The sequence below is a fragment of the Drosophila miranda genome, assembly GCF_003369915.1.
Source record: "Drosophila miranda strain MSH22 chromosome Y unlocalized genomic scaffold, D.miranda_PacBio2.1 Contig_Y1_pilon, whole genome shotgun sequence".
NCBI lineage: Eukaryota > Metazoa > Arthropoda > Insecta > Diptera > Drosophilidae > Drosophila > Drosophila miranda.
In genome coordinates this window covers 34,539,425-34,611,513 of record NW_022881603.1, presented here as the reverse complement: position 1 = coordinate 34,611,513, position 72,089 = coordinate 34,539,425, and the positions used below count along the sequence as shown (strand labels likewise).

Below are 72,089 nucleotides of genomic sequence, written 5' to 3'. Positions count from 1 at the left end.
AGGCTGCCCTTTGCTCTTCTGACAACTCCCATTCTTCCTGCACTATCTCCTTCTCCGGGCCTTCCACATAGTGAGCGACTTGATCAGCCAGCACTTCTTCCACTAATCTGTGAGATGCCCCTACTGGACCTTCTCCCATCACCTCAGGAGCCAATGAGAATACCCGCCAAAAGTCTACCCCCAAGTAAATTTCCTGTTCCAAGAAAGGGCATACGAAAAAGTTAATCTTTTTACCTCTCCCTTGTATTTCACCGGTAATTCTACTCGGCCAACAATTGCGCGATCTTCCCCATTCGCTACCTTCACTATAGAAGAATATCGACGAGCCTCCACGCCCAGCTTCTCCAGGAATTCCTGACCATTACACCCTAGCATGCTGTGTGTAGCGCCTGAATCCAACAGGCAGTCCGTGCGAGGCCATTATAGAGATTTCTGCGAAAACTCTCGGGTCTTTCTTGCACCAACGCTTTACTGAAGCAATCACCTGCCTCCTCATAGCTCGCCTTTGCTTAAAACGGGATCTCGCCTTTCTCACCCGCACCGACAGTGCTCGCATACCATCCACTCGTAGTTCAGAAAATATTATATTTCTGGTTTCTAAATAATTTCTTAAGCGCTCTTCATATGATAAGTTCCTTAACCTAGCATGCAATTTATCTAATTCATTTTTATTTTCATCTACTTTCTCTGCGCAGGCCCCTTCTGTGAGCGTGATTCGCCTGCTTGGATCGCACCCCTCTTCACGTTTCCCGCGCAATTCGGACAGGTTGGACAATATGCATCGGGCTTTCCACACCGGTAGCAGAAAATTCGCCTCTCCGATGCCATACAGTCCCTAAAGCCATGATCGGTCTGCCCGCAGTTCCAGCAAATCAACTTCTGTGGAACACGCTGTGTCACTTGCGCTTCCTCAATGACCTCTGCCTCTTCATCGCTAATCGACCGATCCTGCGCGACCTCGCTGACGTTCGCATTCGCCCCGCGACCATAGTTTGTGGCTTTGGGTGCTCCTCGCCACGAAGATCGAGCCTTCCTCTTCAGATGTGCCTCTATTTCCACGCACTCATCCCGCAGTTGGTCTAAGGAATAAACCCGTAAGCCGTAGACGAAACTCGCTATCTCATCTGTGAGTGCCTTTTTGACGATTTTTACCATCTCCTTTTCAGGTGGTGGCATCTCCAACCTCGACGCGAGCTTTCTCATGATATGGAAAAAGTCTTCCACACTCTCGTTTGACCGCTGCATTCTTTCTCGCAGTTCTCTCATGCGGTCGAACTCGGACGCCGTGCCTCGGAAACGAGCAATTAAGTCGCCCCTTAGTTCCTGCCAAACACCACCGCCATGATCACGGATGTACTGCCAGTACCATTCCCGCGCGTTTCCTGTAACCAGGTGATGAAATCCCTTTAGAACTTCATCCCACGGACAGCGGCATTGGGCTTGTAGGAATTCAATTCGGAACACAAAATCCTCGACTGTCATTTTGTTGCTGTCTCCGTCGAACGTCACGTCCCATTTTTCGACTCGGCCCCACCGTGGCCAAGGTCTATAACCCGGGGGATTTGGATGCGGATCTTCTCGAGGAATCCCACCAGCTCTCCTACCCTCGCCACGACCCTGACCCGAGTGTCTGAGTGCTATTGGGTTTCGCCAATTTCGCGCTTGATGCCCACCCCGTTGATGCTGCTCACTGGATGCGGTCGGTCCTACTCCTGAAGACGGTTCCGGACCAATACCACCTCGCCCCGAGCGAGCCAAAAATGGTTTTGGTAGCGGAATCGGCGCATCAGTCGTGCTAGACGGCTTCCTTTTCGGGATTGCTTCTCGATACTCCTGCTCGTTGTGAACCTCCTCCCGCTGCGGTTCCTTCTGCTGCTGCAGCTGTCTAACCGGCTGGAGTACCTCGTTGAGTTGGTGCATCATCTCGATAAACCCCTTACGCAACTCCTCCTGTAACACCCGACTAATCGAGTCAGTGTTCGCTGCCCTGTGTGTCGCATGAGCCTGGGCCAACGATACGTTGACTGCTGATGCCAGTTCGGAAGCAAGCGTGGGTGTAGGATCGGACATTGGCCATTCTTCTGACCTGGCCTGGACCGGTGTTCTTGGCAACCCACCCACAGCTCCAAGTTCCTCCCGATCTTGATCAAACATCGCCCCTGACACTTCTCCTATCTGGTCCACTGTTTTGTTTACGCGTGATCGCGTATGATACTGTCGACTACCCCCTTCTTGTGGCATCTGCACCGAGCAACACCAATATTACAAAAAAAAAAGGGAAACTCCTAAACTAAGATAATATATATAAATAAAGAAATAAATACCCAAAGAAATAACTAGTAAGAATAAATAACACCACGCTTCGGACCAATAAATACTCCGATAAATAAATAAATAAATACCGATATAAATATTGCGCCAACCAGCGCCGTTAACGAAATATATGCAATTAAATATTTGAATAAATAAATAATAACATACATGTATATTCGATCGACACCTAAGACACTCAAACTTCAAACACATTCCTAACAGTTCTTCTTCTTCTTACAAGATTCATTAAGAGGGGGACACGTGACTAGCCGGGACCAGTAACCGCTCCAGTTTCTGCGCTCCACTTGACAGTCGCCCTACGGATATCCTACAATTACGAACACCACCTTTGTGTGGCCTGTCATCAGCGACTTCTGCCGTGACAGCTAAACTGCACTTCGCGAGCTGTCGTCTTCTCCACAACATTTATTTATTTTTTTTCATTCCCCGCATCTTCCTTTACCAGCCCGAGTGACATTTGTTGTAATACCACCCGAACCTGCGTCGGTCCAGATGCATGCGAATTCGAAAAAACCATTGGGCGCCATTTGTTACACTTGGCTTGTTTCCCAGAGGGCAATGCCGGCTAGCTGTCGACCCCAGGGCTGGGTAGTTCCCCTTGCCCGCCAAATGTAGACAAAAAAGGAGACATTTTGGCCACCCTCTGCTGGAACGGTAACGGCTGGCCTAATTTAAATTTAATGCATCATGCTTCAATATATATCCAAGCTTTAATAATCGTAAATTGACAATTTCATCTTTCTCATTAATAAATAGCTATACTCAAAATTATCACTAACCACTAAGAAACACCAAAACGTTCGACACAAAGGCAAACAAGGAAATAACTGCTGAAATTTCGTTCAACCAACAGGGATACCCTCACCCATACGTAATGGAATATGTGTAGATGAGTGGATCCAGTTTTACGGGAGTTAATTTAACTCGGGCCCCTACGGAGACTTAACCTACCAAGAGCTCTTGTTAAGGGTCCCCGGGACATAAACAATAAACAATATTTTTCCACAAATCGCTCGACCAAATACGGTGGACTGATGGGACCCCCGCGTCACCCACTAAGGGTTAATCTTCTGGCACTGCACAGCTGATCGCAGATTTAGGTTCGTGAAAGGTGTTGGTGTTTTTACATTTTTTTTTTCAATGGCCAAGGTTTTACGTTAAACGGTTTAAGCTAATACTAATTACTAAATAAAGGACAACACACGGAACAAAATAACATTTAATGTGGAACGGTGTTTGGAGTGCGGACTATGTTTTTTTTTCTTTAAGTTCAAACGACGTGGGCGATCGCTGGCCGTGGCCGGTCAGCCCTAAATTTATATAGGTCCGTGTATACGTGTGCGCGTGTGTGTGTGTGTGAATAGGGTTTCGGGGTTGTTACTTGGTGAATGAGACCAAACGTGTGGCACGCACTGGAAGGCGATGCAACGATCGTGGGGTGTGGCTAGAATCGCCCTGGCAGCTAAATCGTTCTCTTTCACCCTCCCCCTTCACACGTCCCGCGCTACTTGGCTCACACACGCGCAACTGGAACGAACTCACTCAGGTTCACGTTGGACAGTCTTCTTCTCTGCAGTCGACTTTCTCGAACTCCAGTGTTGCTCTCCAGGAAACCTTCTGGCCCGGTTCTGGTGGCTATATTCCTTGCCGGCTGTTAGTAAAATTTTCTGCATTACAACCTATTTTATCGCCCGCTTTTTCTGTACTCACTTCAAACTTTCTGTTTTAAGCACACAATTTCAAATTTCGACGTTACTCCGTCCACGCTCCACGATTTCCATAATCCAATCCACGTTTTCTAATATTTTCACTCCTATTTATCCCTTTTTCCCTTACTAATACATATAACTAATCCTATTCTCTTCCTTATATCCCCAGTGACGGCTCCAGCTCCCCCCGATGTCAGCGTACACCATCGAGCCTCCCTGGACTTCCGCTAGATGGCGCGTCGCCCTCAGCCCTGGCCACCTATCGTTCAGGTGGGACTGGAACAAATTCGCATGCATCTGGACTGACGCAGGTTCGGGTGGTATTACAACAAATGTCACTCGGGCTGGTAAAGGCAGATGCGGGGAATGAAAAAAAATAATAAATTTAGTGGAGAAGACGACAGCTCGCGAAGTGCAGTTTAGCTGTCCCGGCAGAAGTCGCTGCTGCAGGCTTAAGGTGAGCGTAAAGCTGGTCCTTAATGGCGAGGGGTGATTGATGCTAGGGATGGATAGACGGAGGCAGTTAACGGAAATATAAAATATGTGATAGGGACTTACGAATTACAGTTGAACATTTTGTCGCTATTCGATGTCGCAAGTGAACGTAAGTCACTGCCGTTCAACAAAAAAATGGACAGGGAGTTTGTGACGGACACATTGCCTGGTGGACTGTGATATCGAATAAATCTGTGATGGAATGTGATATTGGAATAAGTTAGAGTAAGTCATGTAGGTAAATGTTCATTGTAGTTTCGCACCTGTTTGTTTAAAACAAAAAGCGCTTTCGTGTTTTTGAACCTGTTGTCTGTCTGCCGAGAGGTGGTGAGGAGTAGGTGGCCCGGGAGTCGTAAAGACAACCCGCGATGCATCTCCTCGTTTATCGGCCATCGCTTAGAGCGATGACTAGAGTAGATGACAGGCCACACAAAGGTGGTGTTCGTAATTGTAGGATATCCGTAGGGCGACTGTCAAGTGGAGCGCAGAAACTGGAGCGGTTACTGGTCCCGGCTAGTCACGTGTCCCCCTCTTAATGAATCTTGTAAGAAGAAGAAGAACTGTTAGGAATGTGTTTGAAGTTTGAGTGTCCTAGGTGTCGGTCGAATATACATGTATGTTATTATTTATTTATTCAAATATTTAATTGCATATATCTCGTTAACGGCGCTAGTTGGCGCAATATTTATATCGGTATTTATTTATTTATTTATCGGAGTATTTATTGGTCCGAAGCGTGGTGTTATTTATTCTTACTAGTTATTTCTTTGGGTATTTATTTCTTTATTTATATATATTATCTTAGTTTAGGAGTTTCCCTTTTTTTTTGTAATATTGGTGTTGCTCGGTGCAGATGCCACAAGAAGGGGGGAGTGGACAGTATCATACGCTGTAACTCGTTAACAAAACAGTGGACCAGATAGGAGAAGTGTCAGGGGCGATGTTTGATCAAGATCGGGAGGAACTTGGAGCTGTGGGTGGGTTGCCAAGAACACCGGTCCAGGCCAGGTCAGAAGAATGGCCAATGTCCGATTCTACACCCACGCTTGCTTCCGAACTGGCATCAGCAGTCAACGTATCGTTGGCCCAGGCTCATGCGACACACAGGGCAGCGAACACTGACTCGATTAGTCGGGTGTTGCAGGAGGAGTTGCGTAAGGGGTTTATCGAGATGATGCACCAACTCAACGATGTACTCCAGCCGGTTAGACAGCTGCAGCAGCAGAAGGAACCGCAGCGGGAGGAGGTTCACCACGAGCAGGAGTATCGAGGAGCAACCCCGAAAAGGAAGCCGTCTAGCACGACTGTTGCGCCGATTCCGCCACCAAAACCATTTTTGGCTCGCTCGGGGCGAGGTGGTATTGGTCCGGAACCGTCTTCAGGAGTAGGACAGACCGCATCCAGTGAGCAGCATCAACGGGGTGGATTTCATCACCTGGTTACAGGAAACGCGCGGGAATGGTACTGGCAGTACATCCGTGATCATGGCGGTGGTGTTTGGCAGGAACTAAGGGGCGACTTAATTGCTCGTTTCCGAGGCACGGCGTCCGAGTTCGACCGCATGAGAGAACTGCGAGAAAGAATGCAGCGGTCAAACGAGAGTGTGGAAGACTTTTTCCATATCATGAGAAAGCTCGCGTCGAGGTTGGAGATGCCACCACCTGAAAAGGAGATGGTAAAAATCGTCAAAAAGGCACTCACAGATGAGATAGCGAGTTTCGTCTACGGCTTACGGGTTTATTCCTTAGACCAACTGCGGGATGAGTGCGTGGAAATAGAGGCACATCTGAAGAGGAAGGCTCGATCTTCGTGGCGAGGAGCACCCAAAGCCACAAACTATGGTCGCGGGGCGAATGCGAACGTCAGCGAGGTCGCGCAGGATCGGTCGATTAGCGATGAAGAGGCAGAGGTCATTGAGGAAGCGCAAGTGACACAGCGTGTTCCACAGAAGTTGATTTGCTGGAACTGCGGGCAGACCGATCATGGCTTTAGGGATTGTATGGCATCGGAGAGGCGAATTTTCTGCTACCGGTGTGGAAAGCCCGATGCATATTGTCCAACCTGTCCGAATTGCGCGGGAAACGTGAAGAGGGGTGCGATCCAAGCAGGCGAATCACGCTCACAGAAGGGGCCTGCGCAGAGAAAGTAGAAGAAAATATAAATGAATTAGATAGACGTAAATTGCATGCTAGGTTAAGGAACTTATCATATGAAGAGCGCTTAAGAAATTATTTAGAAACCAGAAATAGAATATTTTCTGAACTACGAGTGGATGGTATGCGAGCACTGTCGGTGCGGGTGAGAAAGGCGAGATCCCGTTTTAAGCAAAGGCGAGCTATGAGGAGGCAGGTGATTGCTTCAGTAAAGCGTTGGTGCAAGAAAGACCCGAGAGTTTTCGCAGAAATCTCTATAATGGGCGAGTCCGTGCGAGGCCTGTTGGATTCAGGCGCTACACACAGCATGCTTGGGTGTGATGGTCAGGAATTCCTGGAGAAGCTGGGCGTGGAGGCTCGTCAATATTCTTCTATAGTGAAGGTAGCGAATGGGGAAGATCGCGCAATCGTTGGCCGAGTGGAATTACCGGTGAAATACAAGGGAGAGGTAAAAAGATTAACGTTTTTCGTATGCCCGTTCTTGGAACAGGAAATTTACTTGGGGGTAGACTTTTGGCGGGTATTCTCATTGGCTCCTGAGGTGATGGGAGAAGGTCCAGTAGGGACATCTCACAGATTAGTGGAAGAAGTGCTGGCTGATCAAGTCGCTCACTATGTGGAAGGCCCGGAGAAGGAGATAGTGCAGGAAGAATGGGAGTTGTCAGAAGAGCAAAAGGCAGCCTTGGATGAGGTGAAGGCAGAGTTTCTGACTTTCGAAGCCGTAGGCCTGGGGAGGACGTCGAGAGAGACTCACAAAATTCAGTTGGTGGAGAAGGCCGAGCCTGTGAAGGATCGACATTACCCGCTGTCGCCAGCGATGCAGGAAGTGGTGTGTGGTGAGGTGGACAAAATGTTGGCTTTGGGAGTCATCGAGTACAGTGATAGTCCGTGGAGCAACAAAAACACCGTGGTGCGAAGGCCGGGCAAAAATCGTTTCTGCCTCGATGCCCGAAAGCTCAACAAAGTAACCATCAAGGACGCTTACCCACTTCCTAGCATCGAGGGGATTTTGTCGCGTCTCGATCAGACGATATATATCTCCAGCGTCGACTTAAAATTCGCTTTTTGGCAAATCGAGCTGGACGAGCAGAGTCGACCATATACGGCGTTCACGGTGCCGGGACGGCCTCTGTACCAGTTCCGTATGATGCCCTTTGGCCTCTGCAACGCCGCACAACGCCTATGTAGACTGGTCGATAAGGTGATTCCGGTTGAGATGCGTTCAAACGTCTATGCGTATCTCGACGACTTGCTGATTATAGCTGAGGACTTCCAAACGCACGTGAAGATTCTGCGACAGGTTGCCGAGCGTCTACGAGAAGCAAATTTAACGATAGGGCTGAGCAAATCTCATTTTTGCTATAAAAACATTAAATACCTGGGATTTATAGTGGGAGGAGGAGCGCTGAAGATGGATCCGGATCGTGTGTCGGCCATTTTGCGCATTCCCGAGCCGCGATCTTTGATTCGAGAATTGCGTAGTTTCCTGGGAACTGCGGGCTGGTACCGGCCCTGAAAAAGTCGGGAAATGGAAAGTTTAAATTGACGGAGGAGGCAAAACGAGCCATGGGGGAGCTAAAAGCAGCACTCACCTCGGCACCAGTCCTGGTACACGCGGATTTCAAGCGGCACTTCTACATACAGGGCGACGCATCACATTATGGAGTAGGAGCCGTACTCTTCCAAAGGGATGACGAGCAGAACGAGAGGCCCATAGCGTTTTTCTCTGCCAAACTGAATTGCCACCAAAAAAACTACTCGGGGACAGAGAAGGAGTGTCTGGCAGCCCTCATGGCGATATTTAAGTTCCGTCCGTACGTAGAGCTTATGCCGTTTACAGTCATAACTGACCACGCCAGTCTCAAATGGCTCATGACCATGAAGAACCTGGATGGTCGCTTAGCTCGTTGGTCCCTTCAACTGCTGGCCTTCGATTTCGGCATAGAACACCGGAAAGGAGCGGACAATGTAGTGGCAGATACATTGTCACGCAGTATTGAAGAGCTGGAAGTGGATCCGAGTAGTATCCTGGGTTTTGAAACGGTGGAGTTTGAATCTGGAGAATATCAGGAGTTAAGGAAGGAAATAACAGAGAACCAAGACCGCTTACCTGATCTCCAGATTGTTGACGGCATGATATTCAAGCGCATGCGCTTTGAACGATTGGATGATCAACTGGAGGGCGCCGTCTGGAAATTGTGGGTTCCGAGTTCGCTGACGGCCGCGTTGATAGACAAAGCACATTCGAAAGAGAAGACAGCGCACGGAGGAATGGCGAAAACCTTGCACTTATTGCATAGGCAGTTTTACTGGCCGAACATGGCGATAGAGGTGCGATTATATCCGACGGTGCACCGTGTGCAAGGAGTCGAAAGCGCCGAATTATCGGATGCAGGTCGGGATGGGGCAAGAAGTGGTCACTGAGCGCCGGTTCCAAAAACTTTATATTGATTTTTTGGGCAAATATCCGCGGTCAAAGAACGGTCAGGCGTGGATATTTATTGTAGTTGTCCAGTTCTCTAAGTTCACATTCCTAAAGACCATGACCAAGGCCACAGCAAAGGAAGTTGTAAGATTCCTCGTTCACGAGGTGTTTTACAAGTTTGGAGTGCCGGAGATGATTCACTCGGACAATGGTGCTCAGTTCGTCTCGAAAACTTTTAATGAGATGACCGATGCATTCGGAGTCACTCATATGAGGACGCCAGTGTATTCTCCGCAGAGTAACGCAGCCGAGCGAGTGAATCGCACAGTACTCAGCGCGATTCGGGCGTATCTGGAAGACGATCACCGGGACTGTGATGTGCATCTGCCGGAGATAGAACTGGCTATTTGGAACTCGGTTCACGAGGCGACAGGCGTAACACCATTCTTTGCAGTCTTCGGGCAGCAAATGTGTTTGCATGGGTCATGCTACAAGCTGGCAAAGAGACTGCGGTCAATCGGCGAGCATGACATATCGCTGCTGGAGGGTCAGGACATGCGACAACTCATCCAAGAGAGGATTCGCGCTAGTTTACATCAGGCATACGAGCGTAGTAGGGTAAGATACAACCAGCGAGCTCGGGTGTTTTACGCGAGGCCGGGACAAGAGGTATTCCGCCGAAATTTTGTCCTTGGTGACTTTGGAAAAGGCTTTAATGCCAAGTTCGCGCGCAAATTCATCCGATGCCGGGTAGTGAAGCCAGTAGGAGAGAACGCGTACGCTCTGGAGGACCTTAACGGCCGTCCCATAGGAGTGTACCACGCCAAAGACCTGAGAATGTAGTGAGGTGTGGGTGTGGCCTACGTTGGGCGCGGCAGAAGAATGCAGGGCACGCCGGCGTGTGCTCAATAGTGTTCCGGAATCCGGTGGGCATGCCCACGCGTATGTTGTCCCTCCTGGGACTGACGACATACTCGTGGTGGTGTTCCAGTCCCACCTGAACGATAGGTGGCCAGGGCTGAGGGCGACGCGCCGTCTAGCGGAAGTCCAGGGAGGCTCGATGGTGTATGGGGACATCGGGGGGAGCTGGAGCCGTCACTGGGGATATAAGGAAGAGAATAGGATTAGTTATATGTATTAGTAAGGGAAAAAGGGATAAATAGGAGTGAAAATATTAGAAAACGTGGATTGGACTATAGAAATCGTGGAGCGTGGACGGAGTAACGTCGAAATTGGAAATTTTGTGCTTAAAACAGAAAGTTTGAAGTGAGTACAGAAAAGGCGGGCGATAAAATAGGTTGTAATGCAGAAAATTTTACTAACAGCCGGCAAGGAATATAGCCACCAGAACCGGGCCAGAAGGTTTCCTGGAGAGGGACCCTGGAGTTCGAGAAAGTCGACTGCAGAGAAGAAGACTGCCCAACGGAACCTTAGTGAGTTCGTTCCAGTTGCGCGTGTGTGAGCCAAGTAGCGCGGGACGTGTGAAGGGGGAGGGTGAAAGAGGACGATTTAGCTGCCAGGGCGATTCTAGCCACACCGCACGATCGTTGCATCGCCTTCCAGTGTGTGCCACACGTTTGGTCTCATTCACCAAGTAACAACCCCGAAACCCTATTCACACACACACACACGCGCACACGTATACACGGACCTATATAAATTTAGGGCTGACCGACCACGGCCAGCGATCGCCCACGTCGTTTGAACTTAAAGAAAAAAAAAACATAGTCCGCACTCCAAACACCGTTCCACATTAAATGTTATTTTGTTCCGTGTGTTGTCCTTTATTTAGTAATTAGTATAAGCTTAAACCGTTTAACGTACATTGAAAAAAAATATGTAAAAACACCAACACCTTTCACGAACCTAAATCTGCGATCAGCTGTTCAGTGTCAGAAGACTAACCCTTAGTGGGTGACGTGGGGGTCCCATCAGTCCACCGTATTTGGTCGAGCGATTTGTGGAAAAATATTGATTATTGTTTATGTCCCGGGGACCCTTAACAAGAGCTCTTGGTAGGTTAAGTCTCCGTAGGGGCCCGAGTTAAATTAACTCCCGTAAAACTGGATCCACTCATCTACACATATTCCATTACGTATGGGTGAGGGTATCCCTGTTGGTTGAACGAAATTTCAGCAGTTATTCCCTTGTTTGCCTGTGTGTCGAACGTTATGGTGTTTCTTAGTGGTTAGTGATAATTTTGAGTATAGCTATTTATTAACAGACGGCTATCAAGTGGGTGAAGCTTCGGTGTTATCACTTCGCGCGCCCGCCCTACCTGTGACCAAACACAACGTTAATTTTGGCCACCGTCTGCTGGAACGGTAACGGCTGGCCTAATCCATGGCTTACGCCACGCGTCCTCCCTCTATTTTAAATTTACTGCATCATGCTTCAGTATATATCTAAGCTTTAATAATTATAAATTTGTTACACTTGGCTTGTTTCCCAGAGGGCAATGCCGGCTAGCTGTCGACCCCAGGGCTGGGTAGTTCCCCTTGCCCGCCAAATGTAGACAAAAAGGAGACATACTACTTCTCGGGACATCAAAACTAACAACAACCTAACAACAACAAAGAAAATCATAAACAGACGGCTATCAAGTGGGTGAAGCTTGGGTGTTATCACTTCGCGCGCCCACCCTACCTGTGACCAAACACAACGTTCATTTTGGCCACCCTCTGCTGGAACGGTAACGGCTGGCCTAATCCATGGTTTACGCCACGCGTCCTCCCTCTATTTTAAATTTAATGCATCATGCTTCAATATATATCCAAGCTTTAATAATCGTAAATTGACAATTTCATCTTTCTCATTAATAAATAGCTATACTTAAAATTATCACTAACCACTAAGAAACACCAAAACGTTCGACACAAAGGCAAACAAGGAAATAACTGCTGAAATTTCGTTCAAACAACAGGGATACCCTCACCCATACGTAATGGAATATGTGTAGATGAGTGGATCCAGTTTTACGGGAGTTAATTTAACTCGGGCCACTACGGAGACTTAACCTACCAAGAGCTCTTGTTAAGGGTCCCCGGGACATAAACAATAAACAATATTTTTCCACAAATCGCTCGACCAAATACGGTGGACTGATGGGACCCCCGCGTCACCCACTAAGGGCTAATCTTCTGGCACTGCACAGCTGATCGCAGATTTAGGTTCGTGAAAGGTGTTGGTGTTTTTACATATTTTTTTTCAATGGCCAAGGTTTTACGTTAAACGGTTTAAGCTAATTCTAATTACTAAATAAAGGACAACACGCGGAACAAAATAACATTTAATGTGGAACGGTGTTTGGAGTGCGGACTATGTTTTTTTTTTCTTTAAGTTCAAACGACGTGGGCGATCGCTGGCCGTGGCCGGTCAGCCCTAAATTTATATAGGTCCGTGTATACGTGTGCGCGTGTGTGTGTGTGTGAATAGGGTTTCGGGGTTGTTACTTGGTGAATGAGACCAAACGTGTGGCAAGCACTGGAAGGCGATGCAACGATCGTGGGGTGTGGCTAGAATCGCCCTGGCAGCTAAATCGTTCTCTTTCACCCTCCCCCTTCACACGTCCCGCGCTACTTGGCTCACACACGCGCAACTGGAACGAACTCACTCAGGTTCCGTTGGGCAGTCTTCTTCTCTGCAGTCGACTTTCTCGAACTCCAGGGTCCCTCTCCAGGAAACCTTCTGGCCCGGTTCTGGTGGCTATATTCCTTGCCGGCTGTTAGTAAAAATTTCTGCATTACAACCTATTTTATCGCCCGCCTTTTCTGTACTCACTTCAAACTTTCTGTTTTAAGCACAAAATTTCCAATTTCGACGTTACTCCGTCCACGCTCCACGATTTCTATAATCCAATCCACGTTTTCTAATATTTTCACTCCTATTTATCCCTTTTTCCCTTACTAATACATATAACTAATCCTATTCTCTTCCTTATATCCCCAGTGACGGCTCCAGCTCCCCCCGATGTCCCCATACACCATCGAGCCTCCCTGGACTTCCGCTAGACGGCGCGTCGCCCTCAGCCCTGGCCACCTATCGTTCAGGTGGGACTGGAACACCACCACGAGTATGTCGTCAGTCCCAGGAGGGACAACATACGCGTGGGCATGCCCACCGGATTCCGGAACACTATTGATCACACGCCGGCGTGCCCTGCATTCTTCTGCCGCGCCCAACGTAGGCCACACCCACACCTTACTACATTCTTAGGTCTTTGGCGTGGTACACTCCTATGGGACGGCCGTTAAGGTCCTCCAGAGCGTACGCGTTCTCTCCTACTGGCTTCACTCCCCGGCATCGGATGAATTTGCGCGCGAACTTGGCATTAAAGCCTTTTCCAAAGTCACTAAGGACAAAATTTCGGCGGAATACCTCTTGTCCCGGCCTCGCGTAAAACACCCGAGCTCGCTGGTTGTATCTTACCCTACTACGCTCGTATGCCTGATGTAAACTAGCGCGAATCCTCTCTTGGATGAGTTGTCGCTTGTCCTGACCCTCCAGCAGCGATATGTCATGCTCGCCGATTGACCGCAGTCTCTTTGCCAGCTTGTAGCATGACCCATGCAAATACATTTGCTGCCCGAAGACTGCAAAGAATGGTGTTACGCCTGTCGCCTTGTGAACCGAGTTCCTAATAGCCAGTTCTATCTCCGGCAGATGCATATCCCAGTCCCGGTGATCGTCTTCCAGATACGCCCGAATCGCGCTGAGTACTGTGCGATTCACTCGCTCGGCTGCGTTACTCTGCGGAGAATACACTGGCGTCCTCATATGAGGGACTCCGAATGCATCGGTCATCTCCTTAAAAGTTTTCGAGACGAACTGAGCCCCATTGTCCGAGTGAATCATCTCCGGCACTCCAAACTTGTAAAACACCTCGTGAACGAGGAATCTTACAACTTCCTTTGCTGTGGCCTTGGTCATGGTCTTTAGGAATGTGAACTTAGAGAACTGGTCAACTACAATAAATATCCACGCTTGACCGTTCTTTGACCGCGGATATTTGCCCAAAAAATCAATATAAAGTTTTTGGAACGGGCGCTCAGTGACCACTTCTTGCCCCATCCCGACCTGCATCCGATAATTCGGCGCTTTCGACTCCTTGCACACGGTGCACCGTCGGATATAATCCCGCACCTCTATCGCCATGTTCGGCCAGTAAACTGCCTACGCAATAAGTGCAAGGTTTTCGCGATTCCTCCGTGCGCTGTCTTCTCTTCCGAATGTGCTTTGTCTATCAACGCGGCCGTCAGCGAACTCGGAACCCACAATTTCTAGACGGCGCCCTCCAGTTGATCATCCAATCGTTCAAAGCGCATGCGCTTGAATATCATGCCGTCAACAATCTGGAGATCAGGTAAGCGGTCTTGGTTCTCTGTTATTTCCTTCCTTAACTCCTGATATTCTCCAGATTCAAACTCCACCGTTTCAAAACCCAGGATACTACTCGGATCCACTTCCAGCTCTTCAATACTGCGTGACAATGTATCTGCCACTACATTGTCCGCTCCTTTCCGGTGTTCTATGCCGAAATCGAAGGCCTGCAGTTGAAGGGACCAACGAGCTAAGCGACCATCCAGGTTCTTCATGGTCATGAGCCATTTGAGACTGGCGTGGTCAGTTATGACTGTAAACGGCATAAGCTCTACGTACGGACGGAACTTAAGGATCGCCATGAGGGCTGCCAGACACTCCTTCTCTGTCACCGAGTAGTTTTTTTGGTGGCAATTCAGTTTGGCAGAGAAAAACGCTATGGGCCTCTCGTTCTGCTCGTCATCCCTTTGGAAGAGTACGGCTCCTACTCCATAATGTGAGGCGTCGCACTGTATGTAGAAGTGCCGCTTGAAATCCGCGTGTACCAGGACTGGTGCCGAGGTGAGTGCAGCTTTTAGCTCCCCCATGGCTCGTTTTTGCCTCCTCCTTTCCATTTCCCGACTTTGTCAGGGCGTCTGTGAGCGGACCGGCCATCTCAGCATAGTTTTTCATAAAGCGCCGGTACCAGCCCGCAGTTCCCAGGAAACTACGGAATTCTCGAACAGATCGCGGCTCGGGAATGCGCAAAATGGCCGACACACGATCCGGATCCATCTTCAGCGCTCCTCCTCCCACTATAAATCCCAGGTATTTAATGTTTTTATAGCAAAAATGAGATTTGCTCAGCCCTATCGTTAAATTTGCTTCTCGTAGACGCTCGGCAACCTGTCGCAGAATCTTCACGTGCGTTTGGAAGTCCTCAGCTATAATCAGCAAGTCGTCGAGATACGCATAGACGTTTGAACGCATCTCAACCGGAATCACCTTATCGACCAGTCTACATAGGCGTTGTGCGGCGTTGCAGAGGCCAAAGGGCATCATACGGAACTGGTACAGAGGCCGTCCCGGCACCGTGAACGCCGTATATGGTCGACTCTGCTCGTCCAGCTCGATTTGCCAAAAAGCGAATTTTAAGTCGACGCTGGAGATATATATCGTCTGATCGAGACGCGACAAAATCCCCTCGATGCTAGGAAGTGGGTAAGCGTCCTTGATGGTTACTTTGTTGAGCTTTCGGGCATCGAGGCAGAAACGATTTTTGCCCGGCCTTCGCACCACGGTGGTACGGTTGCTCCACGGACTATCACTGTACTCGATGACTCCCAAAGCCAACATTTTGTCCACCTCACCACACACCACTTCCTGCATCGCTGGCGACAGCGGGTAATGTCGATCCTTCACAGGCTCGGCCTTCTCCACCAACTGAATTGTGTGAGTCTCTCTCGACGTCCTCCCCAGGCCTACGGCTTCGAAAGTCAGAAACTCTGCCTTCACCTGATCCAAGGCTGCCCTTTGCTCTTCTGACAACTCCCATTCTTCCTGCACTATCTCCTTCTCCGGGCCTTCCACATAGTGAGCGACTTGATCAGCCAGCACTTCTTCCACTAATCTGTGAGATGCCCCTACTGGACCTTCTCCCATCACCTCAGGAGCCAATGAGAATACCCGCCAAAAGTCTACCCCCAAGTAAATTTCCTGTTCCAAGAAAGGGCATACGAAAAACGTTAATCTTTTTACCTCTCCCTTGTATTTCACCGGTAATTCTACTCGGCCAACAATTGCGCGATCTTCCCCATTCGCTACCTTCACTATAGAAGAATATCGACGAGCTTCCACGCCCAGCTTCTCCAGGAATTCCTGACCATTACACCCTAGCATGCTGTGTGTAGCGCCTGAATCCCACAGGCAGTCCGTGCGAGGCCATTATAGAGATTTCTGCGAAAACTCTCGGGTCTTTCTTGCACCAACGCTTTACTGAAGCAATCACCTGCCTCCTCATAGCTCGCCTTTGCTTAAAACGGGATCTCGCCTTTCTCACCCGCACCGACAGTGCTCGCATACCATCCACTCGTAGTTCAGAAAATATTATATTTCTGGTTTCTAAATAATTTCTTAAGCGCTCTTCATATGATAAGTTCCTTAACCTAGCATGCAATTTATCTAATTCATTTTTATTTTCTTCTACTTTCTCTGCGCAGGCCCCTTCTGTAAGCGTGATTCGCCTGCTTGGATCGCACCCCTCTTCACGTTTCCCGCGCAATTCGGACAGGTTGGACAATATGCATCGGGCTTTCCACACCGGTAGCAGAAAATTCGCCTCTCCGATGCCATACAGTCCCTAAAGCCATGATCGGTCTGCCCGCAGTTCCAGCAAATCAAATTCTGTGGAACACGCTGTGTCACTTGCGCTTCCTCAATGACCTCTGCCTCTTCATCGCTAATCGACCGATCCTGCGCGACCTCGCTGACGTTCGCATTCGGCCCGCGACCATAGTTTGTGGCTTTGGGTGCTCCTCGCCACGAAGATCGAGCCTTTCTCTTCAGATGTGCCTCTATTTCCACGCACTCATCCCGCAGTTGGTCTAAGGAATAAACCCGTAAGCCGTAGACGAAACTCGCTATCTCATCTGTGAGTGCCTTTTTGACGATTTTTACCATCTCCTTTTCAGGTGGTGGCATCTCAAACCTCGACGCGAGCTTTCTCATGACATGGAAAAAGTCTTCCACACTCTCGTTTGACCGCTGCATTCTTTCTCGCAGTTCTCTCATGCGGTCGAACTCGGACGCCGTGCCTCGGAAACGAGCAATTAAGTCGCCCCTTAGTTCCTGCCAAACACCACCGCCATGATCACGGATGTACTGCCAGTACCTTTCCCGCGCGTTTCCTGTAACCAGGTGATGAAATCCCTTTAGAACTTCATCCCACGGACAGCGGCATTGGGCTTGTAGGAATTCAATTCGGAACACAAAATCCTCGACTGTCATTTTGTTGCTGTCTCCGTCGAACGTCACGTCCCATTTTTCGACTCGGCCCCACCGTGGCCAAGGTCTATAACCCGGGGGATTTGGATGCGGATCTTCTCGAGGAATCCCACCAGCTCTCCTACCCTCGCCACGACCCTGACCCGAGTGTCTGAGTGCTATCGGGTTTCGCCAATTTCGCGCTTGATGCCCACCCCGTTGATGCTGCTCACTGGATGCGGTCTGTCCTACTCCTGAAGACGGTTCCGGACCAATACCACCTCGCCCCGAGCGAGCCAAAAATGGTTTTGGTGGCGGAATCGGCGCATCAGTCGTGCTAGACGGCTTCCTTTTCGGGATTGCTCCTCGATACTCCTGCTCGTTGTGAACCTCCTCCCGCTGCGGTTCCTTCTGCTGCTGCAGCTGTCTAACCGGCTGGAGTACCTCGTTGAGTTGGTGCATCATCTCGATAAACCCCTTACGCAACTCCTCCTGTAACACCCGACTAATCGAGTCAGTGTTCGCTGCCCTGTGTGTCGCATGAGCCTGAGCCAACGATACGTTGACTGCTGATGCCAGTTCGGAAGCAAGCGTGGGTGTAGGATCGGACATTGGCCATTCTTCTGACCTGGCCTGGACCGGTGTTCTTGGCAACCCACCCACAGCTCCAAGTTCCTCCCGATCTTGATCAAACATCGCCCCTGACACTTCTCCTATCTGGTCCACTGTTTTGTTTACGCGTGATCGCGTATGATACTGTCGACTACCCCCTTCTTGTGGCATCTGCACCGAGCAACACCAATATTACAAAAAAAAAAGGGAAACTCCTAAACTAAGATAATATATATAAATAAAGAAATAAATACCCAAAGAAATAACTAGTAAGAATAAATAACACCACGCTTCGGACCAATAAATACTCCGATAAATAAATAAATAAATACCGATATAAATATTGCGCCAACCAGCGCCGTTAACGAAATATATGCAATTAAATATTTGAATAAATAAATAATAACATACATGTATATTCGATCGACACCTAAGACACTCAAACTTCAAACACATTCAACACAACACAAAACCTAACAACAAAAATTCCTAACAGTTCTTCTTCTTCTTAAGAGGGGGACACGTGACTAGCCGGGACCAGTAACCGCTCCAGTTTCTGCGCTCCACTTGACAGTCGCCCTACGGATATCGTACAATTACGAACACCACCTTTGTGTGGCCTGTCATCTACTCTAGTCATCGCTCTAAGCGATGGCCGATAAACGAGAAGCCTCACGGTGCATGAGCTCACTTTGCTTGTGATTTGTTCCTGTCATCCATCATACCGATCTGCCATGACAACAGATGCATCGCGGGTTGTCTTTACGACTCCCGGGCCACCTACTCCTCACCACCTCTCGGCAGACAGACAACAGGTTCAAAAACACGAAAGCGGCTTTGTTTTAAACAAACAGGTGCGAAACTACAATGAACATTTACCTACATGACTTACTCTAACTTATTCCAATATCACATTCCATCACAGATTTATTCGATATCACAGTCCACCAGGCAATGTGTCCGTCGCAAACTCCCTGTCCATTTTTTTGTTGAACGGCAGTGACTTACGTTCACTTGCGACATCGAATAGCGACAAAATGTTCAACTGTAATTCGTAAGTCCCTATCACATATTTTATATATCCGTTAACTGCCTCCGTCTATCCATCCCTAGCATCAATCACCCCGCGCCATTAAGGACCAGCTTTACGCTCACCTTAAGCCTGCAGCAGCGACTTCTGCCGGGACAGCTAAACTGCACTTCGCGAGCTGTCGTCTTCTCCACAACATTTATTTATTTTTTTTCATTCCCCGCATCTTCCTTTACCAGCCCGAGTGACATTTGTTGTAATACCACCCGAACCTGCGTCGGTCCAGATGCATGCGAATTCGAAAAAACCATTGGGCGCCATTTGTTACACTTGGCTTGTTTCCAAGAGGGCTATGCCGGCTAGCTGTCGACCCCAGGGCTGGGTAGTTCCCCTTGCCCGCCAAATGTAGACAAAAAAGGAGACATTTTGGCCACCCTCTGCTGGAACGGTAACGGCTGGCCTAATCCGTGGCTTACGCCACGCGTCCTCCCTCTATTTTAAATTTAATGCATCATGCTTCAATATATATCCAAGCTTTAATAATCGTAAATTGACAATTTCATCTTTCTCATTAATAAATAGCTATACTCAAAATTATCACTAACCACTAAGAAACACCAAAACGTTCGACACAAAGGCAAACAAGGAAATAACTGCTGAAATTTCGTTCAACCAACAGGGATACCCTCACCCATACGTAATGGAATATGTGTAGATGAGTGGATCCAGTTTTACGGGAGTTATTTTAACTCGGGCCCCTACGGAGACTTAACTTACCAAGAGCTCTTGTTAAGGGTCCCCGGGACATAAACAATAAACAATATTTTTCCACAAATCGCTCGACCAAATACGGTGGACTGATGGGACCCCCGCGTCACCCACTAAGGGTTAATCTTCTGGCACTGAACAGCTGATCGCAGATTTAGGTTCGTGAAAGGTGTTGGTGTTTTTACATTTTTTTTTTCAATGGCCAAGGTTTTACGTTAAACGGTTTAAGCTAATACTAATTACTAAATAAAGGACAACACACGGAACAAAATAACATTTAATGTGGAACGGTGTTTGGAGTGCGGACTATGTTTTTTTTTCTTTAAGTTCAAACGATGTGGGCGATCGCTGGCCGTGGTCGGTCAGCCCTAAATTTATATAGGTCCGTGTATACGTGTGCGCGTGTGTGTGTGTGTGAATAGGGTTTCGGGGTTGTTACTTGGTGAATGAGACCAAACGTGTGGCACGCACTGGAAGGCGATGCAACGATCGTGGGGTGTGGCTAGAATCGCCCTGGCAGCTAAATCGTTCTCTTTCACCCTCCCCTTCACACGTCCCGCGCTACTTGGCTCACACACGCGCAACTGGAACGAACTCACTCAGGTTCACGTTGGACAGTCTTCTTCTCTGCAGTCGACTTTCTCGAACTCCAGTGTTGCTCTCCAGGAACCCTTCTGGCCCGGTTCTGGTGGCTATATTCCTTGCCGGCTGTTAGTAAAATTTTCTGCATTACAACCTATTTTATCGCCCGCTTTTTCTGTACTCACTTCAAACTTTCTGTTTTAAGCACACAATTTCAAATTTCGACGTTACTCCGTCCACGCTCCACGATTTCCATAATCCAATCCACGTTTTCTAATATTTTCACTCCTATTTATCCCTTTTTCCCTTACTAATACATATAACTAATCCTATTCTCTTCCTTATATCCCCAGTGACGGCTCCAGCTCCCCCGATGTCAGCGTACACCATCGAGCCTCCCTGGACTTCCGCTAGATGGCGCGTCGCCCTCAGCCCTGGCCACCTATCGTTCAGGTGGGACTGGAACAAATTCGCATGCATCTGGACTGACGCAGGTTCGGGTGGTATTACAACAAATGTCACTCGGGCTGGTAAAGGCAGATGCGGGGAATGAAAAAAAATAATAAATTTAGTGGAGAAGACGACAGCTCGCGAAGTGCAGTTTAGCTGTCCCGGCAGAAGTCGCTGCTGCAGGCTTAAGGTGAGCGTAAAGCTGGTCCTTAATGGCGCGGGGTGATTGATGCTAGGGATGGATAGACGGAGGCAGTTAACGGAAATATAAAATATGTGATAGGGACTTACGAATTACAGTTGAACATTTTGTCGCTATTCGATGTCGCAAGTGAACGTAAGTCACTGCCGTTCAACAAAAAAATGGACAGGTAGTTGGTGACGGACACATTGCCTGGTGGACTGTGATATCGAATAAATCTGTGATGGAATGTGATATTGGAATAAGTTAGAGTAAGTCATGTAGGTAAATGTTCATTGTAGTTTCGCACCTGTTTGTTTAAAACAAAAACCGCTTTCGTGTTTTTGAACCTGTTGTCTGTCTGCCGAGAGGTGGTGAGGAGTAGGTGGCCCGGGAGTCGTAAAGACAACCCGCGATGCATCTCCTCGTTTATCGGCCATCGCTTAGAGCGATGACTAGAGTAGATGACAGGCCACACAAAGGTGGTGTTCGTAATTGTAGGATATCCGTAGGGCTGGTTACTGGTTACTGGTCCCGGCTAGTCACGTGTCCCCCTCTTAATGAATCTTGTAAGAAGAAGAAGAACTGTTAGGAATGTGTTTGAAGTTTGAGTGTCCTAGGTGTCGGTCGAATATACATGTATGTTATTATTTATTTATTCAAATATTTAATTGCATATATCTCGTTAACGGCGCTAGTTGGCGCAATATTTATATCGGTATTTATTTATTTATTTATCGGAGTATTTATTGGTCCGAAGCGTGGTGTTATTTATTCTTACTAGTTATTTCTTTGGGTATTTATTTCTTTATTTATATATATTATCTTAGTTTAGGAGTTTCCCTTTTTTTTTGTAATATTGGTGTTGCTCGGTGCAGATGCCACAAGAAGGGGGTAGTCGACAGTATCATACGCGATCACGCGTAAACAAAACAGTGGACCAGATAGGAGAAGTGTCAGGGGCGATGTTTGATCAAGATCGGGAGGAACTTGGAGCTGTGGGTGGGTTGCCAAGAACACCGGTCCAGGCCAGGTCAGAAGAATGGCCAATGTCCGATCCTACACCCACGCTTGCTTCCGAACTGGCATCAGCAGTCAACGTATCGTTGGCCCAGGCTCATGCGACACACAGGGCAGCGAACACTGACTCGATTAGTCGGGTGTTGCAGGAGGAGTTGCGTAAGGGGTTTATCGAGATGATGCACCAACTCAACGATGTACTCCAGCCGGTTAGACAGCTGCAGCAGCAGAAGGAACCGCAGCGGGAGGAGGTTCACCACGAGCAGGAGTATCGAGGAGCAACCCCGAAAAGGAAGCCGTCTAGCACGACTGATGCGCCGATTCCGCCACCAAAACCATTTTTGGCTCGCTCGGGGCGAGGTGGTATTGGTCCGGAACCGTCTTCAGGAGTAGGACAGACCGCATCCAGTGAGCAGCATCAACGGGGTGGGCATCAAGCGCGAAATTGGCGAAACCCAATAGCACTCAGACACTCGGGTCAGGGTCGTGGCGAGGGTAGGAGAGCTGGTGGGATTCCTCGAGAAGATCCGCATCCAAATCCCCCGGGTTATAGACCTTGGCCACGGTGGGGCCGAGTCGAAAAATGGGACGTGACGTTCGACGGAGACAGCAACAAAATGACAGTCGAGGATTTTGTGTTCCGAATTGAATTCCTACAAGCCCAATGCCGCTGTCCGTGGGATGAAGTTCTAAAGGGATTTCATCACCTGGTTACAGGAAACGCGCGGGAATGGTACTGGCAGTACATCCGTGATCATGGCGGTGGTGTTTGGCAGGAACTAAGGGGCGACTTAATTGCTCGTTTCCGAGGCACGGCGTCCGAGTTCGACCGCATGAGAGAACTGCGAGAAAGAATGCAGCGGTCAAACGAGAGTGTGGAAGACTTTTTCCATATCATGAGAAAGCTCGCGTCGAGGTTGGAGATGCCACCACCTGAAAAGGAGATGGTAAAAATCGTCAAAAAGGCACTCACAGATGAGATAGCGAGTTTCGTCTACGGCTTACGGGTTTATTCCTTAGACCAACTGCGGGATGAGTGCGTGGAAATAGAGGCACATCTGAAGAGGAAGGCTCGATCTTCGTGGCGAGGAGCACCCAAAGCCACAAACTATGGTCGCGGGGCGAATGCGAACGTCAGCGAGGTCGCGCAGGATCGGTCGATTAGCGATGAAGAGGCAGAGGTCATTGAGGAAGCGCAAGTGACACAGCGTGTTCCACAGAAGTTGATTTGCTGGAACTGCGGGCAGACCGATCATGGCTTTAGGGATTGTATGGCATCGGAGAGGCGAATTTTCTGCTACCGGTGTGGAAAGCCCGATGCATATTGTCCAACCTGTCCGAATTGCGCGGGAAACGTGAAGAGGGTTGCGATCCAAGCAGGCGAATCACGCTCACAGAAGGGGCCTGCGCAGAGAAAGTAGAAGAAAATAAAAATGAATTAGATAGACGTAAATTGCATGCTAGGTTAAGGAACTTATCATATGAAGAGCGCTTAAGAAATTATTTAGAAACCAGAAATAGAATATTTTCTGAACTACGAGTGGATGGTATGCGAGCACTGTCGGTGCGGGTGAGAAAGGCGAGATCCCGTTTTAAGCAAAGGCGAGCTATGAGGAGGCAGGTGATTGCTTCAGTAAAGCGTTGGTGCAAGAAAGACCCGAGAGTTTTCGCAGAAATCTCTATAATGGGCGAGTCCGTGCGAGGCCTGTTGGATTCAGGCGCTACACACAGCATGCTAGGGTGTAATGGTCAGGAATTCCTGGAGAAGCTGGGCGTGGAGGCTCGTCAATATTCTTCTATAGTGAAGGTAGCGAATGGGGAAGATCGCGCAATCGTTGGCCGAGTGGAATTACCGGTGAAATACAAGGGAGAGGTAAAAAGATTAACGTTTTTCGTATGCCCGTTCTTGGAACAGGAAATTTACTTGGGGGTAGACTTTTGGCGGGTATTCTCATTGGCTCCTGAGGTGATGGGAGAAGGTCCAGTAGGGACATCTCACAGATTAGTGGAAGAAGTGCTGGCTGATCAAGTCGCTCACTATGTGGAAGGCCCGGAGAAGGAGATAGTGCAGGAAGAATGGGAGTTGTCAGAAGAGCAAAAGGCAGCCTTGGATGAGGTGAAGGCAGAGTTTCTGACTTTCGAAGCCGTAGGCCTGGGGAGGACGTCGAGAGAGACTCACAAAATTCAGTTGGTGGAGAAGGCCGAGCCTGTGAAGGATCGACATTACCCGCTGTCGCCAGCGATGCAGGAAGTGGTGTGTGGTGAGGTGGACAAAATGTTGGCTTTGGGAGTCATCGAGTACAGTGATAGTCCGTGGAGCAACCGTACCACCGTGGTGCGAAGGCCGGGCAAAAATCGTTTCTGTCTCGATGCCCGAAAGCTCAACAAAGTAACCATCAAGGACGCTTACCCACTTCCTAGCATCGAGGGGATTTTGTCGCGTCTCGATCAGACGATATATATCTCCAGCGTCGACTTAAAATTCGCTTTTTGGCAAATCGAGCTGGACGAGCAGAGTCGACCATATACGGCGTTCACGGTGCCGGGACGGCCTCTGTACCAGTTCCGTATGATGCCCTTTGGCCTCTGCAACGCCGCACAACGCCTATGTAGACTGGTCGATAAGGTGATTCCGTGAGATGCGTTCAAACGTCTATGCGTATCTCGACGACTTGCTGATTATAGCTGAGGACTTCCAAACGCACGTGAAGATTCTGCGACAGGTTGCCCAGCGTCTACGAGAAGCAAATTTAACGATAGGGCTGAGCAAATCTCATTTTTGCTATAAAAACATTAAATACCTGGGATTTATAGTGGGAGGAGGAGCGCTGAAGATGGATCCGGATCGTGTGTCGGCCATTTTGCGCATTCCCGAGCCGCGATCTTTGATTCGAGAATTGCGTAGTTTCCTGGGAATTGCGGGCTGGTACCGGCCCTGAAAAAGTCGGGAAATGGAAAGTTTAAATTGACGGAGGAGGCAAAACGAGCCATGGGGGAGCTAAAAGCTGCACTCACCTCGGCACCAGTCCTGGTACACGCGGATTTCAAGCGGCACTTCTACATACAGTGCGACGCCTCACATTATGGAGTAGGAGCCGTACTCTTCCAAAGGGATGACGAGCAGAACGAGAGGCCCATAGCGTTTTTCTCTGCCAAACTGAATTGCCACCAAAAAAACTACTCGGTGACAGAGAAGGAGTGTCTGGCAGCCCTCATGGCGATCCTTAAGTTCCGTCCGTACGTAGAGCTTATGCCGTTTACAGTCATAACTGACCACGCCAGTCTCAAATGGCTCATGACCATGAAGAACCTGGATGGTCGCTTAGCTCGTTGGTCCCTTCAACTGCAGGCCTTCGATTTCGGCATAGAACACCGGAAAGGAGCGGACAATGTAGTGGCAGATACATTGTCACGCAGTATTGAAGAGCTGGAAGTGGATCCGAGTAGTATCCTGGGTTTTGAAACGGTGGAGTTTGAATCTGGAGAATATCAGGAGTTAAGGAAGGAAATAACAGAGAACCAAGACCGCTTACCTGATCTCCAGATTGTTGACGGCATGATATTCAAGCGCATGCGCTTTGAACGATTGGATGATCAACTGGAGGGCGCCGTCTGGAAATTGTGGGTTCCGAGTTCGCTGACGGCCGCGTTGATAGACAAAGCACATTCGGAAGAGAAGACAGCGCACGGAGGAATCGCGAAAACCTTGCACTTATTGCGTAGGCAGTTTTACTGGCCGAACATGGCGATAGAGGTGGGATTATATCCGACGGTGCACCGTGTGCAAGGAGTCGAAAGCGCCGAATTATCGGATGCAGGTCGGGATGGGGCAAGAAGTGGTCACTGAGCGCCCGTTCCAAAAACTTTATATTGATTTTTTGGGCAAATATCCGCGGTCAAAGAACGGTCAGGCGTGGATATTTATTGTAGTTGTCCAGTTCTCTAAGTTCACATTCCTAAAGACCACGACCAAGGCCACAGCAAAGGAAGTTGTAAGATTCCTCGTTCACGAGGTGTTTTACAAGTTTGGAGTGCCGGAGATGATTCACTACGACAATGGGGCTCAGTTCGTCTCGAAAACTTTTAATGAGATGACCGATGATTATATCCGACGGTGCACCGTGTGCAAGGAGTCGAAAGCGCCGAATTATCGGATGCAGGTCGGGATGGGGCAAGAAGTGGTCACTGAGCGCCCGTTCCAAAAACTTTATATTGATTTTTTGGGCAAATATCCGCGGTCAAAGAACGGTCAGGCGTGGATATTTATTGTAGTTGTCCAGTTCTCTAAGTTCACATTCCTAAAGACCATGACCAAGGCCACAGCAAAGGAAGTTGTAAGATTCCTCGTTCACGAGGTGTTTTACAAGTTTGGAGTGCCGGAGATGATTCACTCGGACAATGGGGCTCAGTTCGTCTCGAAAACTTTTAATGAGATGACCGATGCATTCGGAGTCACTCATATGAGGACGCCAGTGTATTCTCCGCAGAGTAACGCAGCCGAGCGAGTGAATCGCACAGTACTCAGCGCGATTCGGGCGTATCTGGAAGACGATCACCGGGACTGTGATGTGCATCTGCCGGAGATAGAACTGGCTATTTGGAACTCGGTTCACGAGGCGACAGGCGTAACACCATTCTTTGCGGTCTTCGGGCAGCAAATGTATTTGCATGGGTCATGCTACAAGCTGGCAAAGCGACTGCGGTCAATCGGCGAGCATGACATATCGCTGCTGGAGGGTCAGGACAAGCGACAACTCATCCAAGAGAGGTACAACCAGCGAGCTCGGGTGTTTTACGCGAGGCCGGGACAAGAGGTATTCCGCCGAAATTTTGTCCTTAGTGACTTCGGAAAAGGCTTTAAAGCCAAGTTCTCGCGCAAATTCATCCGATGCCGGGTAGTGAAGCCAGTAGGAGAGAACGCGTATGCTCTGTAGGACCTTAACGGACGTCCCATAGGAGTGTACCACGCCAAAGACCTGAGAATGTAGTGAGGTGTGGGTGTGGCCTACGTTGGGCGCGGCAGAAGAATGTAGGGCACGCCGGCGTGTGCTCAATAGTGTTCCGGAATCCGGTGGGCATGCCCACGCGTATGACGACATACTCGTGGTGGTGGTGGTGGTGGTGACCACCACGGTCATCGGGGGGAGCTGGAGCCGTTACTGGGGATATAAGGAAGAGAATAGGATTAGTTATGTGTATTAGTAAGGGAAAAAGGGATAAATAGGAGTGAAAATATTAGAAAACGTGGATTGGATTATGGAAATCGTGGAGCGTGGACGGAGTAACGTCGAAATTTGAAATTGTGTGCTTAAAACAGAAAGTTTGAAGTAAGTACAGAAAAAGCGGGCGATAAAATAGGTTGTAATGCAGAAAATTTTACTAACAGCCGGCAAGGAATATAGCCACCAGAACCGGGCCAGAAGGTTTCCTGGAGAGGAACACTGGAGTTCGAGAAAGTCGACTGCAGAGAAGAAGACTGTCCAACGTGAACCTGAGTGAGTTCGTTCCAGTTGCGCGTGTGTGAGCCAAGTAGCGCGGGACGTGTGAAGGGGGAGGGTGAAAGAGGACGATTTAGCTGCCAGGGCGATTCTAGCCACACCGCACGATAGTTGCATCGCCTTCCAGTGCGTGCCACACGTTTGGTCTCATTCACCAAGTAAAAACCCCGAAACCCTATTCACACACACACACACGCGCACACGTATAAACGGACCTATATAAATTTAGGGCTGACCGGCCACGGCCAGCGATCGCCCACGTCGTTTGAACTTAAAGAAAAAAAAACATAGTCCGCACTCCAAACACCGTTCCACATTAAATGTTATTTTGTTCCGTGTGTTGTCCTTTATTTAGTAATTAGAATTAGCTTAAACCGTTTAACGTAAAACCTTCGCAATTGAAAAAAAATATGTAAAAACACCAACACCTTTCACGAACCTAAATCTGCTATCAGCTGTTCAGTTCCAGAACATTAACCCTTAGTGGGTGACGCGGGGTCCCATCAGTCCACCGTATTTGGTCGAGCGATTTGTGGAAAAATATTGTTTATTGTTTATGTCCCGGGGACCCTTAACAAGAGCTCTTGGTAGGTTAAGTCTCCGTAGGGGCCCGAGTTAAATTAACTCCCGTAAAACTGGATCCACTCATCTACACATATTCCATTACGTATGGGTGAGGGTATCCCTGTTGGTTGAATGAAATTTCAGCAGTTATTTCCGTGTTTGCCTTTGTGTCGAACGTTTTGGTGTTTCTTTTTGGTTAGTGATAATTTTGAGTATAGCTATTATTAATGAGAAAGATGAAATTGTCAATTTATAATTATTAAAGCTTAGATATATACTGAAGCATGATGCAGTAAATTTAAAATAGAGGGAGGACGCGTGGCGTAAGCCATGGATTAGGCCAGCCGTTACCGTTCCAGCAAAGGGTGGCCAAAATTAACGTTGTGTTTGGTCACAGGTAGGGCGGGCGCGCGAAGTGATAACACCCAAGCTTCACCCACTTGATAGCCGTCTGTTTATGATTTTCTTGGTTGTTGTTAGGTTGTTGTTAGTTTTGATGTCCCGAGAAGTAGTATGTCTCCTTTTTGTCTACATTTGGCGGGCAAGGGGAACTACCCAGCCCTGGGGTCGACAGCTAGCCGGCATTGCCCTCTGGGAAACAAGCCAAGTGTAACAAATGGCGCCCAAGTTATTTTCGAATTCGCATGCATCTGGACTGACGCAGGTTCGGGTGGTATTACAACAAATGTCACTCGGGCTGGTAAAGGCAGATGCGGGGAATGAAAAAAAATAATAAATTTAGTGGAGAAGACGACAGCTCGCGAAGTGCAGTTTAGCTGTCCCGGCAGAAGTCGCTGCTGCAGGCTTAAGGTGAGCGTAAAGCTGGTCCTTAATGGCGCGGGGTGATTGATGCTAGGGATGGATAGACGGAGTCAGTTAACGGAAATATAAAATATGTGATAGGGACTTACGAATTACAGTTGAACATTTTGTCGCTATTCGATGTCGCAAGTGAACGTAAGGCACTGCCGTTCAACAAAAAAATGGACAGGGAGTTTGCGACGGACACATTGCCTGGTGGACTGTGATATCGAATAAATCTGTGATGGAATGTGATATTGGAATAAGTTAGAGTAAGTCATGTAGGTAAATGTTCATTGTAGTTTCGCACCTGTTTGTTTAAAAGAAAACCGCTTTCGTGTTTTTGAACCTGTTGTCTGTCTGCCGAGAGGTGGTGAGGAGTAGGTGGCCCGGGAGTCGTAAAGACAACCCGCGATGCATCTTCTCGTTTATAGGCCATCGCTTAGAGCGATGACTAGAGTAGATGACAGGCCACACAAAGGTGGTGTTCGTAATTGTAGGATATCCGTAGGGCGACTGTCAAGTGGAGCGCAGAAACTGGAGCGGTTACTGGTCCCGGCTAGTCACGTGTCCCCCTCTTAATGAATCTTGTAAGAAGAAGAAGAACTGTTAGGAATGTGTTTGAAGTTTGAGTGTCCTAGGTGTCGGTCGAATATACATGTATGTTATTATTTATTTATTCAAATATTTAATTGCATATATCTCGTTAACGGCGCTAGTTGGCGCAATATTTATATCGGTATTTATTTATTTATTTATCGGAGTATTTATTGGTCCGAAGCGAGGTGTTATTTATTCTTACTAGTTATTTCTTTGGGTATTTATTTCTTTATTATACCCGATACTCAAAATGAGTATTGGGGTATATTAGATTTGTGGTAAAAGTGGATGTGTGTAACGTCCAGAAGGAATCGTTTCCGACCCCATAAAGTATATATATTCTTGATCAGCATCAATAGCCGAGTCGATTGAGCCATGTCTGTATGTCCGTCTGTCCGTCCCCTTCAGCGCCTAGTGCTCAAAGACTATAAGATCTAGAGCAACGATGATTTGGATCCAGACTTCTGTGATATGTCACTGCTACAAAAATATTTCAAAACTTCGCCCCGCCCACTTCCGCCCCTACAAAGTACGAAAATCTGTGGCATCCACAATTTTAAAGATATCAGAAAACCAAAAACGTAGAATTGTAGAGAATGACCATATCTTTAAGACTGCGGAATCTGAATTGGATCGTATTATTATTATAGCCAGCATCAAGAAAACAATTTCATTTTTTCTCGCCGTCTCTCTCTAACACACACGTAGCATAGGCGGCTTTGCTTAGAGTAAAACATTAGCGCCTAGATCTCAGAGACTACAAAAGCTAGAGCAACCAAATTTGGTATCCACACTCCTAATATATCGGACCGAGACGAGTTTGTTTCAAAATTTCGCCACACCCCCTTCCGCCCCCGCAAAGGACGAAAATCTGGGGATATTCAAAAATCTCAGAGACTATTAAGGCTAGAGTAACCAAATTTGGTATCCGCACTCCTGTTAGATCTTACTATAAAACGTGTATCTCAAAATTTCGCCCCGCCCCCTTCCGCCCACACAATGGACGAAAATCTGTTGCATCCACAATATTGCACATTCGAGAAAACTAAAAACGCAGAATCATAGATAATGACCATATCTATCAGATTGCTGAATCTGGATCAGATCAGATCATTTTTATAGCCAATAGGAACAAATCAATTTGCAGTGGCTACGCAGCGCCCGACGTCACGCTCAGACTGATTTTCTGTCTCTCTCGCACGCACTCTTTGTCGTGTCGTTTAATATTAGCGGCGTCTGCCGGAGGAGAGCCATACTGACTTAGTATCGGGTATAACCGTAGAGTTGCGGTGTCCGCAGCAACTCACAACGTTCCCCCTCGTTTATATATATAATCTTAGTTTAGGAGTTTCCCTTTTTTTTTTGTAATATTGGTGTTGCTCGGTGCAGATGCCACAAGAAGGGGGTAGTCGACAGTATCATACGCGATCACGTAATCAAAACAGTGGACCAGATAGGAGAAGTGTCAGGGGCGATGTTTGATCAAGATCGGGAGGAACTTGGAGCTGTGGGTGGGTTGCCAAGAACACCGGTCCAGGCCAGGTCAGAAGAATGGCCAATGTCCGATCCTACACCCACGCTTGCTTCCGAACTGGCATCAGCAGTCAACGTATCGTTGGCCCAGGCTCATGCGACACACAGGGCAGCGAACACTGACTCGATTAGTCGGGTGTTGCAGGAGGAGTTGCGTAAGGTGTTTATCGAGATGATGCACCAACTCAACGAGGTACTCCAGCCGGTTAGACAGCTGCAGCAGCAGAAGGAACCGCAGCGGGAGGAGGTTCACCACGAGCAGGAGTATCGAGGAGCAACCCCGAAAAGGAAGCCGTCTAGCACGACTGATGCGCCGATTCCGCCACCAAAACCATTTTTGGCTCGCTCGGGGCGAGGTGGTATTGGTCCGGAACCGTCTTCAGGAGTAGGACAGACCGCATCCAGTGAGCAGCATCAACGGGGTGGGCATCAAGCGCGAAATTGGCGAAACCCAATAGCACTCAGACACTCGGGTCAGGGTCGTGGCGAGGGTAGGAGAGCTGGTGGGATTCCTCGAGAAGACCCGCATCCAAATCCCCCGGTTTATAGACCTTGGCCACGGTGGGGCCGAGTCGAAAAATGGGACGTGACGTTCGACGGAGACAGCAATAAAATGACAGTCGAGGATTTTGTGTTCCGAATTGAATTCCTACAAGCCCAGTGCCGCTGTCCGTGGGACGAAGTTCTAAAGGGATTTCATCACCTGGTTACAGGAAACGCGCGGGAATGGTACTGGCAGTACATCCGTGATCATGGCGGTGGTGTTTGGCAGGAACTAAGGGGCGACTTAATTGCTCGTTTCCGAGGCACGGCGTCCGAGTTCGACCGCATGAGAGAACTGCGAGAAAGAATGCAGCGGTCAAACGAGAGTGTGGAAGACTTTTTCCATATCATGAGAAAGCTCGCGTCGAGGTTGGAGATGCCACCACCTGAAAAGGAGATGGTAAAAATCGTCAAAAGGCACTCACAGATGAGATAGCGAGTTTCGTCTACGGCTTACGGGTTTATTCCTTAGACCAACTGCGGGATGAGTGCGTGGAAATAGAGGCACATCTAAAGAGGAAGGCTCGATCTTCGTGGCGAGGAGCACCCAAAGCCACAAACTATGGTCGCGGGGCGAATGCGAACGTCAGCGAGGTCGCGCAGGATCGGTCGATTAGCGATGAAGAGGCAGAGGTCATTGAGGAAGCGCAAGTGACACAGCGTGTTCCACAGAAGTTGATTTGCTGGAACTGCGGGCAGACCGATCATGGCTTTAGGGATTGTATGGCATCGGAGAGGCGAATTTTCTGCTACCGGTGTGGAAAGCCCGATGCATATTGTCCAACCTGTCCGAATTGCGCGGGAAACGTGAAGAGGGTTGCGATCCAAGCAGGCGAATCACGCTCACAGAAGGGGCCTGCGCAGAGAAAGTAGAAGAAAATAAAAATGAATTAGATAGACGTAAATTGCATGCTAGGTTAAGGAACTTATCATATGAAGAGCGCTTAAGAAATTATTTAGAAACCAGAAATAGAATATTTTCTGAACTACGAGTGGATGGTATGCGAGCACTGTCGGTGCGGGTGAGAAAGGCGAGATCCCGTTTTAAGCAAAGGCGAGCTATGAGGAGGCAGGTGATTGCTTCAGTAAAGCGTTGGTGCAAGAAAGACCCGAGAGTTTTCGCAGAAATCTCTATAATGGGCGAGTCCGTGCGAGGCCTGTTGGATTCAGGCGCTACACACAGCATGCTAGGGTGTAATGGTCAGGAATTCCTGGAGAAGCTGGGCGTGGAGGCTCGTCGATATTCTTCTATAGTGAAGGTAGCGAATGGGGAAGATCGCGCAATCGTTGGCCGAGTGGAATAACCGGTGAAATACAAGGGAGAGGTAAAAAGATTAACGTTTTTCGTAGGCCCGTTCTTGGAACAGGAAATTTACTTGGGGGTAGACTTTTGGCGGGTATTCTCATTGGCTCCTGAGGTGATGGGAGAAGGTCCAGTAGGGGCATCTCACAGATTAATGGAAGAAGTGCTGGCTGATCAAGTCGCTCACTATGTGGAAGGCCCGGGGAAGGAGATAGTGCAGGAAGAATGGGAGTTGTCAGAAGAGCAAAAGGCAGCCTTGGATCAGGTGAAGGCAGAGTTTCTGACTTTCGAAGCCGTAGGCCTGGGGAGGACGTCGAGAGAGACTCACAAAATTCAGTTGGTGGAGAAGGCCGAGCCTGTGAAGGATCGACATTACCCGCTGTCGCCAGCGATGCAGGAAGTGGTGTCTGGTGAGGTGGACAAAATGTTGGCTTTGGGAGTCATCGAGTACAGTGATAGTCCGTGGAGCAACCGTACCACCGTGGTGCGAAGGCCGGGCAAAAATCGTTTCTGCCTCGATGCCCGAAAGCTCAACAAAGTAACCATCAAGGACGCTTACCCACTTCCTAGCATCGAGGGGATTTTGTCGCGTCTCGATCAGACGATATATATCTCCAGCGTCGACTTAAAATTCGCTTTTTGGCAAATCGAGCTGGACGAGCAGAGTCGACCATATACGGCGTTCACGGTGCCGGGACGGCCTCTGTACCAGTTCCGTATGATGCCCTTTGGCCTCTGCAACGCCGCACAACGCCTATGTAGACTGGTCGATAAGGTGATTCCGTGAGATGCGTTCAAACGTCTATGCGTATCTCGACGACTTGCTGATTATAGCTGAGGACTTCCAAACGCACGTGAAGATTCTGCGACAGGTTGCCCAGCGTCTACGTCTACGTCTACGAGGAGCGCTGAAGATGGATCCGGATCGTGTGTCGGCCATTTTGCGCATTCCCGAGCCGCGATCTTTGATTCGAGAATTGCGTAGTTTCCTGGGAACTGCGGGCTGGTACCGGCGCTTTATGAAAAGCTATGCTGAGATGGCCGGCCCGCTCACAGACGCCCTGAAAAAGTCGGGAAATGGAAAGTTTAAATTGACGGAGGAGGCAAAACGAGCCATGGGGGAGCTAAAAGCTGCACTCACCTCGGCACCAGTCCTGGTACACGCGGATTTCAAGCGGCACTTCTACATAGAGTGCGGCGCCTCACATTATGGAGTAGGAGCCGTACTCTTCCAAAGGGATGACGAGCAGAACGAGAGGCCCATAGCGTTTTTCTCTGCCAAACTGAATTGCCACCAAAAAAAACTACTCGGTGACAGAGAAGGAGTGTCTGGCAGCCCTCATGGCGATCCTTAAGTTCCGTCCGTACGTAGAGCTTATGCCGTTTACAGTCATAACTGACCACGACAGTCTCAAATGGCTCATGACCATGAAGAACCTGGATGGTCGCTTAGCTCGTTGGTCCCTTCAACTGCAGGCCTTCGATTTCGGCATAGAACACCGGAAAGGAGCGGACAATGTAGTGGCAGATACATTGTCACGCAGTATTGAAGAGCTGGAAGTGGATCCGAGTAGTATCCTGGGTTTTGAAACGGTGGAGTTTGAATCTGGAGAATATCAGGAGTTAAGGAAGGAAATAACAGAGAACCAAGACCGCTTACCTGATCTCCAGATTGTTGACGGCATGATATTCAAGCGCATGCGCTTTGAACGATTGGATGATCAACTGGAGGGCGCCGTCTGGAAATTGTGGGTTCCGAGTTCGCTGACGGCCGCGTTGATAGACAAAGCACATTCGGAAGAGAAGACAGCGCACGGAGGAATCGCGAAAACCTTGCACTTATTGCGTAGGCAGTTTTACTGGCCGAACATGGCGATAGAGGTGCGGGATTATATCCGACGGTGCACCGTGTGCAAGGAGTCGAAAGCGCCGAATTATCGGATGCAGGTCGAGATGGGGCAAGAAGTGGTCACTGAGCGCCCGTTCCAAAAACTTTATATTGATTTTTTGAGCAAATATCCGCGGTCAAAGAACGGTCAGACGTGGATATTTATTGTAGTTGACCAGTTCTCTAAGTTCACATTCCTAAAGACCATGACCAAGGCCACAGCAAAGGAAGTTGTAAGATTCCTCGTTCACGAGGTGTTTTACAAGTTTGGAGTGCCGGAGATGATTCACTCGGACAATGGGGCTCAGTTCGTCTCGAAAACTTTTAATGAGATGACCGATGCATTCGGAGTCACTCATATGAGGACGCCAGTGTATTCTCCGCAGAGTAACGCAGCCGAGCGAGTGAATCGCACAGTACTCAGCGCGATTCGGGCGTATCTGGAAGACGATCACCGGGACTGGGATGTGCATCTGCCGGAGATAGAACTGGCTATTAGGAACTCGGTTCACGAGGCGACAGGCGTAACACCATTCTTTGCGGTCTTCGGGCAGCAAATGTATTTGCATGGGTCATGCTACAAGCTGGCAAAGCGACTGCGGTCAATCGGCGAGCATGACATATCGCTGCTGGAGGGTCAGGACAAGGGACAACTCATCCAAGAGAGGTACAACCAGCGAGCTCGGGTGTTTTACGCGAGGCCGGGACAAGAGGTATTCCGCCGAAATTTTGTCCTTAGTGACTTCGGAAAAGGCTTTAAAGCCAAGTTCTCGCGCAAATTCATCCGATGCCGGGTAGTGAAGCCAGTAGGAGAGAACGCGTATGCTCTGTAGGACCTTAACGGACGTCCCATAGGAGTGTACCACGCCAAAGACCTGAGAATGTAGTGAGGTGTGGGTGTGGCCTACGTTGGGCGCGGCAGAAGAATGCAGGGCACGCCGGCGTGTGCTCAATAGTGTTCCGGAATCCGGTGGGCATTCCCACGCGTATGACGACATACTCGTGGTGGTGGTGGTGGTGGTGACCACCACGGTCATCGGGGGGAGCTGGAGTCGTCACTGGGGATATAAGGAAGAGAACAGGATTAGTTATATGTATTAGTAAGGGAAAAAGGGATAAATAGGAGTGAAAATATTAGAAAACGTGGATTGGATTATGGAAATCGTGGAGCGTGGACGGAGTAACGTCGAAATTTGAAATTGTGTGCTTAAAACAGAAAGTTTGAAGTGAGTACAGAAAAAGCGGGCGATAAAATAGGTTGTAATGCAGAAAATTTTACTAACAGCCGGCAAGGAATATAGCCACCAGAACCGGGCCAGAAGGTTTCCTGGAGAGGAACACTGGAGTTCGAGAAAGTCGACTGCAGAGAAGAAGACTGTCCAACGTGAACCTGAGTGAGTTCGTTCCAGTTGCACGTGTGTGAGCCAAGTAGCGCGGGACGTGTGAAGGGGGAGGGTGAAAGAGGACGATTTAGCTGCCAGGGCGATTCTAGCCACACCGCACGATCGTTGCATCGCCTTCCAGTGCGTGCCACACGTTTGGTCTCATTCACCAAGTAAAAACCCTTAGTGGGTGACGCGGGGGTCCCATCAGTCCACCGTATTTGGTCGAGCGATTTGTGGAAAAATATTGTTTATTGTTTATGTCCCGGGGACCCTTAACAAGAGCTCTTGGTAGGTTAAGTCTCCGTAGGGGCCCGAGTTAAATTAACTCCCGTAAAACTGGATCCACTCATCTACACATATTCCATTACGTATGGGTGAGGGTATCCCTGTTGGTTGAACGAAATTTCAGCAGTTATTTCCGTGTTTGCCTTTGTGTCGAACGTTTTGGTGTTTCTTTTTGGTTAGTGATAATTTTGAGTATAGCTATTTATGAATGAGAAAGATGAAATTGTCAATTTACGATTATTAAAGCTTGGATATATATTGAAGCATGATGCATTAAATTTAAAATAGAGGGAGGACGCGTGGCGTAATCCATGGATTAGGCCAGCCGTTACCGTTCCAGCAGAGGGTGGCCAAAATGAACGTTGTGTTTGGTCACAGGTAGGGCGGGCGCGCGAAGTGATAACACCCAAGCTTCACCCACTTGATAGCCGTCTGTTTATGAGTTTCTTTGTCTTTAGGTTGTTGTTAGTTTTGATGTCCCGAGAAGTAGTATGTCTCCTTTTTTGTCTACATTTGGCGGGCAAGGGGAACTACCCAGCCCTGGGGTCGACAGCTAGCCGGCATTGCCCTCTGGGAAACAAGCCAAGTGTAACAAATGGCGCCCAATTTATTTTCGAATTCGCATGCATCTGGACTGACGCAGGTTCGGGTGGTATTACAACAAATGTCACTCGGGCTGGTAAAGGCAGATGCGGGGAATGAAAAAAAATTATAAATTTTGTGGAGAAGACGACAGCTTGCGAAGTGCAGTTTAGCTGTCCCGGCAGAAGTCGCTGCTGCAGGCTTAAGGTGTGCGTAAAGCTGGTCCTTAATGGCGCGGGGTGATTGATGCTAGGGATGGATAGACGGAGGCAGTTAACGGATATATAAAATATGTGATAGGGACTTACGAATTACAGTTGAACATTTTGTCGCTATTCGATGTCGCAAGTGAACGTAAGTCACTGCCGTTCAACAAAAAAATGGACAGGGAATTTGCGACGGACACATTGCCTGGTGGACTGTGATATCGAATAAATCTGTGATGGAATGTGATATTGGAATAAGTTAGAGTAAGTCATGTAGGTAAATGTTCATTGTAGTTTCGCACCTGTTTGTTTAAAACAAAGCCGCTTTCGTGTTTTTGAACCTGTTGTCTGTCTGCCGAGAGGTGGTGAGGAGTAGGTGGCCCGGGAGTAGTAAAGACAACCCGCGATGCATCTGTTGTCATGGCAGATCGGTATGATGGATGACAGGAACAAATCACAAGCAAAGTGAGCTCATGCACCGTGAGGCTTCTCGTTTATCGGCCATCGCTTAGAGCGATGACTAGAGTAGATGACAGGCCACACAAAGGTGGTGTTCGCAATTGTAGGATATCCGTAGGGCGACTGTCAAGTGGAGCGCAGAAACTGGAGCGGTTACTGGTCCCGGCTAGTCACGTGTCCCCCTCTTAATGAATCTTGTAAGAAGAAGAAGAACTGTTAGGAATTTTTGTTGTTAGGTTTTGTGTTGTGTTGAATGTGTTTGAAGTTTGAGTGTCTTAGGTGTCGATCGAATATACATGTATGTTATTATTTATTTATTTATTCAAATATTTAATTGCATATATCTCGTTATCGGCGCTAGTTGGCGCAATATTTATATCGGTATTTATTTATTTATTTATCGGAGTATTTATTGGTCCGAAGCGTGGTGTTATTTATTCTTACTAGTTATTTCTTTGGGTATTTATTTCTTTATTTATATATATTATCTTAGTTTAGGAGTTTCCCTTTTTTTTTTTTTAATATTTGAGTTGCTCGGTGCAGATGCCACAAGAAGGGGGTAGTCGACAGTATCATACGCGATCACGCGTAAACAAAACAGTGGACCAGATAGGAGAAGTGTCAGGGGCGATGTTTGATCTAGATCGGGAGGAACTTGGAGCTGTGGGTGGGTTGCCAAGAACACCGGTCCAGGCCAGGTCAGAAGAATGGCCAATGTCCGATCCTACACCCACGCTTGCTTCCGAACTGGCATCAGCAGTCAACGTATCGTTGGCTCAGGCTCATGCGACACACAGGGCAGCGAACACTGACTCGATTAGTCGGGTGTTGCAGGAGGAGTTGCGTAAGGGGTTTATCGAGATGATGCACCAACTCAACGAGGTACTCCAGCCGGTTAGACAGCTGCAGCAGCAGAAGGAACCGCAGCGGGAGGAGGTTCACAACGAGCAGGAGTATCGAGAAGCAATCCCGAAAAGGAAGCCGTCTAGCACGACTGATGCGCCGATTCCGCCACCAAAACCATTTTTGGCTCGCTCGGGGCGAGGTGGTATTGGTCCGGAACCGTCTTCAGGAGTAGGACAGACCGCATCCAGTGAGCAGCATCAACGGGGTGGGCATCAAGCGCGAAATTGGCGAAACCCAATAGCACTCAGACACTCGGGTCAGGGTCGTGGCGAGGGTAGGAGAGCTGGTGGGATTCCTCGAGAAGATCCGCATCCAAATCCCCCGGGTTATAGACCTTGGCCACGGTGGGGCCGAGTCGAAAAATGGGACGTGACGTTCGACGGAGACAGCAACAAAATGACAGCCGAGGATTTTGTGTTCCGAATTGAATTCCTACAAGCCCAATGCCGCTGTCCGTGGGACGAAGTTCTAAAGGGATTTCATCACCTGGTTACAGGAAACGCGCGGGAATGGTACTGGCAGTACATCCGTGATCATGGCGGTGGTGTTTGGCAGGAACTAAGGGGCGACTTAATTGCTCGTTTCCGAGGCACGGCGTCCGAGTTCGACCGCATGAGAGAACTGCGAGAAAGAATGCAGCGGTCAAACGGGAGTGTGGAAGACTTTTTCCATATCATGAGAAAGCTCGCGTCGAGGTTGGAGATGCCACCACCTGAAAAGGAGATGGTAAAAATCGTCAAAAAGGCACTCACAGATGAGATAGCGAGTTTCGTCTACGGCTTACGGGTTTATTCCTTAGACCAACTGCGGGATGACCAAAGCCACAAACTATGGTCGCGGGGCGAATGCGAACGTCAGCGAGGTCGCGCAGGATCGGTCGATTAGCGATGAAGAGGCAGAGGTCATTGAGGAAGCGCAAGTGACACAGCGTGTTCCACAGAAGTTGATTTGCTGGAACTGCGGGCAGACCGATCATGGCTTTAGGGATTGTATGGCATCGGAGAGGCGAATTTTCTGCTACCGGTGTGGAAAGCCCGATGCATATTGTCCAACCTGTCCGAATTGCGCGGCAAACGTAAAGAGGGGTGCGATCCAAGCAGGCGAATCACGGTCACAGAAGGACCTGCGCAGAGAAAGTAGAAGAAAATAAAAATGAATTAGATAGACGTAAATTGCATGCGAGGTTAAGGAACGTATCATATGAAGAGCGCTTAAGAAATTATTTAGAAACCAGAAGTATAATATTTTCTGAACTACGAGTGGATGGTATGCGAGCACTGTCGGTGCGGGTGAGAAAGGCGAGATCCCGGTTTAAGCAAAGGCGAGCTATGAGGAGGCAGGTGATTGCTTCAGTAAATCGTTGTTGCAAGAAAGACCCGAGAGTTTTCGCAGAAATCTCTATAATGGGCGAGTACGTGCGAGGCCTGTTGGATTCAGGCGCTACACACAGCATGCTAGGGTGTAATGGTCAGGAATTCCTGGAGAAGCTGGGCGTGGAGGCTCGTCGATATTCTTCTATAGTGAAGGTAGCGAATGGGGAAGATCGCGCAATCGTTGGCCGAGTAGAATTACCGGTGAAATACAAGGGAGAGGTAAAAAGATTAACGTTTTTCGTATGCCCTTTCTTGGAACAGGAAATTTACTTGGGGGTAGACTTTTGGCGGGTATTCTCATTGGCTCCTGAGGTGATGGGAGAAGGTCCAGTAGAGGCATCTTACAGATTAGTGGAAGAAGTGCTGGCTGATCAAGTCGCTCACTATGTGGAAGGCCCGGAGAAGGAGATAGTGCAGGAAGAATGGGAGTTGTCAGAAGAGCAAAAGACAGCCTTGGATCAGGTGAAGGCAGAGTTTCTGACTTTCGAAGCCGTAGGCCTGGGGAGGACGTCGAGAGAGACTCACAAAATTCAGTTGGTGGAGAAGGCCGAGCCTGTGAAGGATCGACATTACCCGCTGTCGCCAGCGATGCAGGAAGTGGTGTGTGGTGAGGTGGACAAAATGTTGGCTTTGGGAGTCATCGAGTATAGTGATAGTCCGTGGAGCAACCGTACCACCGTGGTGCGAAGGCCGGGCAAAAATCGTTTCTGTCTCGATGCCCGAAAGCTCAACAAAGTAACCATCAAGGACGCTTACCCACTACCTAGCATCGAGGGGATTTTGTCGCGTCTCGATCAGACGATATATATCTCCAGCGTCTACTTCAAATTCGCCTTTTGGCAAATCGAGCTGGACGAGCAGAGTCGACCATATACGGCGTTCACGGTGCCGGGACGGCTCTGTACCAGTTCCGTATGATGCCCTTTGGCCTCTGCAACGCCGCACAACGCCTATGTAGACTGGTCGATAAGGTGATTCCGGTTGAGATGCGTTCAAACGCATTGCTGATTATAGCCGAGGACTTCCAAACGCACGTGAAGATTCTGCGACAGGTTGCCGAGCGTCTACGAGAAGCAAATTTAACGATATGGCTGAGCAAATCTCATTTTTATACCCGATACTCAAAATCAGTATTGGGGTGGTGAAAAAGGATGTGTGTAACGTCCAGAAGGAATCGTTTCCGACCCCATAAAGTATATATATTCTTGATCAGCATCAATAGCCGAGTCGACTGAGCCATGTCTGTCTGTCCGTCCGTCCGTCCGTCCGTCTGTCCGTCTGTCCGTCCCCTTCATCGCCTAATGCTCAAAGACTATAAGAGCTAGAGCAACGATGTTTTGGATCCAGACTTCTGTGATATGTCACTGCTTGGATCGTATGAATCTATGATCTGAATTGGATCGTATTATTATTATAGCCAGCATCAAGAAAACAATTTCATTTTTTCTCGCCCTGTCTCTCTCTAACACACACGTAGCATAGGCGGCTTTGCTTAGAGTAAAACATTAGCGCCTAGATCTCAGAGACTATAAAAGCTAGAGCAACCAAATTTGGTATCCAGACTCCTAAAATATCGTACCGAGACGAGTTTGTTTCAAAATTTCGCCACACCCCTTCTGGGGATATTCACAAATCTCAAAGACTATTAACGCTAGAGTAACCAAATTTAGTATCCGCACTCCTGTTAGATTTCACTATAAAACGTATATCTCAAAATTTCGCCCCACCCCGTTCCGCCTACACAAAGGACGAAAATCTGTTGCATGCACAATATTGCACATTCGAGAAAACTAAAAACGCAGAATCGTAGATAACGACCATATCTATCTGATTGCTGAATCTGGATCAGATCAGATCATTTTTATAGCCAAAGGAAACAAATCAATTTGCAGTGGCTACGCAGCGCGTGACGTCACGCTCAGACTGATTTTCTGTCTCTCTCGCACGCACTCTTTGTCGTGTCGTTTAATATTAGCGGCGTCTGCCGGAGGAGAGCCATACTGACTTAGTATCGGGTATAACTGTAGAGTTGCGGTGTCCGCAGCAACTCACAACGTTCCCCCTCGTTTTTGCTATAAAAAAATTAAATACCTGGGATTTATAGTGGGAGGAGGAGCGCTGAAGATGGATCCGGATCGTGTCTCGGCCATTTTGCGCATTCCCGAGCCGCGATCTGCTCGAGAATTGCGTAGTTTCCTGGGAAACCGCTGGTACCGGCGCTTTATGAAAAACTATTCTGAGATGGCCTGTCCGTTCACAGACGCCCTGAAAAAGTCGGGAAATGGAAAGTTTAAATTGACGGAGGAGGCAAAACGAGCCATGGGGGAGCTAAAAGCTGCACTCACCTCGGCACCAGTCCTGGAACACGCGGATTTCAAGCGGCACTTCTACATACAGTGCGACGCCTCACATTATGGGGTAGGAGCCGTACTCTTCCAACGGGATGACGAGCAGAACGAGAGCGTTTTTCTCTGCCAAACTGAATTGCCACCAAAAAAACTACTCGGTGACAGAGAAGGAGTGTCTGGCAGCCCTCATGGCGATATTTAAGTTCCGTCCGTACGTAGAGCTTATGCCGTTTACAGTCATAACTGACCACGCCAGTCTCAAATGGCTCATGACCATGAAGAACCTGGATGGTCGCTTAGCTCGTTGGTCCCTTCAACTGCAGGCCTTCGATTTCAGTATTGAAGAGCTGGAAGTGGATCCGAGTAGTATCCTGGGTTTTGAAACGGTGGAGTTTGAATCTGGAGAATATCAGGAGTTAAGGAAGGAAATAACAGAGAACCAAGACCGCTTACCTGATCTCCAGATTGTTGACGGCATGATATTCAAGCGCATGCGCTTTGAACGATTGGATGATCAACTGGAGGGCGCCGTCTGGAAATTGTGGGTTCCGAGTTCGCTGACGGCCGCGTTGATAGACAAAGCACATTCGGAAGAGAAGACAGCGCACGGAGGAATCGCGAAAACCTTGCACTTATTGCGTAGGCAGTTTTACTGGCCGAACATGGCGATAGAGGTGCGGGATTATATCCGACGGTGCACCGTGTGCAAGGAGTCGAAAGCGCCGAATTATCGGATGCAGGTCGGGATGGGGCAAGAAGTGGTCACTGAGCGCCCGTTCCAAAAACTTTATATTGATTTTTTGGGCAAATATCCGCGGTCAAAGAACGGTCAGGCGTGGATATTTATTGTAGTTGACCAGTTCTCTAAGTTCACATTCCTAAAGACCATGACAAAGGCCACAGCAAAGGAAGTTGTAAGATTCCTCGTTCACGAGGTGTTTTACAAGTCTGGAGTGCCGGAGATGATTCACCCGGACAATGGGGCTCAGTTCGTCTCGAAAACTTTTAAGGAGATGACCGATGCATTCGGACTCACTCATATGAGGACGCCAGTGTATTCTCCGCAGAGTAACGCAGCCGACCGCGTGAATCGCACAGTACTCAGCGCGATTCGGGCGTATCTGGAAGACGATCACCGGGACTGGGATGTGGCGTAACACCATTCTTTGCTGTCTTCGGGCAGCAAATGTATTTGAATGGGTCATGCTACAAGCTGTCAAAGCGACTGCGGTCAATCGGCGAGCATGACATATCGCTGCTGGAGGGTCAGGACAAGCGACAACTCATCCAAGAGAGGATTCGCGCTAGTTTACATCAGGCATACGAGCGTAGTAGGGTAAGGTACAACCAGCGAGCTCGGGTGTTTTACGCGAGGCCGGGACAAGAGGTATTCCGCCGAAATTTTGTCCTTAGTGACTTCGGAAAAGGCTTTAAAGCCAAGTTCTCGCGCAAATTCATCCGATGCCGGGTAGTGAAGACAGTAGGAGAGAACGCGTACGCTCTGGAGGACCTTAACGGCCGTCCCATAGGAGTGTACCACGCCAAAGACCTGAGAATGTAGTGAGGTGTGGGTGTGGCCTACGTTGGGCGCGGCAGAAGAATGCAGGGCACGCCGGCGTGTGCTCAATAGTGTTCCGGAATCCCACGCATGCCCACGCGTATGTTGTCCCTCCTGGGTCTGACGACATACTCGTGGTGGTGTTCCAGTCCCACCTGAACGGTAGGTGGCCAGGGCTGAGGGCGACGCGCCATCTAGCGGAAGTCCAGGGAGGCTCGATGGTGTATGGGGACATCGGTGGGAGCTGGAGCCGTACTTGGGATATAAGAAAGAGAATAGGATTAGTTATATGTATTAGTAATTGGATTATGGAAATCGTGAAGCGTGGACGGAAGAGTAACGTCGAAATTTGAAATTTTGTGCTTAAAACAGAAAGTTTGAAGTGAGTACAGGAAAAAGCGGGCGAGAAAATAGGCTGTAATGCAGAAAATTTTACTCACAGCCGGCAAGGGATATAGCCACCAGAACCGGGTCGGAAGGTTTCCTGGAGAGGAACACTGGAGTTCGAGAAAGTCGACTGCAGAGAAGAAGACTGTCCAACGTGAACCTGAGTGAGTTCGTTCCAGTTGCGCGTGTGTGAGCCAAGTAGCGCGGGACGTGTGAAGGGGGAGGGGGAAAGAGGACGATTTAGCTGCCAGGGCGATTCTAGCCACACCGCACGATCGTTGCATCGCCTTCCAGTGTGTGCCACACGTTTGGTCTCATTCACCACGTAAAAACCCCGAAACCCTATTCACACACACACACGCGCGCACGTATACACGGACCTATATAAATTTAGGGCTGACCGGTCACGGTCAGCGATCGCCCGCGTCGTTTGAACTTAAGGAAAAAAAACATAATCGGCACTCCAAACACCGTTCCACATTAAATATTATTTTGTTCCGTGTGTTGTCCTTTATTTAGTAATTAGTATTAGCTTAAACAGTTTAACATAAAATCTTGGCCATTGAAAAAAATATGTAAAAACACCAACACCTTTCACGAACCTAAATCTGCGATCAGCTGTTCAGTTCCAGAACATTAACCCTTAGTGGGTGACGCGGGGGTCCCATCAGTCCACCGTATTTGGTCGAGCGATTTGTGGAAAAATATTGTTTATGTCCCGGGGACCCTTAACAAGAGCTCTTGGTGGGTTAAGTCTCCGTAGGGGCCCGAGTTAAATTAACTCCCGTAAAACTGGATCCACTCATCTACACATATTCCATTACGTATGGGTGAGGGTATCCCTGTTGATTGAACGAAATTTCAGCAGTTATTTCCTTGTTTGCCTTTGTGTCGAACGTTTTGGTGTTTCTTTGTGGTTAGTGATAATTTTGAGTATAGCTATTTATTAATGAGAAAGATGAAATTGTCAATTTATAATTATTAAAGCTTGGATATATACAGAAGCATGATGCAGTAAATTTAAAATAGAGGGAGGACGCGTGGCGTAAGCCATGGATTAGGCCAGCCGTTACCGTTCCAGCAGAGGGTGGCCAAAATGAACGTTGTGTTTGGTCACAGGTAGGGCGGGCGTGCGAAGTGATAACACCCAAGCTTCACCCACTTGATAGCCGTCTGTTTATGAGTTTCTTTGTCTTTAGGTTGTTGTTAGTTTTGATGTCCCGAGAAGTAGTATGTCTCCTTTTTTGTCTACATTTGGCGGGCAAGGGGAACTACCCAGCCCTGGGGTCGACAGCTAGCCGGCATTGCCCTCTGGGAAACAAGCCAAGTGAAAACAATTTTTCACCCATCAACGCAATTATCCCCTCCAAACACAACAAGGAACACCAAATGTTATTATTATAGTAAATTTAGTCGCGTTACAGAGCTTAAGGCCATTAAAAAGAATATTGTTTTATCAAAGATTGATAAAACAAGTATCGGTACAAAAAATATCGCCCATCGGTCCATCCGTTTTTCTTGCACATGCACACACACACATACACTCGATGAAGACGTGATGGGCGCACCATGCATGTTTAAGGGGGCGGGCCACATTTTCCTATTGGGGGTCCCAATTTGGGACTCGTCGGCTCATGCATGATCGCGAATTAATACAAATTATTGCATATATTTGTAATTCTGGGCAGCAGAAGTCGGGATGGGTGGGCGTTTGGCGATTGCTGCTGCGTTTTATCGTCGATCTCCTGCCCCTGCCCCCTGGAGTGTTTGATTACAACTACCCCACCTCGATCCAAAGCTGCAGATGAAAGCATTTTAGAATGGATCTCTCTGTTTCAGATTGTCTACTCGGAGGATGAAGAGGTGGCCTGCACGGACTTCACCAACGACTTCTACAAGCTGGTCAACATCCGCTCCAATTCGTCGCGCAGCCTCTACTCCTACCTCGAGGGCGAGACGGACGACGAGGACGAGGATGACGATGATGAGGCAGATTCGAGCATGTCCGAGAGCCGAGCGGCACACACGGCCCGGGCCGCCACCAGTCCCACGCCCAGCGAGGCGGGACGGGCTCAGCGGATGAGCTGCTCCTCCAGCGAAACGGACGAAAACTCGATCAGCCACCCGCCGCCGCCGGAGTCGCATCAGGAGAAGGAAAAAGAGCCTGACTACGCGGTCATTGACGAGTGCCGGCGCCGCGTCGGTGACATCGAAATCGAGGACGTGCCGCTGATCATGAGCGCCACGCCTTTGCAGCCCCTCAATGCATAGCAGCAATGCATAGCACAGATCATCACGAGCGAGCTGCGACGGCCGTCCCATGTGCTGGTAAAGTCCAAGTCTGTGCTGGAGGAGCAGGAACCCAGCTGCATCCTACGCCACAATCAGCGTCGCGAGCTGGAATTCACTGTGGTGCGCAGCGACAGCATCAGCTGTGCCCTTATGGCGAAAATTGCCAAAGAGGCAGCGCCCCCGTCACCTGCGATCGTGTCCAAGCTGAAGGAGCGAATTCTGAACCGCAAATTTTCGCCAGCAATGGCTGGAACCGGGTGACGTCCCCGGTGCAGATACCAGCGGCTGCATCCCCAAAGAAGGTGAGTACATCTGTAGATCCCAGAATGTGTATACGTATCCTAATCTGCAAGCTAAGTCAACGGAGCTGCCTGCCCAAGGCAGTGCCCACCAGAATTCCAACGAGCATCAATTCATCGACGTCCTCCTCTCGCCTTCGTCTTCGTCTCCTTCGCCACAGTCGCCCCAACAGCAACAAAAGCAGCAGCAGCCAAGACCCTCAGGACAGCAGCAGCGCAAATCGAAAATTTCTCCGCCAGTTCCTGTGCAGCGATCCTATGCGACCTAAGTGGCGGAGTGACGTCGCAGTTAAATCTCAAATAAATAATCGTCAAGCAAACAAATATTCAAAGATTAAAAAGACTATATTGTGATATATTCAAACAAACAAACAAAGCACAGAGGAAGAGTGTAAGAGTGGGGAGGATAGCCAACAGCGAGTTTTGTATGTAAGAATACGAGTATTTATGTATTGTATATTGTAGATTTTTGGATAATGTTTTACTTTGTAAGCGGCAGCACTGCCAACTGTTTCCCCAATTAGAGGCCCCCACACTAGAGATGCCCTGCCCTGATGGCTCGCCCTGCTGTATGTCCTGTATTTTGTAGAGCATCGCGGTTGCAGCCCCCGAATCGGGCTATAAGTTGTACTAACTATTATACATACTGCATATGGCATTCAGAGTGTAGGATTACATATATTAGATGAACTAAAACCGTAGTCTTCCGCACAAATCGAGTGTATTCGCAGTAGGCATTTGTAGACCTGGTTATCAACATTAACGACTAAGAGTTACACACACACACTCACACTACCAACAGTTGGACATTTGCATTTAAGGGTGAAATTGAAGTATATATGAAATTGCAGTATAAAATGCATTTGGGTACGATATATACATACTTATACTATCTATATACACGCGTATGGTTTCTAAACGAACATAAAACGACAGCAGTAACAATAACCGACCCCAAAAGTCGTTTCAAATCCCTCTTCTATATGTATAGTAGTTAGCGTAGCACTGCTCTGCTCCTCAGGTTGCTGCCACCGACTAAATAATAATCGCAGCAGCCTGCATCCTAAGTATACATAAATACGTATCGTATAGATATATACACATACAATATAGAGAACAGAACGCACTACATACACCATGCTCGGCAGAGATCAGAGAAGGTATCACTTTAAGCTCGTATAAACATTATAAATGTATTTTCTTAGCGTAGCAAGTACAAAAACGAGGGGGAACGTTGTGAGTTGCAGCGGACACCGCAACTCTACAGTTATACCCGATACTAAGTCAGTATGGCTCTCCTCCGGCAGACGCCGCTAATATTGAACGACACGACAAAGAGTGCGTGCGAGAGAGACAGAAAACTAGTCTGAGCGTGTTGATTTGTTCCTTTTGGCTATGAAAATGATCTGATCTGATCCAGATTCAGCAATCTGATAGATATGATCATTATCTATGATTCTGGGTATAAAAAGAAGTCACAAAATATAAATTATTGACCCACACCTGCGTTGCCCTTAATTATACCCGATACTCAAAATGAGTATTGGGGTATATTAGATTTGTGGTAAAAGTGGATGTGTGTAACGTTCAGAAGGAATCGTTTCCGACCCCATAAAGTATATATATTATTGATCAGCATCAATAGCCGAGTCGATTGAGCCATGTCTGTCTGTCCGTCTGTCCGTCCGTCCGTCTGTCCGTCTGTCCGTCCCCTTCAGCGCCTAGTGCTCAAAGACTATAAGAGCTAGAGCAACGATGTTTTGGATCCAGACTTCTGTGATATGTCACTGCTACAAAAATATTTCAAAACTTCGCCCCGCCCACTTCCGCCCCCACAAAGGACGAAAATCTGTGGCATCTACATTTTTAAAGATACGATAAAACCAAAAACGCAGAATCGTAGAGGATGACTATATGTTCTAGAGTGTAAAATCTCAACCAGATCGTATAATTATTATAGCCAGAATCAAGAAAACAATTTCATTCTTTCTCGCTCTGTCTCTCTCTAACACACAGGTTTCATAGTCGGTTTTGCCAATTGCAAAATATGAGTTCAAGGATCTCAGAACCTATAAGAGCCAGAGCAACCAAATTTGGTATCCACACTCCTGTGATATCGGACCTTGACCGTTTCGTGTCCAAATTTCGCCACACCCCCTTCCGCCCCCGCAAAGGACGAAAATCTGGGGCATCCACAAATCTCAGAGACAATTAAGGCTAGAGTAACCAAATTTGGTATCCGCACTTCTGTTAGATCTCACTAAAAAACGTATATCTCAGAATTTCGACCCACCCTCTTTCGCCCCCACAAAGGACGAAAATCTGTTGCATCCACAATATTGCACATTCGAGAAAACTAAAAACGCAGAATCATAGATAATGACCATATCTATCAGATTGCTGAATCTGGATCAGATCGGATCATTTTTGTAGCCAAAAGGAACAAATCAATTTGCAGTGTCTACGCAGCCCCCGACGTCACGCTCAGACTGATTTTCTCTCTCTCGCACGCACTCTTTGTCGTGTCGTTCAATATTAGCGGCGTCTGCCGGAGAGAGCCATACTGACTCAGTATCGGGTATAACTGTAGAGTTGCGGTGTCCGCAGCAACTCACAACGTTCCACCTCGTTTTTATTATATTTAGTTTTCATTTAAGTATAGTTTGAGTTTCCAGCCAGTCTTGTATTTTGTTTGTTAATTGAGTTTTGTCGAGTTAGTGTTGCAGTCTCAGACTCTTGAATTAAACTTGTAAAAAGGCCATAGTTAAGATCAAGTTATATGGCTTTCCAATCTATCTCAAGAATACAAAAAGTTTATAATTCTATAGAATATTGGCATGCCTGGAAAATTATGGTCCGTGATCCAATTTTATTTATTTTTAATTGTTATTCAATTTATACAATTATGTTGAGCTATTTTCAAAACCAACCTGGAATTGGTTGTTCGAGCAATCGTTTTTATATGTAATACAGTTTTAGTGATAGAGGCGAGTTTCCTTTGTCTTTCCATCGTTTTGTCTATCAATTCAAATTTGTATCCATCTTTTTTTTCGACTTTTTTCTGTCTTTCTCTCTCCTATATATGTATTTGGACACCTTATAATTTTGTTTTCTTTAAATCGAAGCCTTAAGTTATTTAAAAGAAACTAAATACCAATGGTGTGTACATAGACAATTATTAGATATTACTTTTTTAATATGGTCTGCAATGCTCTCAATCAAATTCTTAAAAATATCTTTTGGAATACGATTCCATTCCATTCTACACGTCCGGAACGTTCGATAAAAGGGCCAAATTAACTTTTTTGGAAAGAAATTTCATACAAATCAGTTGAACCGTTTGGAAACCCGGCCACACACGGATTTGCAAGGATTTCTTCAAGGCTGGTATTATTTCGTTACCAGGCTATGCACCAAGAGTGATGTCGGAATTAAAACTAATAAAAACGAGGTGGAACGTTGTGAGTTGCTGCGGACACCGCAACTCTACAGTTATACCCGATACTAAGTCAGTATGGCTCTCCTGCGGCAGACGCCGCTAATATTGAACCACACGACAAAGAGTGCGTGCGAGAGAGACAGAAAATCAGTCTGAGCGTGACGTCGGGCGCTGCGTGGCCACTGCAAATTGATTTCTTGCTTTTGGCTACAAAAATAATCCGATATGATCCAGATTCAGCAATCTGATAGATATAGTCATTATCTATGATTCTGCATTTTTAGTTTTCTCGAATGTGCAATATTGTGGATGCAACAGATTTTCGTTCTTTGTGGGGGCGGAAGGGGGTGGGGCGAAATTCTGAGATAACCGTTTTATAGTGAGATCTAACAGAACTGCGGATCCCAAATTTGGTTACTCTAGCCTTAATAGTCTCTGAGATTTGTGGATGCCCCAGATTTTCGTCCTTTGCGGGGGCGGAAGGGGGTGTGGCGAAATTTAGACACGAAACGGTCATGGTCAGATATCACAGGAGTGTGGATACCAAATTTGGTTGCTCTGGCTCTTATAGGTTCTGAGATCCTTGAACTCATATTTTGCAATTGGCAAAGCCGACCATGAAACCTGTGTGTTAAAGAGAGACAGAGCGAGAAAGAATGAAATTGTTTTCTTGATTCTGGCTATAATAATTATCCGATCTTGTTGAGATTTTACACTCTAGAACATATAGTCATCCTCTACGATTCTGCATTTCTGGTTTTATCGCATCTTTAAAAATGTGGATGCCACAGATTTTCGTTCTTTGTGGGGGCGGAAGAGGGTGGGGCAAAGTTTTGAAATATTTTTGTAGCAGTGACATATCACAGATGTCTGGATCCAAAACATCGTTGCTCTCGCTTTTATAGTCTTTGAGCACTAGGCGCTGAAGGGGACGGACGGACGGACGGACGGACGGACGGACGGACGGACGGACGGACGGACAGACGGACAGACAGACAGGGCTCAATCGACTCGGCTGTTGATGCTGATCAAGAATATATATACTTTATGGGGTCGGAAACGATTCCTTCTGGACGTTACACACATCCACTTTTACCACAAATCTAATATACCGCAATACTCATTTTGAGTATCGGGTATAACGAGGGGGAACGTTGTGAGTTGCTGCGGACACCGCAACTCTACAGTTATACCCGATACTTAGTCAGTATGGCTCTCCTCCGGCAGACGCCGCTAATATTGAACGACACGACAAAGAGTGCGTGCGAGAGAGACAGAAAATCAGTCTGAGCGTGACGTCGGGCGCTGCGTAGCCACTGCAAATTGATTTGTTCCTATTGGCTATAAAAATGATCTGATATGATCCAGATTCAGCAATCTGATAGATATGAACATTATCTATGATTATGCGTTTTTAGTTTTCTCGTATCCTCAATATTGTGGATGCAACAGATTTTCGTTCTTTGTGGGGGCGGAAGGGGGTGGGGCGAAATTTTGAGACATACGTTTTATAGTGAGATCTAACAGGAGTGCGGATACCAATTTTGGTTACTCTAGCCTTAATAGTCTCTGAGATTTTTGAATATCCCCAGATTTTCGTCCTTTGCGGGGGCGGAATGGGGTGTGGCGAAATTTTGAAACAAACTCGTCTCGGTCCGATATATTAGGAGTGTGGATACCAAAGTTGGTTGCTCTAGCTTTTATAGTCTCTGAGATCTAGGCGCTAATGTTTTTTTCTAAGCAAAGCCGGCTATGCTACGTGTGTGTTAGAGAGAGACAGGGCGAGAAAAAATGAAATTGTTTTCTTGAGTCTGGCTATAATAATAATAAGATCCAATTCAGATTCCGCAGTCTTAAAGATATGGTCATTCTCTACAATTCTACGTTTTTGGTTTTCTAATATATTTAAAATTGTGGATGCCACAGATTTTCGTCCTTTGTGGGGGCGGAAGTGGGCGGGGCGAAGTTTTGAAATATTTTTGAAGCAGTGACATATCACAGAAGTCTGGATCCAAAACATCGTTGCTCTAGCTCTTATAGTCTTTGAGCACTAGGCGCTGAAGGGGACGGACATACGGACGGACTGTCCGTCAACGCAGGTGTGGGTCAATAATTTATATTTTGTGACTTCTTTTTATACCCGATACTCAAAATGAGTATTGGGGTATATTAGATTTGTGGTAAAAGTGGATGTGTGTAACGTTCAGAAGGAATCGTTTCCGACCCCATAAAGTATATATATTCTTGATCAGCATCAATAGCCGAGTCGATTGAGCCATGTCTGTCTGTCCGTCTGTCCGTCTGTCCGTCCGTCCGTCTGTCCGTCTGTCCGTCCCCTTCAGCGCCTAGTGCTCAAAGACTATAAGAGCTAGAGCAACGATGTTTTGTATCCAGACTTCTGTGATATGTCACTGCTACAAAAATATTTCAAAACTTCGCCCCGCCCACGTCCGCCCCGACAAAGGACGAAAATCTGTGGCATCCACATTTTTAAAGATACGATAAAACCAAAAACGCAGAATCGTAGAGGATGACTATATGTTTTAGAATGTAAGATCTCAACCAGATCGTATAATTATTATAGCCAGAATCAAGAAAACAATTTCATTCTTTCTCGCTCTGTCTCTTTCTAACACACACGTAGCATAGGCGGCTTTGCTTAGAGTAAAACATTAGCGCCTAGATCTCAGAGACTACAAAAGCTAGAGCAACCAAATTTGGTATCCACACTCCTAATATATCGGACCGAGACGAGTTTGTTTCAAAATTTCGCCACACCCCCTTCCGCCCCGCAAAGGACGAAAATCTGGGGATATTCAAAAATCTCAGAGACTATTAAGGCTAGAGTAACCAAATTTGGTATCCGCACTCCTGTTAGATCTTACTATAAAACGTGTATCTCAAAATTTCACCCCACCCCTTCCGCCCACACAAAGGACGAAAATCTGTTGCATGCACAATATTGCAGATTCGAGAAAACTAAAAACGCAGAATCGTAGATAACGACCATATCTATCTGATTGCTGAATCTGGATCAGATCAGATCATTTTTATAGCCAAAGGAAACAAATCAATTTGCAGTGGCTACGCAGCGCGTGACGTCACGCTCAGACTGATTTTCTGTCTCTCTCGCACGCACTCTTTGTCGTGTCGTTTAATATTAGCGGCGTCTGCCGGAGGAGAGCCATACTGACTTATTACCGGGTATAACTGTAGAGTTGCGGTGTCCGCAGCAACTCACAACGTTCCCCTCGTTTGGTTTATTTTTGTATCGGAAAGTTTAATGGAACCCGGCAATTGGAATGGGCAAATGACGCCAAGAAAGGAAAGCGTCTCAACAACGAAGCCAACACTAATAATTAACATATATGGAATCATCATTGGAGCCGGCAGTAGTACTTTAATATAATCCCGAATATCATCAATATCAAACACCAGAGCTGTTCAACATCGAAAGGATGGCTGAACAGTTTTTTCGTTTCCGCGCAACCCTATTTTATTATACCCGATACTCAAAATGAGTATTGGGGTATATTAGATTTGTGGTAAAAGTGGATGTGTGTAACGTCCACAAGGAATCGTTTCCGACCCCATAAAGTATATATATTCTTGATCAGCATCAATAGCCGAGTCGATTGAGCCATGTCTGTCTGTCCGTCTGTCCGTCCGTCCGTCTGTCCGTCTGTCCGTCCCCTTCAGCGCCTAGTGCTCAAAGACTATAAAAGCGAGAGCAACGATGTTTTGGATCCAGACTTCTGTGATATGTCACTGCTACAAAAATATTTCAAAACTTTGCCCCGCCCACTTCCGCCCACACAAAGGACGAAAATCTGTTGCATCCACAATATTGCACATTCGAGAAAACTAAAAACGCAGAATCATAGATAATGACCATATCTATCAGATTGCTGAATCTGGATCAGATCAGATCATTTTTATAGCCAATAGGAACAAATCAATTTGCAGTGGCCACGCAGCGCCCGACGTCACGCTCAGACTGATTTTCTGTCTCTCTCGCACGCACTCCTTGTCGTGTCGTTTAATATTAGCGGCGTCTGCCGGAAGAGAGCCATACTGACTTAGTATCGGGTATAACTGTAGAGTTGCGGTCTCCGCAGCAACTCACAACGTTCCCCCTCGTTTATTTTATTATACCCGATACTCAAAATGAGTATTGGGGTATATTAGATTTGTGGTAAAAGTGGATGTGTGTAACGTCCAGAAGGAATCGTTTCCGACCCCATAAAGTATTTATATTCTTGATCAGCATCAATAGCCGAGTCGATTGAGCCATGTCTGTCTGTCCGTCCGTCTGTCCGTCTGTCCGTCCCTTTCAGCGCCTAGTGCTCAAAGACTATAAGAGCTAGAGCAACGATGTTTTGTATCCAGACTTCTGTGATATGTTACTGCTACAAAAATATTTAAAAACTTCGCCCCGCCCACGTCCGCCCCCACAAAGGACGAAAATCTGTGGCATCCACATTTTTAAAGATACGATAAAACCAAAAACGCAGAATTGTAGAGAATGACCATATCTTTAAGACTGCGGAATCTGAATTGGATCTTATTATTATTATAGCCAGCATCAAGAAAACAATTTCATTTTTTCTCGCCCTGTCTCTCTCTAACACACACGTAGCATAGCCGGCTTTGCTTAGAGTAAAACATTAGCGCCTAGATCTCAGAGACTATAAAAGCTAGAGCAACCAAATTTGGTATCCACACTCCTAATATATCGGACCGAGACGAGTTTGTTTCCAAATTTCGCCACACCCCATTCCGCCCCCGCAAAGGACGAAAATCTGGGGATATTCAAAAATCTCAGAGACTATTAAGGCTAGAGTAACCAAAATTGGTATCCGCACTCCTGTTAGATCTCACTATAAAACGTATGTCTCAAAATTTCGCCCCACCCCCTTCCGCCCCCACAAAGAACGAAAATCTGTTGCATCCACAATATTGAGGATACGAAAAAACTAAAAACGCAGAATCATAGATAATGACCATATCTATCAGATTGCTGAATCTGGATCATATCAGATCATTTTTATAGCCAAAAGGAACAAATCAATTTGCACTGGCTACGCAGCACCCGACGTCACGCTCAGACTGATTTTCTGTCTCTCTCGCACGCACTCCTTGTCGTGTCGTTTAATATTAGCGGCGTCTGCCCGAGGAGAGCCATACTGACTTAGTATCGGGTATAACTGTAGAGTTGCGGTCTCCGCAGCAACTCACAACGTTCCCCCTCGTTTTATTTCCCTGCAATTTGCTAGAGTACAGTGCTGTTACATAAGGATTTATAAAGATTTTGTAGGCAGCGATGGCAGCTGTTGATGGTGCGACTTACCCATGGTGTTCCACCAGATCGACTCCTGCAGAAGGTTTGCTGGAAGCCCTAGGTCCGGCGATGCGAATGACGAATACCCGGAAAAAGGAAAGTACAAATTCAACGAATAATGTCACACCCAGACGGAACCTTTATACGAGACGGTTGCTGCACAAGTTCGCAAGGTGCTTTGGGCCCCACCCTGAAAGTAAATATAGTGGATTAGGCCTATTGGGGACACCACTTAAAAAAAAACGCACCAAAAACTCGACCTCTTGGGTGGTGTGGAATGAGTTTTTCTTATTTAATGTATAAATATGTAAAAATATATCCTTTAAATACGTTTTTATACCCGATACTCAAAATGAGAATTGGGGTATATTAGATTTGTGGTAAAAGTGGATGTGTGTAACGTCCAGAAGGAATCGTTTTTTGTGACCCCATAAAGTATATATATTCTTGATCAGCATCAATAGCCGAGTCGATTGAGCCATGTCTGTCTGTCCGTCCGTCCGTCTGTCCGTCTGTCCGTCCGTCCGTCTGTCCGTCTGTCCGTCCCTTCATCGCCTAATGCTCAAAGACTATAAGAGCTAGAGCAACGATGTTTTGGATCCAGACTTCTGTGATATGTCACTGCTTGGATCGTATGAATCTATGATCTGAATTGGATCGTATTATTATTATAGCCAGCATCAAGAAAACAATTTCATTTTTTCTCGCCCTGTCTCTCTCTAACACACACGTAGCATAGGCGGCTTTGCTTAGAGTAAAACATTAGCGCCTAGATCTCAGAGACTATAAAAGCTAGAGCAACCAAATTTGGTATCCAGACTCCTAAAATATCGTACCGAGACGAGTTTGTTTCAAAATTTCGCCACACCCCTTCTGGGGATATTCACAAATCTCAAAGACTATTAACGCTAGAGTAACCAAATTTAGTATCCGCACTCCTGTTAGATTTCACTATAAAACCTATATCTCAAAATTCGGCCCCACCCCCTTCCGCCCCCACAAAGGACGAAAATCTGTTGCATCCACAATATTGCACATTCGAGAAAACTAAAAACGCAGAATCATAGATAATGACCATATCTATCAGATTGCTGAATCTGGATCAGATCAGATCATTTTTATAGCCAATAGGAACAAATCAATTTGCAGTGGCTACGCAGCGCCCGACGTCACGCTCAGACTGATTTTCTGTCTCTCTCGCACGCACTCTTTGTCGTGTCGTTCAATATTAGCGGCGTCTGCCGGAGGAGAGCCATACCGACTAAGTATCGGGTATAAATGTAGAGTTGCGGTGTCCGCAGCAACTCACAACGTTCCCTCTCGTTATACCCGATACTCAAAATGAGTATTGCGGTATATTAGATTTGTGGTAAAAGTGGATGTGTGTAACGTCCACAAGGAATCGTTTCCGACCCCATAAAGTATATATATTCTTGATCAGCATCAACAGCCGAGTCGATTGAGCCCTGTCTGTCTGTCCGTCTGTCCGTCCGTCCGTCCGTCCGTCCGTCCGTCCGTCCGTCCCCTTCAGCGCCTAGTGCTCAAAGACTATAAGAGCTAGAGCAACGATGTTTTGGATCCAGACATCTGTGATATGTCACTGCTACAAAAATATTTCAAAACTTTGCCCCACCCTCTTCCGCCCCCACAAAGAACGAAAATCTGTGGCATCCACATTTTTAAAGATACGATAAAACCAGAAATGCAGAATCGTAGAGGATGACTATATGTTCTAGAGTGTAAAATCTCAACCAGATCGTATAATTATTATAGCCAGAATCAATAAAACAATTTCATTCTTTCTCGCTCTGTCTCTCTCTAACACACAGGTTTCATGGTCGGCTTTGCCAATTGCAAAATATGAGTTCAAGGATCTCAGAACCTATAAGAGCCAGAGCAACCAAATTTGGTATCCACACTCCTGTGATATCTGACCTTGACCGTTTCGTGTCTAAATTTCGCCACACCCCCTTCCGCCCCCGCAAAGGACGAAAATCTGGGGCATCCACAAATCTCAGAGACTATTAAGGCTAGAGTAACCAAATTTGGTATCCGCACTTCTGTTAGATCTCACTATAAAACTTATATCTCAGAATTTCGCCCCACCCCCTTCCGCCCCCACAAAGAACGAAAGTCTGTTGCATCCACAATATTGCACATTCGAGAAAACTAAAAACGCAGAATCATAGATAATGACTATATCTATCAGATTGCTGAATCTGGATCAGATCGGATTATTGTTGTAGCCAAAAGCAAGAAATCAATTTTCAGTGGCTACGCAGCGCCCGACGTCACGCTCAGACTGATTTTCTGTCTCTCTCGCACGCACTCTTTGTCGTGTGGTTCAATATTCCCGGCGTCTGCCGCAGGAGAGCCATACTGACTTAGTATCGGGTATAACTGTAGAGTTGCGGTGTACGCAGCAACTCACAACGTTCCCCCTCGTTTTTTGTTATATTTTATTAGCTGGAAACAGGCTTTCCGGTCCCGCAAAATCTGGGCCACTCGCTGCTCGTTATTGCTGAAAGCGTTGGCCAGCTCAACCTTTACCTCAGCTCATCAGTTTCCTCCGAGTGGGTATGCAGGTAGGCGAGCTGTTTGGTCCGATGTACACGGATCCCGATGCCTCTTGAAACGAGAATGCATGAAATGTATTCTTATTTCAGTATGCAGAGATTTTGAATCATTTTTAGCTATGTATGCTTACTGCTTACTTATTTAATTTCTTCGATGGAGCCATTAAAGCTGAGCTCGAGTCTTTGGCTCGGTGCGCGAAAATATACGGGGCAGGGCCAAACGCCGCCCTGCAATTAAAATATCGAACGAATCGTTCGCACCATCGGCACAGTTCCCAGCCAGGCGGCCGATGCAAAGCTGTGGGAAGGTGGAGTAGGATATTGTTAGGTTAAGAATTTGGGCAGATATCGTGGCTTTCCACTCACCTTGTTGATGTGACACTGAAAGCCTGCTGTCGACCTCATCGTGGCCATTGTCACAGTTGGTTGTACCATCGCAGACCAGAGCCTTGTCGCTGCCCTCGCCTGACTGTCCGCTGAACTGATACGCCGGCAGTTGTAACGGTTGCGGTTGAACAATACCGATTCAAAATAGGTTATCGCTATGGTGCTCGGATATCGCATGCAATAACCTTGGGCCAATTATCGCTGCAGGGCATAGTATAGTTGGGGTGGGTGCAAGCAAGCTCGAGGTAGGGAACAGCTGAGCTGAGCTGCCGTAAGTGCTGTGCAGCGCATCGCAACGGAGCTTTCGAAGCCGATCTTTAAGATCGGTAAGCTCTTATTTAAGCCGTGCAAAAGCACCAGAACGTTCTCTTTCGAAAATTTGAATCTGTGCAGCCGGTGGCTATCGCCGCGTCGGTAGCAAATATATAACTAAATCGACCACGTGTAAGCCCAAAAGAAAAGAAAAGTAACCCAAATAAGTGCCACAAAGACAAACCGAAAAGAAATAAAACGGAACGGGGAAAATCTCACACGGTGGGCGCGCCGCAAAAATCGGTCGAAAATTAATAATCGTGCGCCGAGAAAACTGGCAAGAAACTACCCTGGCGAAAAGTGCATATTTGCCTCGCCTCGCCAGCAAGTGTTGTTCTTGTTGCAAACCCGTGCGTCCCGCAGCTCTGCCAGGAGAACCCAACGCTCGTGTCTCCGTGAAAAAGTCCGAAAAACTGGTATGCTAAAGTGCCCTGTAGGGAAAATTTAGATTTTTTTCTTAGCCCTCGTGGTTTTGGTTCTGTTTCGCCCATAGGGCCCTGGCCCCGAGCGGTAGCCACCCGGCTCTACCAAAGTTCTGCCCCACCCACACCAAACTCCCACCCTTGACGGGACTACTCTTCGGAGTCGACCTTGGTGTGGGGCCGAGATTTTTTTCCCTTTTGGAGTCGTTGAAGCATCCACCTGCCCGGCGACATAACCTCCACCGGCCATCACCCTTGCGCCATATCTAACGTACGCGCATAGAGGGCATAGAGATCACCCCCCCCCCCCCCCCCCCCCCCCCCCCAACTCGCTGTCTGCGACGGCCCAGAAGACGCCGCCACGGATCCGGACCCAGATTTCGTAGCATATAGTGTAGTTTTAATTGTAATTTTTTTGTTGGTTCCTTCTGAGCACTTATATGACTATGTAACTTTCCTTAACTCTGCGTCACAGTCCTACCTCGATAGGCGGGAATGTGAAAGTTCTCAAAACGGAATTTATTTTTGCGGATTGGAGACCGAAGCACTTAATCATAAAGTAAAAGACTACAAAAAAAAAAAAAAAAAAAAAAAAACCTTTTCATACCCCCATTTACCAATCCCCCTCCGACCTGGGCACACATTAACATGGTTTCCACAGCTCCACAACGAAAGGCGCCTTTCAGCGAGGGACCACTGTATTAAAGCCGTAAGTGACCCAATTTCAATTTTCTCCTTTGCGCCTGTCTTCGTCAAAATCTAAAACGCATGCGCAGCGGCCAGCCGCTGCTGATAAGAGAGCGCAACGCTTGCGTTCCACACGCTCGAAGCTTTTCGGTCTTTTCGGTGCCCATTCTGCTAAGCTTGCCTTGCTCGCATTCCCTGCATTCTTTTAATGTATGGAAACGTAGCCAAACCACTAACCAACATAGAAAAAAAATCTCCTCAACCCAGAAAAAAAAAAAATAAATAAATTTATAATGTTTAATTAAATTTCGTTTTGGCTCCCCATTGCTGATCGCTGGTATGACCCCCGCTGCTTTTGAAAATTTTTTTTGATTTTTATTTTTTTTCCTTTATACATACCTAATTTACTTATTTCGAATATCTTATATTATATTCCTATCTTTTCTATTTATACTCCACCGTTTATATATACCTATATCTATAAATTTTTTTTCTCCTTAGGGATTAAGCCTCATATTTTTTTTTCATTCCACTAAAAAAATTTTTTTTTGTTGCCTGCTGATTGTAGTTCAATACTTGTGTTATTTTTGGAAATGAAACTTGGTTTGCTAGTTTTTGATTGAAGCAACATGTCTATGATGAAGTACAACGAAATATATTGAATGTTATTAGCAATGAACATGGAGTAGACTTATAATTTCCAAGGGACAGGGTGACGTAATGGGGTAGGGTAAGAATTTTAGGGATTTCCAGAACCTTCGCACCACTGGAAATCATGGAAGGGTGGGTATAGAATCGTGTGGGTCGACTTCCATCGCAAGACCCCACGCCCGCGAGAGTTTGGAACACGCCGACGAAAGCCACTAGTACTTTTCGGGTGCGCCCTATGATTGTGCCATTTAATGTCCGTTATGCTCGGAATAGGCATAGTGTTGTTTTCGGAGTGCGCTCCCGGTAGAGTCACGGGATTCTAAAAAATTTAAAGTTTATGTAGTAGGAGTCGAGACGCGGTCAAACGAACCCCCCCCCAAGTTACCGAATGAGCACGGAACCAAAGAATCCCCCCGGCCGTGACCTCGACATCCCCTCCAATCCATCCCCTACTCACGGATAGAAATATATCGTGGAAATGTTACATAAATTTTTGGCGCCCAACGTGGGGCAGGTTTTTTTCAATGCTATCTACTGTCTATACCCAGTTGCACGCGAGGGTGTAACGTTGTTACATAAATTTTTGGCGCCCAACGTGGGTCCCTAGCCAAAGTTATAGTGACAGTAAAAAGTATTGGTAACTTTAGCAACAAAATCAGCTATTGGCTCGTCCCACCTATTGCTCGTTTGTATTCATATGCTTAATGCTGACTTTAGTTTTCTCTAAACGATCTGGTCATTGCTCCGATACAATTTCAGAATATTGCGGATTCTGCTTGGATCCTAATACTGGTTGTTCCTCTGAGTTTTAGGGGGAGGTCGTCGAGTCTACGACGAAGGGAAGCTTAAGTGATCATCCGGAATTGAGAAAGTAGTTCCCATGTTGACGCATCCTGTCGGGCTAGTCAAACTTGTTGTCTGGAATGTGTATATATGCTGCTTGCGTATTCATACCGAACAAGCGAGATTGGTTTAGGTCGCGTCCTCCAAGCTACAGTTAATTCAGCGGATATTAGTTTCAATAGATTGAATTGTGAGGTTGATTCGGATTTGGTATTGTTACTCTTTGCGCATAGCATACGGTTGCATACAATTGCAGAATATTGCATATTTGGTTTCGGCCGGATATCAGTACTGATTGTCCCTGTAAGGGTGATGGAAGCACAGAGATGGCGGTCCCAGATTTGGTCTTCACTCATACCCTTACCATTGGCGGGTATTATTCCAGCGGCAGCGGTGGCTGCATATGGTTGTCTGGAACTAGCGCGTATGCTGCTTGCGTATCCTTGCCGAATCATATGTGGACACTTAAACCAGTGCACTGATACTAAGACAATGCAAATTAGAAACCATAGCCCAAACAAAATCAATTCTTTTGTCGCTGTTCCAAAGATTCGCAACTCCTATCCCTATCTTATTATGTCACCCATTAAATGTCACCCTAGGAAAAATTTGGTAGAATATAGAAATATTAAATAAAAAAATCTTAATAAAAATGCCGCTGCGACATAGTCCTCAGCAAAACAATCCGCTGAGTTCGGAAAACTCTTGCGGCATTTGTTGCTCCGAAATGTCCAATACTCAGTCGTGTTTTTGTACTCCTTGCAATCACGTTTTCCATAAAGCATGTCTGGAAGAATGGTTCCCTCATCACGATGATTGTCCGAGCTGTAGCCGAGTATGTACGTTATCGCAAGCAAAACTAGTTGTTGGCAATTGTTCTCCAAACAAGCCGCAGCCGGAACCAACAGAATTACCCGGTCCCTCGGGAATTACTACTCGAAGTCTTGCCAAAGCTTTGGAGGTCGTACAGACCCCGGCAAATGGACATTTTCAGCCAGAGACGGGAAAGATATCCGAGGGAAATGGCAAGAATACCCAATTGAGCCAAATTCCAACTGTAGGTTCAGTCCCGGTAGAACGAACCACTAGGCCAACTCGTTCCAAAAGAACTCGAGCACCAGCCAAAAAGCAGGTCCCGAAGTTCCCGCCAGGTCGATCTTCCGGTCCGGAAGTAGTGTGTTTGTCGGGATTGGATGCTAGCCGTAGCTCCAACCAGACTGAAGCTCCGTCAGCTAATGTCGCCACTCACTCTAGCCCTTGGGAAGCACCCAATGCACGGACAGCCCCTCTAAGCCAGGGGTTGCACTTGGATGTCCTCCAACAGATAATTGAGCGCACTGTGGCCAGAGCCATATCCACTTTGCAGATTCAGCCGCCAGCGAGTCCGCAGGAAGGGTATGCGAGGCCAAATATCCCAACACCAGTTTCATGTATAAACAGCATGACTAGCCTGCGAACGGCCAAGACGGCCAACATTATGCAAAAGTGGAATGTTCCTTTTGATGGTTCTACCGAAGGTTTAGGGGTAGAAGAATTCATTTACCGAGTCAAAACATTAACCGATGAAACCTTGGATAGCGATTTTCTCGGCCTTTGCAAACATTTGCACATCTTGCTGGTTGGCAAAGCGCGCGATTGGTATTGGAGATACCACAAGCAGGTAGATCGCATCGTTTGGACAGAATTTTGTGCAGCTCTTAGACAACAATATAAAGACTATCGTTCGGAGTTTATGAGCAAGGAATTGATTCGAGCTCGAAAGCAACACGTCGGAGAACCCTTCGTCGTTTTTCACGACGCCGTGGCTGGTCTTATAGATAAATTTGGCATTAAAATGGCGGAAGAGGAATTAATAGAAATATTAAAAGCAAATTTGCTTCCCGAAACCCGTCACAAAATCTTATATCAGTCCATTAGCTCAGTTGGTCAATTGAGAAGATTAGTACAGATGCATGAAAATCTAGTGCAGGAGTTACAGAAATCTGACAAGTCTCGGCCACCGGTCGGCCGTCGTTCGATACATAGTCTGGAGGAATCGCGCCCTGAAAGCGATCAAGAAGAGTATGAGGATATCAGCGTAGAGGCCATTCAAAGTTCGACGGCTAAGCGTTCTTGTTGGAATTGTGAGGAGCTTGGACATGTGTGGGAAAATTGTATGGCAGATAGGCGGATATTTTGTTACGGCTGTGGAGCTCCGAATGTCTATAAGCCGCAGTGCCAAACATGCATTCGTAGAGCTTCGGAAAACCGTCAGAAGGGTGCATCCAACAACAGCCGGATGTCCCAAAAAACCACCATTAATCTTGCCCGTTGACTTAGAGCGAGACAAGAAGAGTTTGGCTTCTTGTTGTGAGAAAAGAAAGGAAACGAATACGATCGTAAAGAGAAGTTGTCGGTTTTTACCCTATCCCGAACGGATTCATAAATATTTAGAGGTTCGAAACAGAATTTTTAATGAAAAACCACATGAAGCCCCAAAACGAATCCAGCGTTTAAGAAAATATTATGATAATGTCAAAAATAACCGTAGACTGTTAGTTTCCGCTATTATTAATAGTCCCAAGGATATGCGCAGTTATGCCGAAGTATCCTTTCTGGGTCGAACAGAACAGGGGCTGTTAGACACAGGCGCAAGTATCAGCTGTATAGGTGCTGAAGTAGCTCAGACTGATTTTTCATCCTTTTCTGAATATAAACTAATAAAAGCCACTGCAAAAACTGCAGATGGCCGAAGTCAACAGATACTGGGGTATTAAATGTCATCATGCGTTATCGAACTATCGAGAAACCCATGAAGTTATATATAATTCCATCCCTGACACAAAATCTAATCCTAGGTCACGATTTTTGGAGATCCTTTTCGCTGGCCCCAGACATCATTGCAGCTGTCGAGATAAGCTCGAAAGACGATGAGGCAGCCGAACCAGATCCCTTACAGTATCCTTTAACTAGACAGCAAAACCAACAACTCGAGGTAGTTAAACAGTTATTTCCCAACGCGACGGAGGGACTAGGGCGTACGGCCTTGCTTAAGCATCATATCGATGTAGGTCAGGCCGCCCCCGTAAAACAACGCTTTTACCCGGTTAGCCCAGCGGTGGAAAAGTTGCTTTATGCTGAGGTAGATCGCATGCTCCAACTCGGCGTTATCGAACCGTCATCCAGTGCTTGGAGTTCGCCAATGCGACTGGTTCTCAAGCCCAACAAAGTCCGTCTGTGTCTCGATGCTCGAAGACTGAATGAAGTCACCCGTAAGGATGCCTACCCATTACCAAGTATCGATGGTATTTTTGCCCGGTTGCCCAAGGCAAATATCATAACCAAGCTGGACCTAAAAGATGCATATTGGCAGATCGAACTCTCTGAGGATTCCAAGTCACTAACTGCTTTTACGGTCCCGGGAAGGCCTTTATATCAGTTTAAGGTTATGCCTTTTGGCCTGTGTAACGCTCCATCCACTATGTGTCGTTTGATGGATGAGATCATTCCCCCGGATTTGCGTTACTGCGTCTTTGGATACTTGGACGATCTCTGCATCGTATCAGCAGATTTCTCTTCCCATCTAGCCGTGCTGGTACGACTCGCTGAACAGTTCAGAAAAGCCAACCTGACTCTGAATATTAAGAAGAGTCAGTTCTGTGTCACCAGCGTAAATTATCTTGGATACGTCATCAGTAATGGAGGTATTTGCACTGATCCCTCCAAAGTAGCTTGTATAGTGAACTGGTCACCGCCAAGGAATCTAAAACAGGTTCGCGGTTTTCTTGGGGTCTGTGGCTGGTACCGGAGATTCATCCAGAATTTCTCTGAGCTATCCTGTCCTATCACCGAGCTTCTTTCCAACAAAAAGAAATTTATTTGGACCCCGGAAGCACAAGTCGCAATGGACTCTTTAAAAACCGTGTTGACTTCTGCTCCAGTGCTCGAAAACCCAGACTTCGAACAGAAATTTTTCCTCCACTGTGATGCTAGTGATTTTGGTATAGGAGCCGTGCTCGTGCAATTGGTGGATCTGCAGGAAAAGCCAATAGCGTTTATGTCGAAAAAACTAAGTCGTGCGCAACGTAACTATAGCGTTACGGAGCGCGAGTGCTTGGCCGTAATTCTGGCCATCGAAAAATTCCGTTGCTATCTGGAACTGCAGGAATTCGAAGTGGTTACTGATCATTCCAGTTTGTTGTGGCTAATGCGCCAGCAAAACGTGTCGGGGAGGTTAGCTCGATGGATTTTTAGATTGCAGCAATTTAAATTCTCGATATCGCACCGAAAAGGAAAAGATCACATTGTCCCCGATGCTCTTTCCCGATTACATGAACCTGAAGTATCCGCAGTAGTGATGAGTCCTGTGATAGATCTCGAATCCGATGCCTTTCAGGATGAGAGCTACCAACAGTTAAAAGAACAGTATCAGAAAAATTCCTCTCAACTGCCCGATCTGAAGATTATCGACCAATTTCTGTACATTCGAACCGAACACGCAGATGGAAAGGCGGAGCAAGACAGTCGAACTTGGAAGTTATGGGTTTCCGAGCGATTGAAGACCGACGTTCTTAAACAAGCTCATGACAATCCTACTTCAGCGCATGCCGGCATGCAAAAGACCATAGAAAAAAGTCCAAGGAGTCTGTTTTTGCCCGGCTTAGCTAAAGATGTTCGAGAGTATATTCGTAGTTGTGAGGTGTGCAAAGCTCCTAATTATACTCTGCGGCCACCCATGGGAAAACATGACTTACTCTAACTTATTCCAATATCACATTCAATCACAGATTTATTCGATATCACAGTCCACCAGGCAATGTGTCCGTCGCAAACTCCCTGTCCATTTTTTTGTTGAACGGCAGTGACTTACGTTCACTAACGACATCGAATAGCGACAAAATGTTCAACTGTAATTCGTAAGTCCCTATCACATATTTTATATATCCGTTAATTGCCTCCGTCTATCCATCCCTAGCATCAATCACCCCGCGCAATTAAGGACCAGCTTTACGCTCCCCTTAAGCCTGCAGCAGCGACTTCTGCCGGGACAGCTAAACTGCACTTCGCGAGCTGTCGTCTTCTCCACTAAATTTATTACTTTTTTTCATTCCCCTCATCTGCCTTTACCAGCCCGAGTGACATTTCTTGTAATACCACCCGAACCTGCGTCAGTCCAGATGCATGCGAATTCGAAAATAAATTGGGCGCCATTTGTTACACTTGGCTTGTTTCCCAGAGGGCAATGCCGGCTAGCTGTCGACCCCAGGGCTGGGTAGTTCCCCTTGCCCGCCAAATGTAGACAAAAAAGGAGACATACTACTTCTCGGGACATCAAAACTAACAACAACCTAACAACAACAAAGAAAATCATAAACAGACGGCTATCAAGTGGGTGAAGCTTGGGTGTTATCACTTCGCGCGCCCGCCCTACCTGTGACCAAACACAACGTTCATTTTGGCCACCCTCTGCTGGAACGGTAACGGCTGGCCTAGTCCATGGCTTACGCCACGCGTCCTCCCTCTATTTTAAATTTAATGCATCGTGCTTCAATATATATCCAAGCTTTAATAATCGTAAATTGACAATTTCATCTTTCTCATTAATAAATAGCTATACTCCAAATTATCACTAACCACTAAGAAACACCAAAACGTTCGACACACAGGCAAACAAGGGAATAACTGCTGAAATTTCGTTCAACCAACAGGGATACCCTCACCCATACGTAATGGAATATGTGTAGATGAGTGGATCCAGTTTTACGGGAGTTAATTTAACTCGGGCCCCTACGGAGACTTAACCTACCAAGAGCTCTTGTTAAGGGTCCCCGGGACGTAAACAATAAACAATATTTTTCCACAAATCGCTCGACCAATTACGGTGGACTGATGGGACCCCCGCGTCACCAACTAAGGGTTAATCTTCTGGCACTGAACAGCTGATCGCAGATTTAGGTTCGTGAAAGGTGTTGGTGTTTTTACATATTTTTTTTCAATGTACGTTAAACGGTTTAAGCTAATACTAATTACTAAATAAAGGACAACACACGGAACAAAATAACATTTAATGTGGAACGGTGTTTGGAGTGCGGACTATGTTTTTTTTTCTTTAAGTTCAAACGACGTGGGCGATCGCTGGCTTGGTGAATGAGACCAAACGTGTGGCACGCACTGGAAGGCGATGCAACGATCGTGCGGTGTGGCTAGAATCGCCCTGGCAGCTAATTCGTCCTCTTTCACCCTCCCACTTCACACGTCCCGCGCTACTTGGCTCACACACGCGCAACTGGAACGAACTCACTCAGGTTCCGTTGGGCAGTCTTCTTCTCTGCAGTCGACTTTCTCGAACTCCAGTGTCCCTCTCCAGGAAACCTTCTGGCCCGGTTCTGGTGGCTATATTCCTTGCCGGCTGTTAGTAAAATTTTCTGCATTACAACCTATTTTATCGCCCGCCTTTTCTGTACTCACTTCAAACTTTCTGTTTTAAGCACAAAATTTAAAATTTCGACGTTACTCCGTCCACGCTCCACGATTTCCATAATCCAATCCACGTTTTCTAATATTTTCACTCCTATTTATCCCTTTTTCCCTTACTAATACATATAACTAATCCTATTCTCTTCCTTATATCCCCAGTAACGGCTCCAGCTCCCCCCGATGACCCAATACACCATTGAGCCTCCCTGGACTTCCGCTAGATGGCGCGTCGCCCTCAGCCCTGGCCACCTATCGTTCAGGTGGGACTGAAACAGTCACACAGTAAATTCTTTTGGACAAACTCTATTGAACTAGTTCATTACTGAACTAAATTAATTTATAAATGTTATCCAGCACTGTATAATAATATAATTAATACTAAAATAAACAATTTGATTCAAAAACGTTGTTCAACACTGGTATGGCGCGTACCTAAAATTGTTTGCGGAAGGAACAAATTAACATATTTCAAGACGTTCGCTGATAGTTTTAATCAAAAAGACATTTTCCGAAGCTTCTGGGGGCGCCTCACACGCCTACGAAGACGGCGCGAAGAAATTCCCAAAGCTTCATCAATTAAGTCGAAAAACCTGGAATTTACTGCATGGCGTTCCGGAATAACTCTTAAAACGGCTCTTGGAACTCCGTCTGGACCCTGAGAAGCATGGCAAGCATAGGAAAGACAAGGATGGCCACGGAGAAGGCGACGGGAGTTAAAATTCGCATGTAAACGCTGAAAAAAAGGGAAGGAGAAGCTAAATCCCCCATGCGGGTAGGAGTAAAGATGGCGGCAAAAACGGCTCCGCAGCTTTTGGCTTCTAAACTGCTGTGCAAGAAACCAAACTTGTCGACGAACGTGTCGACAAAACTGTCCACGAACACGACAACAAGCAGACATCAAACATTTCTACGACGAAAGAGAGAGAGAAGACTGACGCGGTTTGTGTGGCTTCCGTGAGTACGAAAAACGGAAGTAACCGCAAAATCATCGTTAACAAGTATTATGAGGGGCATAAAGGCCCATACATTGTTTGTATCGACAAAATGAGTGCGAATAATGCCAGAATTGCTATAAACCAGTTTGATCTATCCGATCTGCTGCTGAAACAGGGCATTAGCGATATCGAGGAGGTTGCTAGAATGGGCTATGGCAGGTGCAAGATTGTGTGCGGGTCGGCGGAGTGTGCAAACGGGCTAGTGGAAAACAGTGTTTTCGCTGCTCAAGGGTACTCAACCCGAAACTTTAGGCACTTCGTCCAAAAAGCAGGGCTAATTTTTGGGATCCCCGGGCACTACTCGGAGGAACAGCTAGCGGAGCTTGTAACCTCGGATATCCCAATTGAGGAGATAGTTCGGATTACGCGAAGGGATAGAGCATCGGGGGAACGTGTACCTACTGGCAGGGTGAAACTCTGGTTCAGAGGAGAGCAGTTACCAACCAAAATCAATTTTCTATATTCTAAAGTAGAAGTGAAACCTTTTGTTCAGCTTATTCAATGTTTCAGGTGTTTTAGGTTTGGCCATCTGGCGCAACATTGCAAGAGTGGAGCGAAATGTTTCAAAGGCGGACAAGATCACAGCAAAGATATTATCTGCTCAGGGCTGGTCTGTGCTAACTGCAAGGGGGAACATGCTGCCACCCACTCGCAGTGTGAGGCCAGGAAAAAAGCGTACGCCATTCAAAAGTGTATGACACTAGAGCTGAGATCAAGGCTAGATATCCGATCCTTTTTGATAGAACTTCCCCCAACCTAAGGGATCAAGGGGAATTTCCTAGACCCAGTTGGCAATCTAACCGCTCCCCTGAATTCTTAAATAACAGCTTAGAGTCCGCCAGGGAAATTCATTCTGTCACCTCTTTCTGCGCCCGGAACGCAGAGGCGGCCAAGGCAGCAGCCAACATGGCAGAGTGGAAGAACTCAATAAACTCAGACTGCGTCCAAATGAGCGAGAAATTTGTTAGATCTTCATCCGTGGCATCTTCTCTGGCCCAGGATAAGCTAAACGCACTAGGAGCCAAACTCACAGCGTTCCTGATTGATCCAAACAACATCATTTATAAATAAATTTATTAAGGAAATTAGAGAATTTGTCAATGCTTCCAACGCAGAACTAGATAGGCGTCAGATTGCCCAAGGGATGGCAGTTGGTTCTCAAAACATCCAACAATGAAGATTCTTCAGCTAAATATTCAAAGTCTGACACACAACAACAACAAACAGCTCCTCTCAATGTTCCTAGACAAGAACGCAATAGATATTGCCATCCTCTCAGAGATTTGGGTGCTGAACAACGCGGACTGCAGCATTTTAGACTATAACTTTTTCTGCAGGCCCAGAGAGGACGGCTACGGCGGGGTTGGCATCTACGTCAGGAAAAACATTCAATTCAGCATTTTAAAAATAGAGAACGACTTGGAAATTTTAGGAATAAAAACATTAAACCTCAAGAGCAATTTCAATATTTTTAGCATATATGCACCGCCATCAACAACAGTTTCACAGTTTAAATCGGGCACAAAAAAGTTTTTCGAATTCGCGGCTTCGCTTGACATACCCTCAATAGTGGGCGGGGACCTCAACGCTAGGTCTTCTATCTGGGGAAGTCCGATCTGTGATCGCAAGGGTCGCAGCATTGAGAATTCCACCCGGGAGGCCGGATTTATCTGCCTAAACGACGGTTCGCCAACCTTCTCCAGGAGCCCATCTCAATTCTCCGTTCTTGACCTTTCTTTTTCGAACTACAGAAATGGAACTATTAACTGGCAAGTCCTCAAAACAAAAATTACGAACAGCAACCACTTCCCAATTGTATTATCAGTGCAAGGCCTAAATGCCCCCCTCCAAGGCAAGAAGATCCTTCACAACAGAATAGCCCGGATTCTGGGTGCAAGTGATTTCTCAAATCTGGAGGAGCTCAATGAAAAAGTGAAATCCCTGACCTTAAAAAACACGGTCACATTCCCAAGCAAGAACAAGTACGTTGCTAAGAAATGGTGGAACGAGGAAACGGAAAAACTTTTTCGCGTGAGAAACGCTTGCAGGCAAAAATTCTACCTCACCAAAAAATTGGCTGATGCCAGAGCAACCTTAGAAGCTGACAAAAATCTACAAAATGACGTAAAAAATCTTAGAAAGCGCAACTTTTCCAAGTTTATAGAAGAGGTCTCCTCATCGCCCTCTATGTGCAGCAGGGTGAAGAACATCAAAAAATACGGTCAAATCAAAAATGTAGGGAACAAATGGACGAACGAAGATGACAAAAACTTTCTCAATATGGTTAAAGTAACCCCATCCACGTCAAACAGTAGGCCCCCTAATAAAATTCCTGCCCCTTTTTTAAGACCAGACGACCCGGAACCCCTGGAACTGGAAGAATTCCTGGCCTTCCAAAAACCAGGAACCCCAATTCGGCTAGAGGCCCTGATGGCATCTCGTTCAGGATGCTTCAAAAGCTACCAAGTGGGAAAAACAAGACATTTTTGAAATTATAAATAAAGTATGGCTGAGTGGCGTCATCCCTGAAGTCTGGCGCAGGATAAAAGTGGTACCCATCCCCAAGAAGAATGCAGACCCTACTTCCTTCCAAAACCATAGGCCGATTTGTTTGATTAACACGCTGTTTAAATCCATAGAGGGGTTGATAAAGTTGAAGTTGGACGAGCACATAGCAAACTGTGACCTGCTGCCGGTCAGGTCCTATGCCTTCAGGAGAAACAGGTCCACGGCTCTTTGCATCAACGACCTTACCAACAAAGTTCTGGCGCTGAAGGCGAGGGGTTGTCAGGTTGTCGCAGCTTGCCTAGATTTACAAAGAGCGTTCGACTGCGTAAGAGTGGACACACTCGAGCACAGGATGAGGGATATGCGGTTCAATACAAGCCTCACGGCTTGGATCTCCAGCTTCCTTAACAGACGAATTCTCATAAAGGGCAAAAGCGAGGTAGAGGTGAACAGAGGTGTTAGCCAGGGTAGCTGTCACGGCCCAACCCTTTTTAACCTTTACACAGCCGAACTACATGATATTAACAGTCATAACTGCTTACTGTTTCAGTATGCTGATGACTTTTTCATAGTTTGTTTTCATAAAGACGTATCCATTGCGAAAGGGGTGCTGGAAGACAGTA

The 72,089-nt window shown here is 47.1% G+C and overlaps 3 long non-coding RNA genes and 1 pseudogene across 5 annotated transcripts; 1 reads left to right on the top strand and 3 right to left on the bottom strand.

Annotated features, from left to right (window-relative positions):
* Positions 1-7,977: 7,977 nt before the first annotated feature.
* On the bottom strand, positions 7,978-8,637 carry LOC117189523. Its single transcript, XR_004473428.1, has 3 exons — positions 8,284-8,637; positions 8,070-8,203; positions 7,978-8,003 (listed from the first exon to the last, which is right to left on the bottom strand). It is a non-coding gene; the product is annotated as an uncharacterized LOC117189523 (long non-coding RNA).
* A 29,089-nt stretch (positions 8,638-37,726) lies between these two features.
* LOC117189522 lies at positions 37,727-39,403 on the bottom strand. 3 transcript variants are annotated; one of them, XR_004473427.1, is made up of 2 exons: positions 39,377-39,403; positions 37,727-37,880 (listed from the first exon to the last, which is right to left on the bottom strand). It is a non-coding gene; the product is annotated as an uncharacterized LOC117189522 (long non-coding RNA). The 3 variants fall into 3 exon arrangements; XR_004473426.1 differs by having other exon boundaries at positions 39,345-39,383; XR_004473425.1 differs by lacking the exon at positions 39,377-39,403 and adding an exon at positions 39,079-39,126.
* A 637-nt stretch (positions 39,404-40,040) lies between these two features.
* LOC117189524 lies at positions 40,041-40,270 on the bottom strand. Its single transcript, XR_004473429.1, has 2 exons — positions 40,236-40,270; positions 40,041-40,107 (listed from the first exon to the last, which is right to left on the bottom strand). It is a non-coding gene; the product is annotated as an uncharacterized LOC117189524 (long non-coding RNA).
* A 6,411-nt stretch (positions 40,271-46,681) lies between these two features.
* Positions 46,682-47,783, top strand: LOC117190852 (annotated as a pseudogene).
* The last annotated feature ends 24,306 nt before the right edge of the window (positions 47,784-72,089 follow it).